This window comes from Dipodomys merriami, unplaced genomic scaffold (assembly GCF_024711535.1).
Source record: "Dipodomys merriami isolate MVZ:Mamm:240054 unplaced genomic scaffold, mDipMer1.0.p SCAF_11, whole genome shotgun sequence".
NCBI lineage: Eukaryota > Metazoa > Chordata > Mammalia > Rodentia > Heteromyidae > Dipodomys > Dipodomys merriami.
In genome coordinates, this window is record NW_027202382.1 from 39,761,354 (window position 1) to 39,831,875 (window position 70,522).

Consider the following 70,522-nt stretch of genomic DNA (forward strand, 5'->3'; position numbering starts at 1 on the left):
GCTGACACCTGGCTTCAAGTCTTAGCTTTGATGGCACCACACCTTGAGAAAGTTTTTCCTGAGCCCATTCCCTCCCCAGGCCAGGTTCCTTGGATGTTTTATTCTCTTCCTCTCCCCCCCTCTTTCCCCCCTCTCTCTCTCACACACAACTGCTGTAAAAATAATTTGTCCTTATAGTTCAGTTTGCCTTCCCCAAGTTTCAGGAAGGCAAACAACATGCCTGGTGAATTGCTGTCTCTTCCATGCCATATAAAGAAAAACTAGAATAACTTTCTATACCCTGAGCACGTCATGCATACCACAAAGGACCCAAGCCACAGTCTTCAAAAGGCAGGAGGATCTTGAGTTTGAGGTCAGTCTGGAGAAAATAGTGAGACCCCTGCCTCAATCAAATGAAAAATAACCAGAAGGCGGTAATTGTTTCCCCCTCACGGAGGAGGAGAGTGGAGCAGAGGTGTGCATCTTGCCTGAGTAAGTGGTTTGGGGCTCAGGTCTGTTTGACAAAAGTCACACCCTGTGTGGGGAGCACCTTCGAAGCCAAAAAAAGAAAGAAAAAGAAAAAAGCCAATCAAGTGTGTGAGAGATGGAGCAGGAGGAATAGGATTTTGCCAACTAGGATCTAAGGACAGAAGTCAGCACTGTCTGCTTGGGTCACTCAGGGAAAAGCCGGCAAATGTCAGGGCCTGAGACATCAGACCAGCTCTAGAATAAAACCCGGAGCAGGGACAGAGGGGAGCCACAGACACTTCTAAAGGAGGAGACATCAGAAGGAGCCAGCTTGGCTTCCCCCCTCCCCCGCCCTCCCCCGCCCTCGGAACTGGTCACTGCCCACCAGATTTTGTGACACCCCTGGCACTCAGCTGCAACTGAGTGATATAATGAGCTTCAAGGCCCACGCCTATAATCCCAGCTAATCGGGAGGCTTCTAGCTGGAGGATTGTGCTTTAAGGCCAGTTAGGGCCGAAAGCCCTCTGCGCTGATCTTCAATGAGCCAGCAAAGTGCAGGACTGGAGGCATGGTTCAAGTGGTAGAATGCCAGCAGAGCTCAAGCAGAGGTCCTGAATTCAAATCCTGTATCACTAAAAAAAATGGTGACAAAAGAGGAGGGCCTAGAGTCATTGGCACCTCCCCCCATCCCACCACTCCCCCCAAACCACCACTCGCAGTGGGAGCTGCTCAGCTGTTTTTGGTGTTTGTTTGTTTTAAGATAAAAACACTGCAGCTGGGAGGGAGGACTTGACTCCGGTGCCCGAGCAAGGGGACGCTGAGGCTGAAACGAGGGGGAAAGCTGTTCCAAGCAGGGACGGAGGGAGGGAGCGCAGGTCTCCCCCCCCCCGCACCCCCCAGAGCAGAGGGAGAAAGAGGTGGCAAGTGAGGGGAGGTGGGGAGAAATGGGAGGGAGGGAGGACATGGAGAGAGGGAGCGAGCGGGGCGCGCGGAGTGGGAAGAACCGGGAGGAAAGAGGCGCAGTGAGAGCTGGAGACACCGAGTGGGATCGCGGCGGGGGCGGAGGGGGGGAAGGGGAAGGGGACCCCCCCTCCCCGAGAACTCGACCGAGGCCGGGATGGAGAGAGACGGAGGCCGTCATGAGCCGGCCGCAGAGCCGGGCAGCCGGGGCGGTGCGCGGAGCGGGCGCGGGACGGCGACGGGCGGGGCGGGGACGCGGGGACGCGGGGGCGCGGGACCCCTTCCCCGCCCCTCCCCCGCCGCCCCCGCCCGCAGCCTGATGACCGCCGCTGCCCGCGCCCACTCGAGGCGGCCGTCAGCTGGCGGCGCGGGGCAAGCGGGGACCCGGCGGCTGCTCCCCTCCGGCTCCGCCGGCCCTGATTGATTTGTCAGCCGCGGAGAAGGCGCGGACACACAGCTCCTCCGCTCGGCGCGCCCTCTCCCCGGCTGCCGGGCCGGCCCCGCAGGCTGGAGCCCCCCGTCCCCCGGCCCGGGTCCCGCCGCCCCTTCCGGACCCCCGCACCTTCCCTCCTCTGCCGCGGCTCGGCGGGCCCGCAGGCCCCGGGGGTTGCCAACCGTCCCGTCGCCCCTTTTGGGCACCTTGCCAGCACCCCCCAGCCCTCACCCTGCCGCTCCCCCCAAGCCCGGCTCCCCCGCCCCCCGCTCCCCGGCTCCGGCCTGGGGCCGCGCGCAGAGCCGGCCACACCCGCCGCCGAGCGCTCGGAAAGGTAAGCCGGCGCCTGGGCGCGCCCGAGGCCGGGAGGGCGGCCGCCCGCGCGCCCGCACCTGGCGCTGCCACCGCCGCCCACGTCCGGGGGCCCGTGCGGGCTCCGCCCGGCCGGGAGGGCTTCGCAGGAGCTGGGGTGGTGTCGTGAGCACCTGGGGGAAATGGGGCGCGGTGGTTCCCGGAGGGCAGCGGTGGGGGGTCCTCGCCGGGGCGCCGCGCAACTCCCCGGGTCCGCACCTTTTCTCTTCCTCTCGGCCCGCCCTGCCGAGTTTGGGAAGGCAGCACTTTCCCGGGTCTCTTTGGGGGAGTCACCTCTTAGCCGGTCGGTACCTCGCTATCCCCAAGCCAGGAGTCCGTCTCCATTAAGCACCCCCTCCCACCCCTACCTTCAGAAGGATTTTTCTCCCTCTTTCTCATTCTCCAATTTAGAAAGAAATCCTGGCTCCCTACAATTTACAAACCACCTTCGTCCGGCGCACTGTCCAGGGCCAGCCTAGAGCCTTTCACCCCCTCTGAATCCTAGGTGTGCAGATTCCATCTGAGTTTTCCACTAGGTAGAGGGAGTGTGTGTGTGTGTGTGTGTGTGTGTGTGTGTGTGTGTGTGTGTGTGTGTGTGTGTGTATGTGTGCGCGCGCGTGCCTGCGCGCAAAGGCTCTCTCGGGGGACTCCACCCAAAAGCAGGGGACCATCACACCATCTTCCACCTCTAGGAAGAGGGCAGCTGCCCAGGTACGTAGGCATTTATTATTTCCAAGGGGCGAAAGGGAAGACTACCCTGAAACAAAGAATTAAGGCCGAGGCGCACTGTCCCAGCCTCTTTCGAGGGAGAAGAATTCCCGATTCAGGACCCAAGGGACCTCAGCTCGGCCCCCACCCCCACCCCTTTAACTTTAAAATAGTTTAGTGAACACACAGAGAAATCATTTTCCCCTCCCCTTCTGCGTATTGAGCAGTCTACAAAGAGAAATGGGAAAGAAGGGAGAGAGGTTTAACTCTGATCCCCACAATTAGTCCCTGGGAAGGGAGGGGTGCAACCCGGGAGCCTCAGTTCTTCAGATACAAAAGCATTTAGATCGCTTTAGACCGGTTAATCCTGAGTCTGGCTCGGGTCTCTTTTGTTTCCCAACTCCATTGTGGGTTTTGTGCAGTTTCTCTCTGTTCGCGTGATTGACTAGCCAATGGATGGTAATTATCCAAATGTCCCCTCTGTCCTTTGACTGACTTCTCTGTATTATGGGCAACTGTCATGCATTCTGTCATTCCATATCATATTACACGTATTATCATATGAAGTCTCCCCCCCCCCCCGTTTAAAGAAGGGCGCCTCAACCCAGATGCTGCGCCGCCTTTAGAAGGAAGGGCTCCCGAATAATTTGTGCTGAGCACAGTTTGGAATACAGAGCAGGGGCTGCTGGAGATGGGAGGTTGTGCAGGTAATTTGCCTTGCTGGCTGTGAGTGGGGATGGTCTCTGGGATTTGGGGGGTGTGAGGACTTGTGTATAGGAGCTTGGTGCAGGTTTGCCCGTTGTGTTTTTATGGCCAGACTTTTGGAGTTGTTTGGATAGGTCTGAAATAGCCTATGAAGAAACTTGAAATCAGCTTTTGACCCCAGAATATCGGGGCGAGGGGGAGGCACCTCTGCAAGCCTGGTTCCTTTGGGGGGTATTAGATCTTAGTAGCACATGTTCAGGGCGTCAAGTCTTTAGGATCCTAAAATAAAGCTCTCTTCTGCCAGTGGCCCTTCACCAGGACAAGTCCTCTTGACTCCCGTTCTAGTTGGCTACCAAGCGGACAGGATGGAACAGCCAGCTGTGTCTCTTTGAACTCTCCTCTCCCCCCCAACCCTCACTAATGGTAAAGCTCTGAGAAGGAGCGAGCTTTTCCAATGATGTCTTCGCCCAGATAAACTTGGTACCCCTTGGTGCAATTGTACATGCCATCACTTAAGAGGGAGGCAGGATTTATAACAAGGAGGCTTTGCAGACAGAGGCTCTGGGGTCCTCTGAATCTGTGGGCAAGACTAGCCTTGCTTCTGCAAAAATATGAAAAAAAGTGTTTTATTATTGTACTGGATATGAAGTGCCACCCAGATGTACAGCCTCGCAGTTAATTACCTTGTTCTTCATCAAATATATGAGCAATAAATTCTCTGTGAAGGGAGGTGTGTGTATGTGTGTGTGAGAGTGTGTGTGCATGCGCACGCTCCTGTGCATGCATGCATGCATGCAGATAAATGGATGGATAGATGAATGCAGAGGAAAGAGAAACTCACTTTTTTTTAAGACCACAGAAAGAGACAGACTATTTTATGGGAGGTTTGATATACTGCTCCATGATGCTTTGAATTTTTCAATGATCAAATATACATGATCAAGCTGTGCGTGTTAGGGTGCGAGGTGCGCTGACGGTCAATGGCTATTGATCAGGCTGTTAAGTATTTCTGCTCAGTTTTATAAATATAGATAGATCCCAGATGATTTAAAGAATTGAATGACTACGAAACTAGCACTCTTATGTTCCTTTGGAGATGGGGAAATGGCTAGTTAGTTGTAAAATACTCCAACCATTGTTCACCACCACTACCCTCATCCCTGAGATATCTAGAAAATGTGAACTTCATTAGCAGGAGTGTTCAAGAATAGAGCAAAAATATTCCAACTGTTTTGTTTGGAGTCTGTATAAAACAATCATCTTACCTGAGCCAATCCTTGTTTATAGGCTGAGTTACTGCCTGTCTCTCTTACACAAGCACACACAAAAACACATAGCAATTTTGTAACCACAATTTTGACCTGAACGGACAGGCTGCTGCTGAAGAGATGGAACCATTGCTAGAAATAGGATCTAAGGTCCTTAAAACCCTTCTGGGGAACAGGGAGAATTAGCCTCATGCTTTCCTCAATTAACTAATTTCTCACTAATCTAAACATCTATTTAGAAAGGTGTGGAGGAGTGAAGGATGGAGATTTAAAGATAATCTCTAATTGGTCTATGAAAAAAAAAAACACCTCAGTCCATGACACTCAGAAACCCTCTTTTCTCTTTCTTTCATATTCTTTCTCTCCCTCCTCCTACTCTTCTACCTCCTTCCCTTCTTCTCCCCTTCTTATTTCTTTCTCTCACTCTGCTTTCTGGAAATTAAAAGTGGATTTGAAGGAAAGGGTCCTGAGAAACACTTGGGAAGAGGAAGGAATGAGAACAAACTTAAATTTTTGATTATGTTGATTAGCCATCTTATGTGTAAGCATCCAGTTAGCTATTTTGTAGAAGAATCACATTCAGGTAAAGCAGTCTTTACCTAGATTGTAAAACTTCAGCATACAGACGATTGATAGTTACGATTTGTTTTCACACCTCAAAATGACATGAGTGTAGATGTTTCAGTTTTTCTGTTTGTAGAACAATCTTTTTCCAACTAAGTACCCCTCACTGGAGGATCACCTGCACCCCTACTGATAAACCTTCTTTGAAATGGCATCTCTCAGAAATAAAAATCTTCCTCAAAATTGGCATCTCTCTCTCTCAAAAAAAAAAAAAGTTGATTTCCCTCCAGAAATGGATGAATCTACCCTGATTGGGTGTACATGACCTTTCACCTCATTGTGTCTGACCTATCACTTAATTAATCTCTCCCAGATGCAGAGCTGTTGACAACGCCAAAGATAAGCAATATTTTTGAACAAAGAGGAAGCTTTTAAGAAGACTAGCCACAGTGAGGTTGAGGCTCTTTAAAAAAAGTATAAATCTTCAGCATTTGGATGTAGTTGTTGTAATGAAGCCAAGCCTCAGGGATGGTCCCATCTTTGCTAGAAACTTTCTGTGCCCTCCTTTAGCCACTGATGTCCATATACATTCATTTTCTTACCACTCAGTTGCTCTCTGAGTTCAAACTCTCTATCCATAACTGCTTTACTGAAGATTGTCTTGCTTTCTCCAGCTTGGTCTTTGGACCTTCAGATCCTCTTTTATAGCATTAGGAATATCTAGGGAGGTCAGCTTTGAAAGCTTTGGATGACAAAATATTGACTGCATTTTTCTGGTACCTATGAAAGAAAAACATTTGTACTAGAGGCACCTTGGTGACATACTGGGAATAGTTTATTAATTAAATGACTTGCTAATTGCTGCTGGAATTACTGTACAGAGAGAACCAGAGAGTTTGTAAAAGATGACAGTTTGAGTAATTCATTTTTTTGGCTTAAAACATTTTCATAAACAGGTCCTAGAAATGTGTTGCTTTGACTCATTCATCCCTCTAACGCCAACTATTCAATTGAGTTTCAATTAATGATAATATATGGTCTGGGATCCTTAGCTAGGCCTGACTGATGGAAGAGCTTTGTTGAATCTGGTGCAGGTGGCACTGTTTAATAAGCACAGGAAAGAGTGAATAATGTAATGCTTGCAAAGAGAAGTAAATGCAAAATAGATCGCTCTAATTATGGCTGCCCCCAGAAATGGAGATACAAGCTGAAATGGCCAACTAGCTAGGAAATTCCAAATAGAGTTGATAGTCTTTTTTTTTTTTTAACTTTCAAGGCTGACATAGTAGCTTGAAAGTAAATTTGGATGAGCCCATCTGACTCAGAACTATGAAGCCTAAATTGAAACCTGAGTCTGATGACCTAGCAATGTTTGCTTTAATCGTCTAGGACAGTCAAATTCAGCTCTAGGACAAGGCTACCTCTTCCTACAACAGATTTGCACAGGCTTATTACAAATAGCCTTCCATGATTCATTGCAAAGTGCCAAGAGCTTTTGTTTTTGTTTTTGTTGATGTTTTTGTTTTGTTTGAATTTCTTTATGCTTGAGAAAATGAGTGTATAGGAAATCAAAGTGTGAATACTTAAGCAAACAGAATTTCCCATATACCTGCAAGGGCTCATAATGATTTTCATTCATGCAAAGATAATCGATGAGACATTGTTTTAATTAATGGAAGGATAAAAATGTTGGGGGATGGGATGCCAAAGGGTTGGGCTTCAATTGAAGCACATGTCTCACCTAACAATACAAGAAACAATACCAACTTCCCAAATGGCACTGGAGATTTGTTTGATAGACCAGGGGAAAGTTGGCCTGTAGTAGAGTCAGGGTCAGGTTGAAAGCACAAAATGAGAGGTTAGCCATGTTGGACATTTTCCCTTGCCTTCAACCTCGCTATCCCCCTTGGAAAAGTGTCATGTCCAACATTACCCCATAGGAAAAAAAAAAAGCTACTTACTTCCAGAGAAGATGCAATGTGTGCTAGGAGTGTAGTATGTTTTGTAATGGCAAAATAGTGCCAAGGCTGGAAAGCCAAAAGCAGCATCCTTTAGCTTGGATGGAAGGAAAGTCGAGGCTAAATGGTGTGTTAGATATGGATGATCTGGATGGCCATGGCTTCAGTAAGTGGATACAGACTCTTATCCTCTGATTGGGGATCCAGGGAAGAAGAACTTAAGTCCAGTATCCTCAGGCAAAACTCCCTTTTTGTTCTGTGGAAATGAAGCCCACCACCAGTCAAGAAAGCATTGACTGGACTCCCTAGTCTTTTGGTTTTGGTGTATGTGATGCTCATAAAGGGTTCTTTGAAACCCCGTTCTTTGAAATGGAGTTTGGGGGTGTCCCACAATCAGAGAGGGATGGCAGAGTTGCTTTTGAAGGAAAGGAAGATTTTGGTAGGGAAAATTTTTCAGTGTCAAGTGTGTGAATATATAAGAACTGTCCAAATGTTGTCTACCCTCAACCTCACTTTTTCCTACAAAATCTTCCTGGTTCTCTTTTAAGCAAATGTGGTTTCCTACATGAGATTTATTGGTGTGTGTGTGTGTGTGTGTGTGTGTGTGTGTCTGTCTGTCTGTCTGTCTGTCTGTCTGTCTGTCTGTCTGTGTGTACACACCTGAAAGACTTGCAGAACAGGGATTAGCCAGGGCTGGCTGTTATTTTGGGCTAGATTAAAAACAACCTTCCAGATTCAAGATATAGCTATATTGTATCAGTTTTCGGGAAAATGGCCTCTTGTTGCAATATTTATTTTTTCTTCCAGGAATATAGATACATACACACACATATATAAATATATATTATATGTATGTGTGTAAATCAGTTGTATGTGGAGGAGTGTGATTAGCTATTGTCTATTTTGTTACAATTGTTCTTTAAGAATAGCATGATCTGATGGATTTGTATTGTTGACAATGTGATTTGAGCAGGGCCCAGATACAAACTTTCTGCACCCTAATCAATAATGGTAAATCGTTGGGCTGAGGTGAATAATCTCTGACCTAGTATTCGTATTTCTTTTACCAATTGCCTGTAATAAAATTGAACATTTTGTCACCACTTTGAGAAACACTGCCAAACACCTTAAAACACATGTCACATGCCAGCAGCCCCCCTCGTTTCCCTCCTCCGGGAGTTTCTACATCTGGAATCATAATCACAGATAAAAACCTTGACAAAATTGCATCTGAGTACATTCCTCTCCACAGCCTTTACTTTCTCATAACATTTAATACAATATTAATACCTGCTACCGAAAGGCAGGAGGGAGGAAAAGGGCTGCCAACCTCCGCCGTTTCCTGATGCATCATGTTCAAACCTGAAATTCACACTTCGTGTTTCATTTTAAGTTCAGTGCATTTAACAGGGCCCTAGAGAGAGAGCCCTGGTTAGTTCCCCAACCTGCTCAGCTGACGCCCAGGGAGGCGGTTTCAGAATTGTTCAGATCGCTGCAGGGAGAAGAGGAGGAACTAGGCTCTTTTCTGCCAGCACTGGGCCAAGCCACTTCTCTATTCTAGTGTCACATACATGTTTGTTTGTTTTTGAAACAACGAAAGCCCCACTGCTTTTGATTATCGATAGTGGTGATCAACAGATTTTTTTTTTTGGTACAGTGTGACCAAAGCAATGATCTGATTTCATAAAAAAAAGCAAGCTATGCTCAAGCAGATTTTCTGCTGCCTGCCAGCCTCTCACATCAATATAAAACAATCCCCCTTTACTCAAAGAGGTCCACAGACCTGTGGAAAGGGCTGGGGGAAGATCCCCATGGTAGAGCTCTTTTCTTCTATCCCTGTTATTCACCCTTACCTCAGCTCTTCTTAGAGATGTCCATGTCCTTAAATTCCTGTGCATGGCCAGGAGTCATCCTCTCTGGCTCTACAAGCTGAAGACTGAGGTTGGGGGAGGGGGATATAGGGAGCTTGAGGGTCTCCTAGGGACCCTAGAGGGATACCAGGGGATGGACTTTCAGATGTTGGTGGCTTTGTTCAGGGGATGCTGTTCTCTCACCAGGATTAGGGTCAAAACAGACCAGGTTTGCTCCCTCCCTTTTAAAAATGTAAACCTCCAGATTTCTGGAATGAGTAACTACCATTCCCAACAGAGGAATCACACACACACACACACACACACACACACACACACACACAAATAAACACACGAGCACACATGCACAAACAGACACACAGATTTCTCTGAGCAACATTCACTTTGGTAAGCAAGGAATGTAATTTACTGAGTGGTACAAGCAAGCTCCAAGCACAGGAGACACTAACACTTTTACTCAGGGAATAGAGACTGGCCACTGGCTCTGACAATGGCTTTACGAGAAACAGCCCTTTCTGTTTCTTCGAGGCAGGGGGAGGAAATGCTGGATTTGCCTCTGTCTTCTCAGTTATTACGCAAGGTTTTTTAACTCCAAACCCTAGCAGCATCCTCAGAGTTGGAGGTCACCTCCTGACATTACCCAAAGGGGGCCCCAGGCTGGGGCCAAAGGCTGGCTCTCCTGTGAGGAACCCTTCCCCGCTGGCTCCCAAATCGCCGTTTTCTCTGCCTGCCTGCCTTTTCCTCCAGGGAGACTGCCGGAAGGCTGCAGAAATCTGGGCGCCCGCTCGCTCGCTTGTCAAGAAGCAAACTGTCTTCACATTCTCCAAGAGCAACATCCCTGCCTAGGAAGAGGAAGGAAAGAGGCAAAATAAATAAAACCAGTTAATGTTGTAGTTAACTTGCAAATCAAGTAAATCTGTTGGTGCCGTATTTGAGAAATAAACCATCAGAGCGTCACAGCAAACACACACTTCTGAACGTCTTCATTTTGATTTAATGGTATATCAGCTTCAACTATCGCTTCCTCTGCTGGGTACACACGGCCTGATGCCGCGGGAGGAGGGTGCCCGTGTTTATCACCGAGTGAGATGACTAATTACACCTTGTCAATCACCGTCTATGAAGACATAAAACCAGCGCGCACAATGAAGTAGTTGCCTGCAGCGTCAATTAGTTGGCGATTCCGAGGTTATTGCGTGGCCCTGCCTTGGCCGCCTGTAATAACGGGACACAGCGCGGGGAAGAGCGCGCTGATCAATCACCCTCCTTCCGCGGCTCCCCTGCGCCCCCCCTCCCCGCACCCCTCCCCACCCCCTCACCCCGCCCCGGCCTGGCCTCACTTTCTCCCGGGCCTCCCGTACGCACTTCCTCCCTTCGCTGCTCGGCTCCGTGGCGCCGGCAAGTTTGCGCTCGACAGCTCCGCAGCCGGCAGCCGGGAGCCCCGCAGCCTTTGGGGAGCGCCGGGGCTGGTGGCCCCTTTGTTGGAGGAGGCGTGGAGGGAGCGCTTTTGTTCTGAGTTAGTCACGGTGGCCGGCTGGAGGCTGCTACCTCATTATGCGCGGGTCTGCTAGACTGCGAGGAAGCAGATGGTTGGGAGGTAGGCAGCGGCAACCGCGGCCAGACCCCGAACTCCGCTCACCTGTCACCTCCCCCCAAAGGCCGATCCCGCCAACTTCAGGGCTCTTCCCGGGGCCGGTGAAGGTTCTGGGTACCTGTCCCCGTGCCTGCGCTCTCCCACCCCCTACCTTTCTCTGCTGTGTGTAAATGTCACTCACGTGCCAGTCTATGTGTTTACAGCCGGTTCCGTTCCTTGTTTAGTCTCTTGAGGACGGGGCTCAGCGATTGCGTGATAATCCCAACCCTCGCCTCCCCCCCCCCCCCCCGCAGCCACTGGGGGAGATTCACAAAGTTACCGGGCTCTGAACCCGCGGGTGCAGGGGGCACAGATCCCACCCTGCCGCCCTGGGGCTGGAGATGCGCTGGAGCCTTGAGGGACCCCAGAGCACCCCCAGCCTGACGTAGAGGGCTCCGTGCAGGAAGGAATCGGGCAGCAGTTTAGGGCCTCTCTAGAGATGGGGGGAGGGGCTGCTGGTCAGTGGTGGCTTGGTAATCGGAGTACATGTATGTGCGGGAGGAAATGAAGAGCCAGAGAGTATGTTTCCATGTTTGTTTGCTTTTTGAGAAGCCCCAGGCAAGAGTTACTGTATACCCCCCCTACTACCGCAGCCCCCTGAGCTCTTGAAATCGGATGGTATCCAGCCAGCACCAAGGACAAACACCCCAGAGTTGTTACACCATCTCTCCCTCTCCCCTTGGATAACCTCTAGATAAGCCCTGGTGACTTCCAGATTCGATTTTTATTCTCTTTCTTTGAAAAAAAAAAGTGTCTCAAAGGCAATATGCACCAGTAAAACTTGCTTGTGTATTTATGTAGATGTCCCTATGGGGGGGGGAGTTGCAGAATATGAAATACTGGGCTGTGTGAACGAGCAAATGCACACCCTTCTTTGAATCAATAGTCCTTCTTACTGGGCTGGGGGCAGCTTGTACACATATACTTGTAACTTCAAGACTTTTGTTGTGGGTATGCCACAGTATCGAAGGAGAGTGCATAGGGACTTCTTGAGCACCCACGTTTGCTTTGAAGGTGCTACTTTCCAGATGTGTCCTTCTGCAGGACCCTGGACACTTATTCATGATGCCACACATGTAGACCCTAGCTCTATACTAGTGCTGGCCATGGTTTTGCCAATAAAGCTAAATTCATGCTGGCTGTAATTTTGCCAGAAAGATGAACATGCACATTTGCATGCATGAGCAAGAAAGTATGTGTTTGGCTATAGTACATACATATATATTTATGTGTAAAAGTACAGTATGTGGAAAATATGATTTGTGCTGCCTCAGATCTGTACCCTGTAAGCTGCAGAGATCTTGGCTTTCCATGTACTGGATGCCAGCAAGCAAGTCACTTCAGATAGACCCCTTTACCCTCCTCTACACAGAATGAAAACAACCTCCAAAATGAACCCAGGAAATAGGACTCAGTAACTGACGTGCTCATTTCTATTTTTCTCTACAATCACTTTTTTTACTTCCTAAATCCCTGCTCCATTAGACACCTGGGTATTACCCCTCCATTCCCACAAGAGACGCTAAGGTCGAGAGTCTGGAGCTGGGGCTGGCAGCTGGGATTTAGCCAAAGGCTAGATCGTTGGTCCGAGGTGGGCTGGTGCAGCCAGCTGCCTGGGCTGGATCCTCATATCACCAGGTCGAAGTACCTCGGAGTCAGAAAGTTTTAACCAGAGAGGGGAAAGAAGCAGTGATGAAAGAATTTGGAATGCCTACCATGTTGCAGACGGTTTATGTATCTGTGATCTCTTTCATTCATCACATCTGTGCATGCAAGTGGACCTTTTGAAAGACTCAGAAATGAGCTAAGGGAGAAATAGGCTGTGTCATTTGCTTAAGATTTCCTTGCGTGTAAATGAGAGAGCTAGGGTTTGAGCTCTTTGCTTTTCAGAGTTCTTAAAGCCATGCTTTTAAAGTATACTTTTCAGGGTGTAGCAAGAGGAGCTATCCACTCGGCCGTCGATTGGGCCTTAGTTTGCTTGGAGCGAGGAATGCTAGCTTGCTCCCGCTGGCCGTCTCCTTTCGGGCTCAGCTGGGTCCCCAGGAGGCCTGGCTCGGCAGCCCGCGGCGTGAAGCCTGGGCCGAAGGCCCAGCTCAGTGGGAAGTGGCCAAAGGCCCTTGCAACTGCCCCAGGCCTGCCTTCACCGGCCTCCCCAGACAGTGCCTGAGGCCAAGGGGAGACTCTTCGAGCATCCTTTGGCTGTTCCTTCTTAGGATGGAGACAGGAGAGAGGATTTAATTTTCCTTCCCGATGAAATCTCAGGAAACTGTTCCGTAGCTTAAAAACTCCAAACCCCGCGCTCTCCCTCCTCCCTCCCTCCCGCCTCCTCCTCCAGCCTCGCCCACCAGCTCCCACCATCTCTTCCCTCCTCTCCTCCTCTCGCCTCTCCCCTCCCTCTCCCGCCTTTCCGGAGCACGCGCTGCCAGGGCCTGGGGCGCCGGGTGGCCAATGGCACGGCGGCAGGACGTGATGTCAGGCGCGGCTGTAGAAAAGGCGCGGAGGCTTGCGCTGGCGCGGACTGCAGAGCCGGGGCTGGGCTCGGCGCGCGCTTGGAGAGCATTGCGCGCGGCTGGGCCCGCGGCCGGCGGCTCCTCCTCCCACTCTGCTCCTCCTCCTTTTTCTCCTCCTCCTCCACCTCCTCCTCCGCCGCCTCCTCCTCTTCCTCCTCCTCCTCTCCAATTCTCCCGGTGGCTCGGCTCGGCTCGCTGGCTTCGGAGAAACCCTTACTCCAGTCACCGACTCAGCGCCCAGGAGGGTCGCCTTTGGCTGAGGGTACACCCCAGGGAGAGGAAGGGTCCCGGCATCTGGGCCGCCGCGGGCACCTAGCTGTTCCTGGGTGAACCCCGACCACAGCCGTCGCCGCCAGGGGCAGAGTTTGCGCCCCTGCTTTGCGCCCTAGGCGCCGAAACCCGGCGGGCGATGCCCGCGGCGTGAAAGCGCCCACGGCGGGCGCTGACCTCTGCCCTCTTCTCCCGTCCCCCATCCCCGCCCCGATCTCGGTGTTCTGGTGACCCTGGCTTTGGCGCCGCCGCCCAGGCGCCCCGCGATGTAGCTGCCCCCCACGCCTCGGCGGGGAGGCGTCCTGGCCCGCGGGCGCCCGGGGCCCGGAGCCCGGCCTGGGGGCGCAGCCGAGCTCGGGCGGGGCCGGGGCCGTGGTGGCGATGCACTGGGCCCGTTAGCGCCCGGAGCGCCAGGCAGCTGAGGCGGAGGGGCAAGCCCTTCGTCGGAGGAGTCGCGCCCCCCGGCCCCGCCGGTCCCGCCGGTCCCGCCGCGATGCTGTTCCACAGTCTGTCGGGCCCCGAGGTGCACGGGGTCATCGACGAGATGGACCGCAGGGCCAAGAGCGAGGCTCCCGCCATCAGCTCCGCCATCGACCGCGGCGACACCGAGACGGTAGGCGCGCGGCTGTGGAGTTGGGACTGAGAGCTGGGACCCGGCCGGGTCGGTCAGCCCTTCTGCTCCCCGAAGTTTGGGGGAGAGTCCTTCGTGCCGCACGGGACTGAGCGCTTGGGGGAATCTACGGACAGCATGCAAGGCCCGGAGCTCCAGGCTCGGGAGCGACCGGGCAGCTGGGGTGGAGAGGGAAACGAGGTTGAAACCGAAATCTCAGCCCCCCCCCCCCCAGGGTGGAGGCGAGCGTTTCTCCCGAAGTGGGAGCGAGGTCCCACCCCGCGGCCCGGGCCACTCTCTTCTCACCTCGCCGGGGCGCTCAGGTCCCCCACCCGCCTCCTTTCCACACTCGGCTCCTCCGGGCTGCCGGCGTCGCCGCCGCCCGCGCCTCCTGAGAAGGGTGAATCAGCCGGGAGCCCCGGGCTCCAGCCGGCTGAGGTCGCTCCCCGTCTCCTGGCACTCGGGGATCCCTTCCTAGCGCAGTTTCTGAGACTGTAGGCTTCTGGGCCAGCACTTTTCGTTGATCGTGTCCCGGCGCCTCTGGCCGGCCGGACTTGGCCAGACCCAGAGCTGGGAGTTCAGGCTCTGGCCTGGCTCTCACTGGCGGAAGGAGACCGCATTTGGTTTTCTATACCTGGCTCCCGCCGCCCAGTCCCACATAGCCAGTATCTGGCCCCAGAGCTCCCCCCCTGCCCCCAGGCCAGACCGGCCGACGCTGCCCAAGTAGCGGGCCCAGAAGTGACCTTTAGAGGCCCAGGAGGTGTGGAGCGTGGCCGAAGCGTCTCTGCTAGTTCGGAGAGTAAGAGCTGCAGCCTAGTGGCCTTTCAGTCTCCAAGCGCCCCCCCTCCCCCTTAAACCTTCTGCGCTCCTCATTTTGGTCAGGGAAGGGTTGGGTTTAAGCCTGCACTTTGAGACTTTGGAGGGTGCTTTTGCACCCCCACTTATCTCCCAAGACCTAAGAGGAGGGCCCCAGCCTGGTGTGGCAGAAGAACCAGAAGTTGCCCGACTTGCCCAGGCCTAAAACCTTTGGTCCATGGATTCACAGATCATCTGGGATGGGGACCAGGAACTGTTGCCTCTGGAAAGAGGAGGCTGCGTAGAAAGTGACTTTTAATGGTCACCGTATCCCTTTTCTGGGGCCCCAGTTGGGGAACTCTTTTTAAGAAACAGTTTGAGGAGTTATCGTGGAGGGATTGAATGGGATTACCAAGGCTCTCTCTGTCCCTTGACAGAGCCTGAGCTTTTTTGGGGGGAGGGGGGAGAAAGGGAAAGGAGGACAGGAAGAGAGAGACCTAAGGCTGGAGAAGAGGATCCTGGGGCTTAGGCCCGTGGCTTCCTAGAGCTGGGGTGGCTAAAGGACTTAGCCACTACATCCTGGCCTTTTGGAGCAGAGGCGTCTGGCTGCTTGTCTGGTGAGCCTCTTTAGGTGTTCTAGGCTAGCTCAGGCCACTGACTGACCGAGCTGTGGGTGCCAGTTTCTTGGTGTGGAGCAGCCGCAGGCTGATACGGGCACGGCGGGTCTCCCGCCTTCCTCCCTCTGCAGACCATGCCTTCCATCAGCAGTGACCGTGCTGCGCTGTGCGCGGGCTGCGGGGGCAAGATCTCCGACCGCTACTACCTGCTGGCGGTGGACAAGCAGTGGCACATGCGCTGCCTTAAGTGCTGCGAATGCAAGCTCAACCTGGAGTCCGAACTCACCTGCTTCAGCAAGGATGGCAGCATTTACTGCAAGGAAGACTACTACAGGTAGCCCCCTATCCAGCGCCACTAGCCTTCAGATCCCCCCTCCTCATCAAGCTGGCTCCCTCCTTTCCCACCAGTCCCCAAAGAGGTTATTGTATTCAGGACCTTTCCCCACCAGCACACCAGGACGAATTTCAAACAGCAATATGGGTAGATTTTGGAAAGGCTCATCAAGTGGAGGGCACCAGAGAAAAGCAGATATTGTTCCCTTCAGAGCTTAGATAATATGTAAGCTTGGATGTGTGTGGGGGTGTTCTTGTACCCCTCTCCTTTGGAATGTTCTTGGGTCAACAGGAAAGGATAGACATCCTCTGAACCCCAGGCAAGCCTGGGTTGGGTGTAAAACAAAGTTGGAGGGACAGCTGGGGTAGCTGTGTATTTCTGGATCTCTGGGGGGAGATGGGCACAATTAAAGAGCCAGAACTAAAGAATTAAAAGAGTCACTGAGGCTCCACCATGCCCTCTTTCTCCTCCTCTCTAGGTTAGGGTTAGGGTCTTTTTATACTTTGTTCTGTGTGTCTCTGTGTTTCTTCTTATTTGGGTTAGAGGTTTCCCAGATGCTAGTCTGGAGAATGGGGCCAGAAGTTGAGGAAGGGGTAACTGGGGGTTCTTTACTGCCCTCTTCCAAATGAAAGCTTTTCTAGGACTTGCTCAGACTATTAGATCAAGTAGAAGCTCTGGTAGATGTGAAAAAAAAAATAAAAGATAGATGCAGGCCTGGGTCTCAAAATCTAGTTCCCTTTCACCCGCCCATTCTCCAAATAAAGGGCAGGCTGTCCATCTTAAGGAACGGATTTTCCCCCAGTGGCTGCAGCTGCACCTGGAGGAGGGATGGTGGGGGGGATAGTGAACCATTTGTCCCTACAACGCCCTCCCTCCATGGTCCCTACAGGCGGTTCTCTGTGCAGCGATGCGCCCGCTGCCACTTGGGCATCTCGGCCTCGGAAATGGTGATGCGTGCTCGGGACTTGGTTTATCACCTCAACTGCTTCACGTGCACCACATGTAACAAGATGCTGACCACGGGTGACCACTTCGGCATGAAGGACAGCCTGGTCTACTGCCGCTTGCACTTCGAGGCACTGCTGCAGGGCGAGTACCCCGCGCACTTCAACCATGCCGACGTGGCGGCTGCCGCTGCAGCAGCCGCTGCAGCCAAGAGTGCAGGATTAGGTGCAGCAGGGGCCAACCCACTGGGTCTACCCTACTACAATGGCGTGGGCACTGTGCAAAAGGGGAGGCCGAGGAAGCGCAAGAGTCCAGGCCCTGGGGCGGATCTGGCAGCCTACAATGCTGGTGAGTTTGAGGCGCACCGAGCGCCCCCCGTCGGGTTGAGGGAATGTGTATGGTGTGGACAGCATGGAGGGTATCTTAGTGAGCTGGGCATATAGGGGGTACTCTGGCCAGCCAGGCCCTGAGCACCAGATGGCCTGCAGAATGGATTATAGCCCTCTAGACCAGCCCCTGCATGCTCAAACTGAGCCACGGGTACAGGACAAGATGCAAAACCTCCTCTCTGAGAAATAATTTTTTGGAGGCAGTTTTGGGGTTTGGACCTTTTCACCCTGCCTTGCATGACAGAAAGTGCCAGGGTAGAGAAAGGATGGCAGCGTGGACACTGAACAGGCTCTGGGGTGGTGCAGCCAAGGGCCAGAGCTGCGGTGGTGGTGGTGGTGGTGGTGGTGGTGGTGGTGGTAGAGCTAGGCAGGACAGCAAGGGTCCCAAGGGAATGGGCTGGTGGTGGCCGAAGGCACCAATAAGCTTGGCGCCCGGTGCTGTGAAATGTCCTAGGGGCAGCTGGCTGGGGGAACGCTGGCTCTGGAACCTTTAATGAGGTGGGACTCTTGGTCCTTGTGCGGGGGGGCCAGTCCTTCCGCACCACCAGGTCTTCGTGGGCTCCTTCTGAGTTCCTGGCGCCTGCCCTGCCGGGGTGAGGGAGGAGACTGGAGCAGGCCAGGCCTGGCCTTGGGGGCAGAGGGGGGGGGGTATGTGTGTTTGCAGTGGAGGGTCGGTTCGCGTTTCTGGTGTCTTTGAAAACTAGCCCCCCCACCCCCCATTTCTGCCCTTTCCCGCACCCTCCCGGCTGAAGACAGCAGCGGAGGTTCTGAGGGCCAGCAAATTGAACCGTTAACATCTGCCTGAAGTTTGCAGGTCCCGGAAAGGTTTATGACTCTCCGGGCTTCCGAACTAGAGTTTATTTGCAATTATTTTCTCTCTTTCGTTTGCGACAGCATCAGATTCCGCAGATATAGTTTTCTTCCTCCTTTTCCTCTTAGTCTAATGCACAAGTTGGTTTAAAAACAACAGACCCAAGACTTTAGAGGGGCTACTGCGGGGAAGAAGTCAGGATTGTTTTGATCGTAAAAAAAAAGGAGAGATAGAAAGCCTGAGTTGGCTGGGGGAGGGGAGCAGGAGTGGGGGTCTACTGGAGTGGGTCTCTTTTCGCTCCAACGAAATTGCTTGTTAAGAGAATCGTGGAGCTGAACTGCAAGGAAATGCGGCCGGCGATCTGGTAAATGGTGAAGAGGCAGAGGCTCAGCGATGTACGATTTGCCATTCTCCAAAATTTCCATCCCTCATCTCCCAACGGCTCGAAAATAAAAGACTAAATCTAGTCCAGGCCCGTGCCTGTTTATCAAGTGGGGGTCAGCTTGGGTAGGAAGCAGAGCCTAGAGCTTTTTTTTTTGGGGGGGGGGACTCCCTTTCAGGGAATCTGGTGGTTGGGGAGTGGTTTGTTTTCCTGGGCACACAGGTTTAGCAGCCTGTTTGGAATTATGCAAAAGGAGAAGGTTTAGATATGTATTTTTGCGGTTTTGTTTTTGTTTTTTGCCTTTCACCCTTCACCTTCTCCATGAGACCCGGAGCAGATGGGGCTGGAAACTTGAGTTTCAGACAAGCTGGCACCTCGCAACCTAGGAGCCCCTTAGTCTACCATCACAGTTTCTTTTGGGCCCCATCTCTTTCTTTTTCTCGTCTTTCCTGTTTCCCCGTGCCTTTGCGCGCGCGTCTCCGGCCTTGTCCCGGGGCTCCCGGTACTCGAAGGAAGGAACGGCGGGAGGCCGGCGGGCCGTGGCGGTGCGGCTCGCATATTCGGGGCTCCCGGGACAAAGTTAGAAAAAGAGGGTGACTCCTAGCCCTCGCGGGGGCCGCGGTCGAGCCTCCCTAGGTCCGGCTCCCGCCCCTCCTTCTCCTCCGGACTCCGGCTGGAGAGAATGGCTGCGGAGCGGGGCCGTTGGGGCAGCGGGGCTCGGAAAGCCCGGACGCGAACCGCGCGCTGCGGACGCACGGCAGTGTGCGGGGATCGTGCCCGTGCGCGTGTGGGTGCGTGCTTCCGATTGTGAGAACCGCCCCCTCCCCGGGCTTGTTCGTGGGAACTGTCCCGCATCCAGGGGCCAGGCACCCCGACACCTTGCAATGCCGATCTCTCTGGAGGGACGGTCCCGCCAAGGGCGACTGTGCTGGAGGCTGAGTGGGAAGGGGCGCCCCGGTGAGGGGAAGGACAAGGACCGCTCGGGCTGCGGGGAGGGGGCCGGTAAGCCCTTCCGGGGCGGGGGGGGGGAGACCCGCACTCCTCCAGGCGCCCCTCTGGTCCGGGAGCTGCTGCCCCAGTTCCGGAGGCCAAACTGAAACCTCCCCTACACCCGAGTGGGGCTGCGGTGGGTCAGGGGTGCGCGGGAGCCCGCCGGCGCCGGCCGGGCCGCGGTCCGGCCGCGCACTTCACTCCGGGGGTTTGCGCGCCACGGCTGCAGGAGTCCCGCGCAGACCCGCCGGACGCCCCGGCCTCCCCCAGCCCCAGCTTTTTGTGTGTGTGTGCCTGGCGGCGTAATTACTGATTTGATTCCAATCCATTATTTAGACAATTGAACCTACAATCTCGTCTTTAGTAAAATGAGGCGAAGTCAGATTTGATTACAGGTTCAGTCCCAGCGACAAGAGCTCGAAACCCGATGGGTTAATAACAGATCACGAGTAAATTATTCATGATTTTACGAGCTCTTTAGCTCCATTGAATCGGCCTAATTGAGAGGAAAAAAAAAAAGAAGAGAGAAAGCCTGGGTCTTCCCCCTCTCCTCGGCCCCTCGCCCCTCCCAGGATCCGACCTTGGGGAATCTCAACCGGGGGGACCCCCAGGCACTGGGGGCGGGAATGAGGGGGTCAGGGCGCTGGCCAAACCTGGGCCCCTAGGCCACCTCCTCCACCCCACGCCTTCCGCAACCGAAGCCCCCTGGCCCGGCCAGATGGCCTGGGCCGAGCCACCTTGGGTCGATTCTTCCCTTCCTTCCCTCCTCTCTTCTTTTTGGTTCCTTTACTCCCAGGCCAATAACATCTTTCTCCGGGACCCTGGGATCCAGGTCTATCACCCTGGCCACGTATCGCGTATCGCCCCCTCCACCTGTCCTTATTTATTTCGGTTTTTGTTACTATCTCCCTGGTTCTCCTGGTCTCCACAGCCCTCTAGCTTTCCTCTTTTTCTGCCACTCCGTTCATTTTTTTTCTGTCCTTATCCTCTCCCATTTTCGACCTCACTCCTCTATCTTTCTACCTCTGTGTTTCTTTCTTCTCTGCTCTTCCCCCCCTCCCTGCTCCGTCCCCTCCTAGCTTCCCCCCCCCTTACAGGCCTCACTCAGGGCACATCCCTGGGGCCCACGGGGCGCTGGGGTCCCCACGGAGCTCATTAACAGCAGAGCTGCCCAGGTGGGGGCTGGGTGGAGGGCTGGGCCCTGAGATCCCCTGTGTGGAGACCTGCCCCACCCCTATGGAGCTGGGGACTTAGGGAGGGAGGAGGGTCACCTCCTCAGCTGGCTCAGTACAGCATCCTAGGATGGGGTCTGGAGTCTGTTCTGATCCCGTCTAAATCTTACATTCTAGGTGCTCTATTCTGGGTGCTCTAGGTGGAACACCGGTTGCAGAAGTGGGGTGTGGGGTGGGGGACCTGCCTGTGGTAGAAAGGGACCCTGAGTTAGTGTAGTCCCTAGTTTACAGCTTCACATTTGCAAGACCTTAATCTTGCAAATTTTCTCTACAGGGCTGGGTCAACCTGGGCAGGGGAAGAGTGAGAATATTTCTCAGGTAGCCAGCCTACCCTGTTAAAATGCAGGATAGCCACTTAAATTTGAATTTTGGACAAAGAATAAGTAAAAGGTAAATAAAAGTTACATCTCGTGCAGGATTTGAATTTTAAATAAATACTTTTTAGTATATATGTATGCTAGGTAATATTTGAATTTCAGATATATGAGTAAGCTTTTTTTTTTTTAGAGCATAGATGTGTTCTATGTAGTATTTGAACTTTAGCTAAACAAATAAAACTTTAGAATAAATAGGTCCTATTCAATCTTTGGGACACAGAGTAAAAATTAATTTGTTATTTATCCAAATTTTAAATTTAACAGTCTAGCTTGTAGTTTTATTTGCTGAATCTGACACCTCTATTAGAGGCAAATAATATGGCACAAGTTCCCCACTTTAGGGTGACTGAGCTGGAGCCTTCTTTAAGGCTTTCTCCAAAGCACGATGCGGGGATTCTGCAGGACCCCAACAGCCTGAGAGCCAAGGACCTAGAGAGTCTCTTCTCTACCCAAGCTCCAGCAAGGCTCCTTCTGGATGGAGACAAGTTCACTAAAGAAGTCTACTCCATCCATCCAGCTTCCTTTTGTGGTTAGGGATGGAAATGGGATTCAAACGTTCAATCTAGGTTCAGCCGACCCACTGGTGAGCAAGTGGCTTCATTTCTCTTAACCTTGGGTTCTTCAACTCTTAAAAGGGGAAACATAGTGCTGGCACAATGACTTTTTAAAAGTGAAATATAAGATAGGTGTCTAGAATATGTTAATTTCTCCCTCTAAGGTCCTTTCCTTTTTTAGTAAGAACTCTACCACTCTCTGTGAGACAGGCACAGTTCACTTCACTTCCCAGAGCTTCATTTGTTTTGTTTGTAAAAGTAGGAAACCACCACCTCACGGGGCGAGCAAGCAGGGCAAGGCGGTGAGGAATAAACTACAAAATGCAACTTCCAACCTTAGGCCCAAGTGCCTGAAGCCCAGGGGTTGCTCAGTACTTTGGGGTGTGAGAACTAGTGGAAATGAAATGAATACGAGGTCCTATGTTAATCAGTGACTCCTAGGTACCAGTGCCAGACCCTGGAGCGGGGAGATGGAGACAGCTGGTTTTTTCCTTGGAGAATGTGGGGAAAACAGGAAGTATACGCTCAGAGTCTTGAGCTGCTAGCTCCACGGTCAAGTGTCTTCCTTTTCTGAACATCGGTTTCAACATCTGTAGTAAGGAAACGTATACCTGGTTCCTGAGATAGTTTTAAGGGTTGAGTGGAAATGGGAAGGGAAGGGGGAAATCTTTTAGCACATCCAGAATCCAAGAAGCCAAAAACAAGTTGTAGCTGTTATTTCCACTACTTTGATTGTTCTTGTAATGCAATGGTTCAGAATGGTTTGGTAGCTGCATTTCCCAGGTCAGCAATCCCGAGCAAGTCATGCTCTTGGTTCTTCCTTTTCTCCATCTATAAAATGGGGATCATATGTCCATTTCAGTGGGGTAAGCACTCAGCATGGTCAGAAATGCTTCAGAGTGGGTGGAGAGGATGTGGACTTGGCATTGGCGAGCCGACAGGGTCAGGAAATTTCACCTGCCGCCTCTGCATCCTTCCCCAGCACTGAGCTGCAACGAGAACGATGCGGAGCACCTGGACCGCGACCAGCCCTACCCCAGCAGCCAGAAGACGAAGCGCATGCGCACCTCCTTCAAACATCACCAGCTTCGGACCATGAAGTCTTATTTTGCCATTAACCACAACCCTGACGCCAAGGACTTGAAGCAGCTCGCACAAAAGACCGGCCTCACCAAGCGGGTCCTACAGGTCAGCGGGGTTGGGGTGCCACCACGGCTGGGGTCCGAAGCTCACACCCGCCATGGCCTTGGCAGAACCTTCCATCCTAGGTCTGCCTTCTTCTTTCTCCCTTTCTTCAGCTCCTCTTTGAATTTCAATCTTTTATTTTTCTTTTAACTGCCATCTTCCCTTTCAGTTTCTGGAAAACTTTCTGTGTGGGTCCTCCGTCTTCTCTGTCTCTATACTTGGTTTCTTGCTGTAAATAGTTTATAGTGACTATTGGTTAATCAAGTGACTCTCAACTATGTTCACACCAGGTGCCAGCACTTCAAGCCCGCCTGTAATCCTAGTTACTCAAGAGACTGAGATCTGAGGACTATGGTTCAAAGCTAGCCCAGGCAGGAAGGTCTGTGAGACTCTTATCTTGAATTAACCAATGAAAAGCCAGAAGTGGAGCTGTGGCTTAGATGATAGAATATCAGCCTTGAATGAAAAAGTTCAGGGACAGTGCCCAGGCCCCGAGTTCAAGCCCCCATGTAGACACACACACACACATACACACACACATGCATACACACACACTCACACAAAGTTCGATCATTTCAGATCAATCCAGAGCCCTCCCCTTTTGCTACCATGGGAAGACATCTCTGCAAGGTGGCTTGTAAGCACCTGCTCCTTGCTGTCCCTATTACTCTCTCTAGTTGGGTTTCTTTATGACCTCTGTCTCTCTCTTCTTTTATTTTTTTTTTCTGACATCTCTCTACATCTATTTCCTGCTTTATTTATTTGGTAGTTAGCTGCCTCCCAGACTTCCTAGGCAGCCAGTTTGGTGACAGCCTGGTATGCCACAGAGCCTCTGGGTTGGATTGCCTAGTAGAGTGTGTCTTAGCAGCTCAGGGTACTATTAGTCTGAGTAGAATCACTTTTGTATCTATGAAGGAACGTACTTGATAGATAGGATACAGAACTTTCACCAGAATTCCATAGCCCCAAAGATATCGGGAACTCTAGCCTGAGGGAGGTTTCTTGCTTCTGTATAACCCAAGCTTATGGCACCGGCTTCAGCCAATAATGATCAGATCTTCTGCTCTTTCTCTTGCTCATTTTGGGGTGCTGTGAAAGCTGCTGAACTCTTCAAGCCTCAGTGTCTCCACATGTGAAATGTGCGCAATAAATGACCTGTGCGGCAGTGTGAGTAGGAGGGGGAGCCACTGAGGTGAGGTCAGTGTTTATTGCAGTGCCTCAAGTCTACTGCTCAATGGATGCTAGCTAATAACGACATGAATCAATTCATTAGCTGGTACTAGCTAATGCCTATGAATCATCTTCTGGTTGCTAGTCCTCAGTTTCCCCTGTCATACAAAGCAGGGGAAACTTAGTAGCAAACTTAACAAGTTTATTTTTCAAGGCATGTGGCGAGGGTGATAGTGATGTATTTTTTTCCCCTGTGGTACTGGGGTTTATACTCAGGGCCTCGTGTTTCCTGGGCAGGAACCCCATGGGATGAGCCACACTCCATGCAATGTGCATTTTAGGTAAGAAAAACAGAGATGAAATTAACTGACCCGGAGAGCTCAAGGCGGTGAGGTCCATGCCATTCTGACCCACCCTTCAGCTCCATGTTCCAGAGACCAAGTCTGGAAGGTGATGCTGAGAGGGTGACAGTGACAGACCCACTCACAGTTGACCAAAGAAAGGTCCTGTGAGTCTGTCAGAAAGAAGACCAAACCAAAACTTGTGTGGGGTGATGGCAAGGGCGAGTTGGGATTGTGCAGATCCAGGAGTCAATAGTGCCCTGATCACCGTAGGACTGCTGGCCCTTGATTGGGGCAAGAGAGTGGAGGGAGGGCCAATGGAATGCTAGTTCACCTCTTTGAACCCACCCCTCACATTGGGGGCTGAGTCTTGGCTGCCCTTAGTACCATTGCCCTGGGTTCTTGGGCAGTCACTGACACAAGGTCTTCAGGGCCTTAGTACCACTGGTCTGTTTCCTTCAGATTTTGCTTCTTAGGTCAGGGACTGTCCTTGGAACCCCTTCAGTCCTGGGCCAGTGTGGCTTGAGGACTTTTCAATGGTTAGTGGGATTGTTTGCCTCCCCTCTATCCAGATGCTACGCAGAGTATTGGGAGATGAGGTGGGCTCAGTTGTCAGTGAGTCTGTGAACAGAGACTTGGAGTCAGGCAGAGTGGGTTCAGGGACACCTGGGCTCAGTTGTCTGACTGTGTGTCTTGGAAAAATTTCCTGAACCTTCGCTTGCTTGACTGTAAGAAGGGTACCATGAGAACCCAGATGGGGGAGACTCTCGTTTGTCCTGATTAAAATAAACAGTCAGTACCCATGGTTTACTCTTGAGTATCAGGTAAGGAGTTGGTCTCTGTTAGCCTGACTTAGGAACAAGTCAGATTTCCAAGCTAGTTCTCTTTGATTCTGTCATCTAACTAAATATCCCTGTAGAAGCCCATCCATTAGATACAGAGTCCCTCATAGCAGTCCTCTCCCTTTGTGAGATCAATTAGGAAGGGTAATGGGGGAATCCAGAGGGGAGACCACCCATCCACTTCCTGTGTCCAGCAGTATGATCTCATTGAGGACTGGATGATTTCTGTTTGCCCACACTCACATTTTGTTTTGTAAGTAGCAGAGCTGGACTCAGTACTGTCTGACCAATGCATGTAGGTAAGGCTTTCCCCGCTGAGCCAACCCAGCACCAATGTCTCTGAGTGTAAGCATCATTTAGGACCTGTTATGTTCCAGGAGAGTCAGAGGGCAACACCGTTCTCTCCTTCCTTTCCAGGCCTCAACTCTTCTGCACAAATCCTTAATGAGATCTAACAGCATAGCTTCTCACCATTATGCAGCAATTTGAAACGCATCATTCTAGCCACCTTACCTTAATATTTTCCTGCCTGTTTTACAGATGAGATGCTTAAGACCTGCTAAGATGAAGTGATTTGTTCCAGATTACAGGCATTGGTTGGGTGGGGCTTGCTCACAGTTTCCCTGACTGCTGGTGGGATATCTGGAGAACCGGAGTGGGAACAGTTTGAAGGCAGGGCAGATGGTAAAATGGCTTTGGAAGCTAATAGACTGCTTAAATGCTCTTTGAGTTAGTTATCAGCAGTGGGCTTTAGGTCCTTTGAATCTTTTCTCTCCATATCTGATTCCTTATCTGCAAAAAGGAAGGAATCTGGCAAAGAATGGGACAGCTCCAGCATGGTGCTTGCTGGGACACGTGTTAGGTGTCCTTTTGTAAAATTCATTCCCATGGGCATAGTGGTACATGCTTGTAATCTCAGCACTTGGGAGCCAGGGGTAGGAGGACTGTGAAGTTGAAGCTAGCCAACCTGAGCTAAATAGTGAGACTGGAAATGTAGTTCATTAATAGATCACTGGTCTAGCAGGCCATTCCTAGCACCACAAAAACAATTCCTCATTACTGATTTTAGACCTTGGATGCCTCCTAGAGGTCTCTCCCCTAAATTCACAGCCCATCTCAACTCCTCAGAGAGAGTTTACCGGAGTCAAGGCTGAGATTGAGCTGGGTTCCCAGATGTAGAGGATATGTGCCCAGGGTGGGGGTGCTTCTAGGCTATCAGTGAATCTAATGCATGGCATCCCTGTTGGAATTTGGAGTCAACTGATCTGAGGTTCAAATTTAGCTCTCCCACTTAATGGTCAGTGGCCTCATCTATAAAATGGGGATGACAGTAATACCAATAATACCTTACCAAGAGTCTGTAAGGAGTGCATGAAATGACAATCTACAGAGTATCTATTAGGGACAACACGCACAGTCCTCTCTCACACATTCACACAGCAGGGTTCTCCGATTCCAAAGTCATTTCCCATGACACAGTGTGGCAGGGGTGTTGACTTGTCCCCTTGCATCTAGTTGTAGAATACAATGGTATAGGTGAGGGTGCAGTAAGGAGCTGGTCACAGGTACAAAGCAAAAACAGATAATCTCTCACTGATCACATAAAAAGTGATCACCTTCGTCATCCTCAGCAGTATGGCAACTATGACACTCACATGCTTGTCGTTGGACAAGGAGACACACCAGCCCCTGGACAGAGGTCTGTTGTGACATTGAAGCTTTGCAAGTATGTAGAGACTGAACCTTTTCACATAGATGACTCTCATCCTTTTTTTTTTTTTTTCCTGGTCGTGAGGCTTGAACTCTGGTCTTGGGTGCTATCCCTTAGCTCTTCAGCTCAAGGCGAAGCGCTCTACCACTTGAGCCACAGCGCCACTTCCAGTTTTCTAGTGGTTTATTGGAGATAAGAGTCTGTCATTCATACCATTCACACCTAAAGACTGAATTTTATCTGTTTTAAAAATGAACTTCTCTCGCTACACAGAAGTAACAAAAATGGCAGTCAGTTTTGTATTTAGAAATGTATTGGTAGCAGGGATGTTTTCATAATTTTCAGAGATTATGCATTCTTCATGAATACTTTTGTATTGCTGCTTGCAAATATGCATTTCCAGACTTGAAATATAGGTGTGAACAGTGTGTACCAATTTGAAAAAAAAAAAAAAAGAGTCTCACAGAATTTCCTGCCCGGGCTGGCTTTGAACCAAGATCCTCAGATCTCAGCCTCCTGAGTAGCTAGGATTACAGGCGTGAGCTACCAGCGCCCGGCTACTCTCATCCTTTTCTCTTCCTTGCTGGGGAGAGTACAGGAAGGCAGAATATCCACCATGGGGACAGGGTGATAAACTGATTGATTCTATGGGTGAAAAGTCTCCATAGGGACACTTTGAAAGGAAATGCATTTTAATCAACAGTTTCAAAACATTCTTCACATTACTAGTTGGTTATCACTAAAGGATGAGAATGCAGGAGCTGAGTTGAGTCACTTATGCTACAAATCTACTGATCTGCCTACTGACTCAAGGCTGGGCAGGAGAATTCTCAGTCACCATGGAGAATCCTGTGGTGACCAGGACAGTGAACATGACCCTGGTAGAACACAAAGCCCAAAAGGAGTGTCACAAGGGGCTGTATAAATGATTGCACAAGTGATCAGATCAACTACTTCATTTTTTTCTGTGCATTTGGAATAGTCCATAATAAATAAATAAAATAAATAAAGGGCTTTAACTCAGAGCCTGGGTATTGTCCCTGAATTTTTTCACTCAAGGCTAGCACTGTACCACTTGAGCCACATCTCCACTTCTGATTTATGTGGGATGGTTAACTGGAGATAAGTCTCATGAACTTTCCTGCCAGGGCTGACTTCAAACCATGATCCTCAGATCTCAGCCTCCTAAGTAGCTAGGTTTACAGGCATGAGCCATGGCATCCAGCAAACATTATATTTTAAATAATCCCAGGATCAAATAAATTTGGGAAATGCTTAAGAATGAATTGCTTTTTCTCTTGGAGGATGTTAGCATTAATGTAGACACTGAAAAGTCTTGAAAAGATTCAGTTTTGTCTAATTGAACATTCCCAAGTTTTGTGATGTGTGTGTTTCCCAGTGCTGGGGATTGAACTCAGGGCCTCATGCTTTTGCTTGGCTGTGTTGCTCAGAGTGGGGACTCTACCTCCACTTCCATCTTTTATCTGGTTAATTGGAGATAAGAATCTCACAGTCTTTCCTGTCTGAGCTGGCTTCCAATTGCCATCCTCAGATCTCAGCCTCCTGAATGGCTAGAATTATACATGTGAGCCATCAGCACCTGGCAAACATTTTCCAAATTTCATTTGGCCACAGAGTTCTTACTTAACATTTACTTAGTTTTGGTGTTGACAGTTGGATCTTTTACTCTTGGAAAATAAAATAAGATGAAGGTGCTGGGCAGAAAGAAAACTGCAGGTGCCACAGAGGTACACAGCGGGCATGTAACACGGGGACCCAGGGTGGTAGAGGGAGGGGAGGCCTTCCTGGGGAGGAGGACTGGCTTCAGTATCTCCAGGTGCCTCAGTTTCCCCACTGTAAAATGGTCATTGTCTTACCTGCCATTTCCATAGGACTGTGCCGTGTGTTTTCTAGATCGTTTGACCTGAATCTCTCATTTTAGGGGAGAGGAGCTAAGAGTGATTCACCCAAAGCAGTCATAGGCCTGGGGCTAGAACCAAGGGTTCCTGATTTCTAATCTTGTGTGCTTATCACTTTTAGTTCTTTGAGAACAACTTAGAGAAATAAAGGTTTACAGAGTAACAGAACAGACGTAGGATGGGTTAGCAAAATGGGCGTGAGTGTGTGTCTGTGTAAGAGCACAGAACCTGGAACTCAAGTATGCAGTTTGGAGAGGTTAAGTGAGGGTCCAGGGTCAGGACCCAGCCCACAGGATCTGCATCTCAGTTCCACCTCCTACTGGCTCGGCCTCTGTCTCTACACGTGTAGCCTACATCATAGGATTGTTATAATGCATCAATGAATTAATATGTTACAATGCTCAGAGCTTTGCTTAGACCATGAATGGCACTCATTTGCCTTTATTATTTTCTTTATGAACTGCCATTTTCCTGCCTCGTGCAAGTTATCATAAGATGCCTCTGTTGAGGCTTCTTGGCATGACTGTGCCAGGCTTTCTTTCATCCCATCTAATTGAATATTTTAGATGTAGCCATTAGTTTGATGTGATTAAAAAAAAAAAATCTGTAATGCGTGAGCACTGGTGGCTCATGCCTATAATCCTTGCTACTCAGGAGGATGATCCCTGAGGATTGGGGTTCAAAGCCAGTGCAGGGGGGCTAGGAAGGTGGCTCAGTGGTAGAGCACTTGCCTTGCATGCATGAGGCCCTGGGTTCAATTCCTCAGCACCATATAAGCAAAAAGAAAAAAGCTGGAAGTGGCGCTGTGGCTAAGTGGTAGAGCGCTAGCCTTGAGCTGAAGAGCTGAGGGACAGTGCCCAGGCCCAGAGTTCAGGCCCCATGACCGGACCCAAAAAAAAAAAAAAGCCAATCCAGGCAGGAAAGCCCATGAGACTCTTTTTTTTTTTTTTTTTTTTTTTTTTGTTTTTTTGTGTTTTTTGTCGGTTGTGGGGCTTGAACTCTGGGCCTGGGCGCTGTCCCTCAGCTCTTCAGCTCAAGGCGAGCGCTCTACCACTTGAGCTACATACAGCGCCACTTCCGGTTTTCTGGTGGTTTATTGGAGATAGGAGTCTCATGGTCTCTCCTGCCCAGGCTGGCTTTGAACCGCGATCCTCAGATCTCAGCCTCCTGAGTAGCTAGGATTACAGGCATGATCCACCAGCGCCCGGCTCCCATGAGACTCTTATCTCCAATAAACCACCAGAATACCAGAAGGGGTACTGTGTCTCAAGTGGTAGAGTACTCTCCTGGCTGAAGAGCTGAGGGACAGCGCCCAGGCCCAGAGTTCAAGCCCCATGACTGACATCCCCCCCAAATGCTATCATGGACATCTTTGAGCAGGAAGCGTCACCTTTTGGCTGGTGTTCTTAGCATGCCAGGTAGAGATTTGATGAGCCCAGTGAATATCTTGGTCTTTTTTTTTTTTGGCGGGGGGCAGGGGTGGAGGGAAGACTAGGATTTGGACTCAAGGCTTTGTGCTTACTAGTCAGGTACTCTACTGCTTGAGCCATGCCCCTCACTCTTTTTGTCCTGGTTATTTTTGCAATAGGTTCTCCTTTTCTGCCTGTGTTGGCATCGACTGTGATCCTCCTATTTATATTTCTATTTTGCTGAGATGGCAGACACAATCCAGCAGGCCTGGTTGTCTCTTTTTGTTGTTGAGATGGGATCTCATGAACTCTTTCACCAGCTTCCCATGTAGCCAGGAATTCAGGTGTGAGGCACCGCTCTGGGGCTTCTCCTTTCTGGGAAAGGAGGTTTGCAAGCAAAACACAAGCTTGGACAGACAACTGATATGAGGAGGGGCAAGTCACAAGGGCGCTTTTTATCCACTCAGGACTTACTGAGGATCCACTCTGCACCATCTGATGAGTCTGTGTTGAACTTGGCCTTGTTGTCCTAAACACTCAGCTCCAGAACCACTGTGGAAGGCAGTTGAGTGAGAGAGGCAGTTGACCAGAGAGGGCTGTGGCTCTGAGAAGATGGGTAGGTGGAGCCATCACCTCCTTACCATGCATCCTAAGAAGTCATAGACATCATGTGGCATGCATGGATCAATCCTCTTTCTCTTCATATATGGGGAAACTGAGGCAGGTCAAGACATAAGGGGCTAGCCCAAGGTCACTTGACTAGTCAAGGACCAGAAGATATATGCAGGGACCTCTCCCAGTGTACCTAGTCACTTACTGGTTTATTGATTCGATTGTTCATTCACTAATTCACTCATTCATTCATTCATTTATGTGCTGACTTCTTCAGGGTTATGTGGTAGGGAGATCTTCGATGTTTTATAACAAACACTTCTGGATTCCAATCACCTTGACTTCTATGAGACCTTTGGCAAGTGACTATATTTCTCTGGGGCCTCTTTGAATTTGATATCTACAAAGTGGATATCCTGTTTGAACCCACATAATTGCTAGGTCACAGGGGTAGCCAGGGACAGCACAGGTTATAGGGCAGCAGCATGTCTGACAATATAAGGTGCAGCATACATTTTAGCATTCCCATGAGCTCAACCCCTGCCTCACAATCTATTTTTGGTGGTACTGGGATTTGAACTCAGAACCTAACACTTGCTAGGCAGGTTTCTACCACTTGAGCCACACTCCCAAACCTGACTCTTAATTGGTTCACAATCTGTCATATCCCTGGGATCATGAAAATGACTTGGGCAGGGCCTCTCCCCCAACCACTTCTTAGGAAGGGATTTTTTTGAAACACTAAGAGAATATTTTGCTGAAAATCAAACCACCACATCCCCAGAGCAGCCTGGCTTTGAATCACTGGATATTTTTTTTCCAGTCAGTTGTAGGGCTTGAACTCAGGGCTTAGGTGCTGTCCCTGAGCATCTTTATGCCACTTCTAGTTTTTGTTTTTGTTTTTTGTCTGTCGTGGGGCATAAACTCTGGGCCTGGGCGCTGTCCCTCAGCTCTTGAGCTCAAGGCTAGCGCTCTACCACTTCTGCCACTTCCGGTTTTCTGGTGGTTTATTGGAGATAAGAATTTCATGGACTTTCCTGTCTGGGCTGGCTTTGAACCGAGATCCTCAGATCTCAGCCTCCTGAATAGGATTACAGGCATGAGCCATTGGCGCCCGGCTTCACTTCTAGTGTTTGAGTGGTTAATTGGAGATAAGAGTCTCATGGGGACTTTTCTGCCCAGGCTGGCTTCGAGCTGCGATCCTTAGATCTCAGCCTCTTGAGTAGTTAATTTTACAGGAGTGAGCCACTAGCACCCAGCTGAATCCTGGATTTTTAGATCCCAGATTTCCAGTGCCCTGGATTCCACCAGGCCAAGCAGATGGCCATGGAAGATAGTGTCATTGTTTACACATGCACTGTTAGGGCAACTCTGAGAAACAGCTAACAGCTGGCAGCCAGCAGCTTCCAGCCCTTCCCACAGACCCGGAGTCCCTGAAGAACAGCAGGTCCCATCCCAGGGCTCCCTCCCCCTGGTACTAATGGAGGGCCATGTGCACAAAGGTCAGGACAGTGGCCAGGGGTTGGCACCAAGGCCTTTCTCATTATTGGCCTGCATAGAATTATGAAGACATCACTTCCTCTCTGGGCATCTCTGGGGGCTTTCAACATCCCTCTTCTCCAGCAGCCATTCTCTGAGCCAAGATGGATACTGTCTTCTCCTGGCCTAGCAGAGAAGGACCTGCTGACTCTGCTGGGGTAGTAGAAGCCCCCAGAAGGGGCGGTGGGCTTGCTTCAGATAGAGTACCAGGGACAAATGTGCCTTCTTCCTAGAAGGATCTAGTGTGCTGGGGAGAAGCTTCATTCCTCACTGCACTCCAGGACTTGTGACTGTGCTTCTAATTGACTCAGGAAAACTGAAAAGGGGAAGTGGAGGGCTTGAGGCCATAGGCCCTTTGCAGCTGGGGTGGTCCCAGAAGAAGGAGGAAGGCCCGTCTCACCCCTGCCTGAGACACTAAGAAGACAGACAGATGCAGACACATCTGGAAATATACAACTGGACACCTCAGTTGCCAGTTTAGAGTTCCCCAAGGCCTTTTGTTTTATGGGGAGGCTTCTGGCAGGCATTTCCTTTGTGCAGAGAAAAGGGAAGGGGCCCTGAATTTGGAAAGCACAGCCCCTCCACCCCCACATTGGCTTGGGTTTCCTGGGCCTCCCCTAAGGTACCACATGGGCCTCAAAGCACAGTAGGCTGACTTGTGTTGGCAGGTTAGGATGGATGAGGGATGGGTACCGTACAGATGTGGGTGAAGGTACAGGTTGGATGGAACCAAGGAGAAAGGAAAGGAAGCCTGCAGTCTGTTTTACCGGCCTCTGTTGTTCAAAGCCTTGCTCCACCTCCTTCCTACATGGATGTCCAGTTGTGGTGGGCTGGGAGGGGTCTACCCATCTGACCCCCCATGTCTGCCTGCCTTGATACTTGAATCCCAGTGGTCTAGGATAGCCTGTGGCCTCTCCAGCTGTAGAAGAGGTAGCGGCCTCACAGATTTTATTCCCCTTAGTGACTCCTTATTACTCTCTTACTCCTTATTAGCTGTCTCCTGTTTCTCTTGCTTTTCGTTCTAGTGTTTTCCACACATTGAAAAATGGTGAAGATTTAATTGGTGTGTTGGCTCTGTCCAGCAGAAATGCAACATGAGCCACTTATTTAAATCTTCAAATTTCTAGAAGTAAAAAAGAAACAGGTGAAATTAAGTTAAATACTATATTTTTGTTTAACCCAACACATCCAAAATACGATCACTTCAACGTGAAATAAGTAAAAAAATATTTGCTAATAAAAATAGTTTACCTTTTTTTTTTTCCTGGTTAAATCTTCAAGTCTGTCAGGTATTTTTTTTCCCAGCAGATCAGCCACATCTGGCTAGTGATGTTTCAAGGCCTCTGTATCAATATTTCAGAATGAGTTAGAAACTCCTAGCAGTCAGAGGAACCCAGTAATCACCAGTTTGAGCAAATGGAAATTGTTGTTTTACTTGATCCAGGACAACATGTGATGACACCTGACTCTCTGGCCCCCCTCCCCCCTTGGGCCAGAGGAGGTGGCTTCGCATCCAGGCAGCATGGCAGCTTAAGCAGGCTGGGCTCCAGTTGGTGCCAGCCTTTCCTTAAACAGCCCTTCCCTCCCTGTCAACCCACGCAGGTCTGGTTTCAGAACGCCCGGGCCAAGTTCAGGCGAAACCTTTTACGGCAGGAAAACACGGGTGTGGACAAGACAACAGACGCAGCATTGCAGACAGGGACACCATCGGGGCCGGCCTCCGAGCTGTCCAACGCCTCGCTCAGCCCCTCCAGCACGCCCACAACCCTCACAGACTTGACTAGCCCCGCTCTGCCGACTGTGACGTCTGTCTTAACTTCTGTGCCTGGCAATCTGGAGGGTCACGAGCCCCACAGCCCCTCACAAACGACTCTTACCAACCTTTTCTAATGACTGGCGCTCCCGTTATCCCCCCAACCCTTCCCAACCCCAGCCCCATGATTTCTTTAAAAAAGAAATTATCTTTAGTTTGAATTCCAAGTGTATTTTAAAATAGAGGCTTTGAGCAACTAACCACATTTTTAGGATCTCGCCTGGAAAAAAAAAAAGAGGAAAAAAAAAAAGTAAAATGAAATAATTGTGCATCCAGCTATCCCAGCGGTGTGAATTTTGAGGAATGAATTACTTGGAAGATCTATCTGCAAACACAACATTTGTGTCCATGTACAGTTTATGGACTGAGCGAGGAGAAACAACAAATAATTTAAGTCGGCTAGAGCTTCTGTATTTTTAAAGACTGCTACGTGCCTTAGGATTACTGTTTTATCTCCATACTTTGGACAACTTGTTCATTTTTTTTCTCTCCCTCTTTTTCTCTCTGTATATTTATGACCAGAGCAAAAATGTAAAAAAACAAACAAACAAAAAATAACAAAAAAAGTTTGTTACTTTGAATAGTCCTGAAAAAAAAAAAACAAAGGAAAAAAAACCCCTCCAACGGTTGCTTTGTTGTTTTAGAATTTTAAGGTGGAAGTCTGTTCGAATATCAGAATTTGTAAAATCTAACCAATAATAAAACCACTTATTGAAACAACTTGGTGCTGTCGCTGTTTTCACTGGCTGTGATTCTCACAGGACTGGGGTTTTCTGGTCCAGAGGTAACTTCCAGAATCATCATCATATTTAGCCAGTATTTATGAGGGGACCCCCTTTCTGTGCATCAGGCTTTGGGACTGGTAGTGTGGGAATCCAGAAACATCTGGAAGCTTCCATCTGGGATTGGGAGCAGAGAGTACAGACAAGGTCTTCGTGGGGGTGGAGGATATACAGGCAAGGTACCATTGGTTTTTGCGCTTGTTTCTCCAAATATTTAACGAGCAGATCCTGTGCATGTGTTCCATGGTGTTGGGGGACCACATGCCTCTCCCGTGTGCACCTGCACCGCCCGGAAGGGCATCATCGAGTGAGGAAGGAGCGCCACCCCTCCCCCACCTGCATTTCTCCCCTTTGAGGAGTGAATGCATTGTCACTCAAGCACAGCTTAAGTTCCAGTGTTGGGTTTTTTTTTTTTAATTTTTAAATTGTTACCATAAAGGTGATATACAGAGGGGTGACAGTTTCATAAATCAGGTAGTATACATTTCTTTTTTTGGATGATATCACCCATTTCCTTGCTCTCTCCCAGTTTTATGCCTCCTGTCCCCACCCACATATTGTAGGGTTCATTTTCAACCATAGTGTCTAGTGACTTATTGCTGCTGCATTTGTTCACCCTCCATTTCTGTGCTCCCCCACCCCAAGTCCCAGCTTTCTTAATGATGCAGAAATTTTAAGTTTTCCCAAGAGAATTTTTAAAAAAGCAAATGAATTTAGTTTCCTTACTAACACTTCAGGGAACCTTAGCAACCCAGGAGGATGGCAGTTTGGAGCCTGGTAGAGGGAGGCTGGAATTCCTGCTTATTGAGCCTTAGGAGCCAAGGGAAATCATATGACTCCTTCGGACCTCAGTTTCCTCAATTGTGAGATGAAAGTAATGGGCTTTGGCTGGGAAGGTGGCTCAGTGGTAGAGCGCTTGCCTTGCATGCATGAGGCCCTGGGTTCGATTCCTCAGCACCACATAAGCAAAAAGAAAAAAGCCGGAAGTGGCGCTGTGGCTCAAATGGTAGAGCGCTAGCCTTGAGCTGAAGAGCTGAGGGACAGCGCCCAGGCCCAGAGTTCAGGCCCACGACCGGACCCAAAAAAAAAAAATAAAAGAAAGTAATGGGCTTCCTTCCACTGGAGTTGTAGTGAGGGAGAAGCAATAGGGCTCAGCAGAAGACATTGCTTGTGGTAGGGTCTCTGCCTTTTATTTAAAAAAAGAAGTGACTCCACATGTGGAGATCAGGCCTGTATGTATGCAGGCATGCTGAATGCCTCCAGCAGGTAAGGTGTCTGGTCATCTTCCTCCCCTTGCTCTAAGCCCTGCTGTGGAGGATGCTTTAAATACCAGCAGTTACCCACCTCCAAGCCCTCAGGACCCATAGACTAGGAAAATGATGTTCCAGAGGGAGAGTCTTAATTTCTCCTTGAAGAGAAACCAGCCAGGCGTGGAGGTGTGGTTCAGAGATAGAGTGCTCACCTAGCAAGCATGAGGCCCCGAGTTCAAACCCTGAGGAAACAATGAGGCAAGGTTGGGTAGAATATTCCTCTTCAGGTTTGGGGTCTTTCTTTTATTCTGCTGTCTCGGTTAACAGGGTAAAGGGAGCAGGTGGGGTTGGAATGCATGAAGTGCTGAAGGCCTGGGCTGATTCACATTTTGAAATGTCTTTAAAAAGACACACACACACACACACACACACACACACACACACACACACACACACACACACACACACACACACACACACACACACACACACACACACACACACACACACACACACACACACACACACCTTGCTATTTTTGGCCTAGTAAATCTAGCAAATAGTAAGCCCAGTCCACTGTTGGTTACGTTTCATATTAATGTATAAAGTGAACAAACTTGAAGCAAATATTCAGGACACTGCCACTTACATTAAGACCTGAGAGGGTACAGAAGCTGAGCCAACCCCCCCCCCCACCCCCGTCCAGCCCCTCAACCATAGCTGCTGTTCTAGCCTCTCACACTACAGGGTAGTTTTACCTGATTTTTTTTCTTGTTTCCATTTCCTGGAATTCATTTTGATAAATATTATTGTACATGATTAGAGGCACCTAGGCCTTTGCCTTTGTGTTCCTTCCCTAAGAGGGTCCTCCTTCGGTTGACCTGATTTTGATCAATGCACGTTGGCTGAATGAACTGAGGAGATTCATGAGCAAAGGTGGTGATGAGCGAAGGTGCCTGGGGTTCTGCCATCAGCCACCAGACTCCAGGCTTAAGCTGATGTGCATCCACAGGCAGTCATTCGAGCAAGGGGCCGAAAAGTCTGTTTTCTGACCTGTGCAATGAGGGCAGTGGGGTCTTATCTCATTCATGACTACAAAAGGATGTGGCTTGGCCCCTGGAAAGACACCCAGATACACAGGGACTCTGATGATCTCAGGGGACACACACACACACTCGTACATGTACATGAACAAGGCATGGTGGAGGGGAAGACCCACAGGCTATATACTGCTCACGCCTAGACAGCGCCACAAAAACACACAAACCGGATGCTCGCAGACAGACATAAACAGGCCCAGACACTCACTAATAGACCAAGACAGACACGCAGACCACCCCACACACGGGGAGCCCAGCACACACAAACCCAGACGTGCGCACACACAAACGTTTGCAGCACCCAGACGCCCCCGCGTAGCCTGGCTGTGCCCCTTGCTCAGGCCCGGGCAGAGCCAAAGCTGATCGCTATCTCGTCTGTCAGCACCGCCACCCAGATAGAAAGGGCCCGGGAATGAGGCCCGAGGGTCCCACGCCCCCTGCACAGGAGCAGGTTTAGAAAGCAGGTCTGACGTTGGGCCAGAGATGGGGACTCTGTGGTGGAGGGAAGACATATAGATTCAGAGAGAGACCAGGCCTGGAAGGCAGAGACAGAAAGGGGGCACTGCTAGAGAGGCAGACAGACAGAGGCAGACAGACAGATGGCAAAGACAAAGGACTGGAGTAGCAGAGATGGTAAAGAGGCCATGAGACAAAATGACAGAGACAGAGATGAAGAGACCGTGCCAGGCGTAGGGAGAGACAGCAAGGCAGAGAAGGAGACTTGGAGATGGAGGGAGGCCCTGAGACAGACTCAGAGGCCGAGGCCCCAAAAAACCAAGGGACTAAGCAGAGGAACCTGAGGCTGGTGAACAATGAGACCCAGAGAGGGCAAAGGTGGAATGAAAGTCAGCGAGCTGTCCATCAACAGGGAAGCAGCCTGAGGAAGCCAGGATAGGCCAGAGTTCCTGGACCCTGATGAATGGGAGGGGAAAAGGGAGGGGAAAAGTGCTGTCATTTATCCCTGCCCACCACAGCTCCAGGGACCTGGCTGGACCTCTGTGCATTTGGAGTGAAGCTGGAGGTCCTCTCACCTTGAGACCCGTCGCCAGGCCCAGAAAGAACTAGGCAGCCTGAAGGGGCCAGGCTCGCCCTCATGGCCTCTCCCCACCCTGCCATGTGTCCCTCTCCCTAAAGTGGGGAGCGGGTTTGAAGCAGGGGATTCTCTAAGCATTCTAAGATCTCCTCCACTCCAAAGAGGTTTGGGCAAGGCACTCAGCCATGCTGAGCCCCAGTATTTCCATTTGTCAAATGGGACTAAGGAGTTGTTAGAGGGGTGTCTGTGAAAGAATACGTACCTGCTTGACCAGTGGTTTGGCTAAGTCTCAGGGGGAGCTACAGTGGAGGGAGGCATTGTCTGGAGAAGTTGGGGGAGTCTGGCAGGAGATAATGTTTGGGTAGAGCTTTTTTTTTGGTCGTGGGGCTTGAACTCTGGGCCTGGGCGCTGTCCCTCAGCTCTTCAGCTCAAGGCTAGCGCTCTACCACTTGAGCCACAGCGCCACATCTGGCTTTTTCTACTTATATGGTGCTGAGGAATTGAACTCAGGGCTTCATGCAACAAGGCAAGCACTCTACCACTGAGCCACCTTCCCAGCCCCTGGGTAGAGCTCTTGACTGAATAAAAGCAGCTGGCTGGCTGGAGAGTCAGTCCTTCCTGGCAGAGAACAGGCTGGGCACAGGCAGGGAGTAGGTAAATGGCCAGGAATTCCCTGCAGAACGGGTGGCTTATCCCACAGAGAAACCCTCTAGAGGACCATGCGGAGACCACTTAGGGACTCTGGCAGCTGCACCCCCCTCCCGGGGAGACAGTAAGGCTGGGGGCTTCTTGTTCCTTCCTGTGGCAGTTCGCTCTGCTTCCTGGGCTCTCTGGGAGACAGGCACAGCCATAGCTTGTCATTGTTCTGCATAAACAAGGCATGACAGGGCCCTGGGAGCTCCGAAGCCCAGGGGCGTGGTTCCACCTGGAGGCCCAGAGTTCTTCCCAGGCCTCGGGGACCGGGCTTGCCAGCCTCTTTCACAGAGAAGGAAACCAAGGAGAAGGCACCTGCTTGTCACGGCACAGCCTGGGCCACTGACAGATCTGCATGGCAACTGGGGTTCATGAAACCATTCTCCATCGTGCCAGGCACGGTGGCCAGGGTCAGGGGAGACGGCCAAGTTCAGACCCCGGCTAGGGTCCAACGAGGGTGACCCTGGAGACCAGGCTGCTAGTGCAGGATGGTGTTTGGGGTGGGGTGGGATCAAGCAACTGACTGTGGAGGGTTGGTAGAGGACAGAGGCTCAGTTTTACCACCAGTGACCCCGCAGTACCCACGTGGCCAGGACTAGGAAGCCGCGTGGGCGCTCTAGCCAGGCTGCTTGTGACACCAGCTTTCCCAGATAGTCCTCTCTGGGGGAGCCCCGCCGGGGGCTTCTTACAAACCACTGAGGTTCATTCTCAGCATATGCAAAGTAAAGCTGAGTATGGCACACCCCCTTCTTGCTCGCTGTCTGGCTTCCATAGTGGGTCCCAATTCCCTCGTTCTCGTGACAGCAGTTACAGGCCCACCTGCTCCCCGCTGCCCTCTCTAGGATGAAGAGGGTGGTGGTGATGGCGATCACCACCACCGGGAACTGACACTCATTTATTTATTTATTGATGGTCATGAAGCTTGGACTCAGGGCCTGGGCTTTGTCCTAGAGCAATTTTGCTCAAGGCTAGCATTCTGCCACTTTGAGCCACTGTGCCACTTCCAGTTTTCTGGTAGTTAATTGGAGGTCAGAGCCTCATGGACTTTCCTGCCTGGGCTGGCTTTGAACTACGATCCTCAATTCTCAGACTCCCCAGGAGCTAGGATTACAAGTGGTCAGCATACAAAGTGGAAGAGGACTTACCTCCCAGAATCCTTTGCAATGTGGGCCATCCTGTTGAAGGGTGCTGTTGGATGTCAGGTCCTGAGCTAGGTGCTGTGTCCTGGGAATATGAAGGTCCTTGTCCTCATGGACCAGCATATAGAGACTCTAACAGAGGAGGTAAGTGTGAAGCAGTCACAACATAACTATTGAACAACGCCTGTGCTAAGAACCATGATCATACACACAGGAGAGAGAAAAGACAGCTTCCTGGAGAAAGGAATCGCTGACAGAATGGATAGAGTAGGTTTAACCTTGCAAGTGGGAGTTAAGTGGGTTAAAAAGAGTTCCAGCATGTTCAAAGGTCCTGAGGTCCAGCAAGTCCAAGTCACTGAAAGTTGGTAAGGGTGGCCGGGCCTTTCATCGCAAGGGCCAGGTGGTGGTAGGCAGGGCATACTCATGCCTGAGTTTTAGTTCTAAGAGCACCAGGCAGCTGGGATGAATGAGTCAGGGTAGAAGTGGAGGGAAATTGTCAGGGTGAGGGGTGGTCTTTAAGTCTGCTAGGTAATGGGACATCGGGCTGCCGGAGGAAGAGGGGATCTGCTTACCACGTGAGGAAGGAGAGCTAGAAGTGGTCAGGACTACACTGTGGAGGGGACGGTGGGATCTTTCCCCACCCTGGCCAGGGGAGGAGGAAGCTGATCAGGGAGAGATCTGGAGTTTGGACCTAGCCCTGGGGCTTGAACACAGAGACCACGCACTGTCCCTGAGCATTTTTTGCTCAAGGCTGGTGCTCTGCCACTTGAGCCACACAACGCCACTTCTGGCTTTTTGGTGGTTAATTGGAGATAAGCGGCTCCTGCCAGGGGCCCCTGCTGGACCTGGGATTTAAAGGCCGCTGGTCAGGTCCTTTCCTTCAGTGCCCAGTGGGGGAGGCTTGGAAGGGACCCGGGCGTTCCCCAGCTGCTCTTCTTCTCTGCATTTCACGTTGGTCCCGAGGCTGGCATTTGACACTGGGCCATACGTTATAGACCCTTCCCACGCTGGAACAAGGACTTGGGACCCGCCTATCTCTGGGCTTCAAGCCAGCCAGGTACACCGAACTCAGTGCTCTGCATGCTGGGTGGGCTCTCTGCCTGGGGGTTCTGCCTCTCCTCTCCCCCTTGAAAACTCCTGCCCAAATGCCCCCTCCTCTCTGGAACTTTCCTTGCTTAGCTGCACCCTACCCCCTCTAGCCTTGGGCTGGTCTGGGCTTGTCTGCTTCCCCAAGCCAATACACAAGGCTGGGCACAGAGCTTCAGGTCACAGTGTGTGTGGGGGTGGGGGGTGGGGAGGGTCAGGTTAGGGAGAGGTCCATAGAGCCCCCCTCTTTCCTGCCACTGTGAGCGCTATGATTTAGTGTCTCTTCGTCTTTCTTAATAAACATTTCTGAAGTCCAAGAGAACAAATGTCAGCCAGGACATTCTCTGTCTTTTGACAGTGTAGGGCTTTGGTGCTGTCTTACTGCTGTGGGACGCTGGGTAAATTACTTAACCTCTCTGTTTTTGATATTTGTAACATGTCAAACCGAGGCAGCAACCCCTACTTGCTCGAGTTTGGAGGACCCTGAGCGGTGCAAAGCCTGCAGCCGTGGTGACCAGCAGGGCGCTGGCACAGGGTGGGGGGCTCCGGTCCTGGAAGCCCCAGGCTTCCAGTCGCCAGGCCGGGCCGCGAGCTGGGCCAGCCGGGCGGGGTGGGCTTCGGGGCGGTTCCGGGCCGAGGGGGCGGCCAGGCCCTGGGGACGGGGCAGGGGGCGGAAGCCGGGGTGAAGTCGGATCCGGAGGGGCGAGGGAGCTGACATCCTGCGGGGGCGCCGCCGCCGGACCTGGGCAGGCTCCCGGGGAACCGGCTCGGCAGTGGGGGGACCCCGCCCGGAGCCCCGCCTCAGGCCGGGCAGCGCGCGGGCTGGAGCGGCCCGGGAGCCCCGGCGGGCCGGGCAGCGCGCGCCCCCTGGCGGCGCACCGCGGAATCACCTCCGCCGGCTGGGGTCTGCGGGTGGCATCCTCCAGGGCATCAGGGAGGCCCGGCCCCGCTTGCCGCTCTGGATGCCTTCATTCCGGGGAGGATGCAGTGTCTAGGCCAGGACGGACACACAGGTTCCTCCTTCCTTAAGCGTCTTGCAGGAGGGCTGGGTTCAAGTCTGAGGGGATCCTCAGGAATGGGGGAGGTGAGGAGCTCTAGGTCCAGGCTTCTGTGTGGCTGACACTCTGGGAGGAGGTAGGGTGGAGTAGGAGGAGAAGTGTGGCAGGTGTACGTGGCCAGGGTGTGGGTGAGTGTGGTCGTGTTGTGTGTGTGTGTGAGTTATTGTGTGTGAGTGTGTGCGTGCACATGCCTGTCCTCGGGGCAGCGTGCCCATGTGCCGCTGAGGTAAGGCCTTGTTCTCCAGGGGATGAGGTTTATGATTTTCTGTTTTCTTTTGGCTGGTTCTGGCATTTGAACTCAGGACCTGCACACTGTTCCTGGGCTTTTTCTGCTCAAGGCGAGTGCTCTACCACTTGAGCCACAGCGCCACTTCCGGCTTCTTCATGGTTTATTGGAGAGTCTCACAGGCTTTCCTGCTCGGGTTGGTTTTGAACCACAATCCTTAGAGCTCAGACTCCTGAGTAGCTAAGATTACAGACAGGAGCCACTGGCCCCTGACTAGGTGAGTGGGTCTTAGGATGGCATCTGCTGGTGCCAGGCAGATTGGGGTGGGTATGTGAAGGCTCTGAGTGGATTGGGGTCTGCCGAGCAGGGGAGGACAATCCTGCCACCTTCCACCCCAGCAGGGGAGTGGCTGGGCTTCTGTTCTGTCCCTTACTCCAGCCTCTCAAGACCAAAAAGTTGCTTGTCCTCTGAGCCACTGCCCCTCCCCAGCGCTGGCCTGCTGCTTCCTCTGAGAGATGACAGAGCCAAGCCTAATTCATAAGAGGGACTGGTCCAAAGATGCTTGGCTACGAAGTGTGGAGCCCAGGTACTGGCTGGACTCCTGATCCAGCCTGAATTCTTTCCTTTCCCAGGACGGCCGTGGGCACCCTGTGTGCAGCCTGGGGCGGAGGAGGGGATGGGTTTCTGGGCTGGGCTGTGTGGGGAGCAGGTCACAAAAGGCCTAGTGTCTCCCTTGTCTCCTGCTCCTGGCCCTGCCCTGGTCAGGGAGTGTCCAGCATCAGATGGGGCAAAGAGAGCCATGTGACACTGGTTCCCACCAGGGCCTCACCCCTCGCACTGGACCCACCTGCCAACACTGGCTGGGTGGGACAAGGAAGCAAAGCTGGGGCTCCAGGCGCCAGTGCTTCGCTGGCTCCTACCCAGGCCTCATCGGCTCCAGCTTGCCCTGCTCCAAGAAGGGACTGATGACTAAGATGATGATGATAGCAGTAAAGCACATTGGCTACTTTGCTGAAGCTCTTTCTATTAGTTCTGGGAGACAGGGAATCTCAGGGGTTAGAACCCAGGCTGCAGTGAGGCCTGCTTTTGAGCTGAGGTGTTGGACAACTTGTATCACTTTTTTCTGCTTCAATTTCCCAGCTGTAAAACGATAGTGGATGAATTGTTATCTCCAAAAAATATTTAAAAACACTTAAAACCCTGATGTCGATTAAATACGCAACAAGCACTAGCCTTTTTTTTTTTTAATTTAATTTTTGTGTGTGTGTGCCAGTACTGGGAATTGAAGTTGGGCCTTGTACTTTTCTGTTGTTGTTGTTGTTGTTGTTGTTTTCACTCAAGGCTGGCACTCTATCATTTGAACCATGCCTCCACTTCTGGCTTTTTGCTAGTTATCTGGATTTACCTGCTTGGGTGAGCTTCGAACCTTAGTCTTCAGATCTCAGCCTCCTGAGTAGCTAGGATTACAGGTGTGAGTCACTGGTGCCTGGAACTAGCTCCTATTTTTGCAATCTCTTTGGTTCCTTCCGGCAACCAAGGAGATAGATCTCTTGTCATTTCCACTATACTGGATGAGGAAATCGGGGTGAAGGCATTTGCCACAGGCCACAAAACAGGAGGATCAATGTCCTCCACTGATACTGATAAGATGGATTGTGGCTGTTGAGATACATCTCCTGATACTCCAGAAAAGACTTTCACATGAATTCACTTGTCTGATTCTTCCAAGGCCTTGAGGAGGGTATTTAATATTCACGCCTGCTATAAAGAGAATTGAAGCCCAGGGAGAGACAGTGTCTCACCCAAGATTGCACAGCAAGTAAATGGGCAGAAACCACATTGGATTCCAGTTCTATAAGTAGATCATTTCATGTAAGACTTGTTTGGGAGCATGCCTACTGTGTGCCAGGAACTTGCAAAACACTGCCCGCATGATCCTTTATAATTCCAAGCGATTCCCAGGCGTGTGTGTGTGTGTGTGTGTGTGTGTGTGTGTGTGATTTCCAGGAGAAGTGCATTGCCAGGGCTTGTGCCGGAATGTAAGCAGGCGCCTGACCCTGGATGGAAGGGTGGAGAAGCCAGCCCAGTCTGCAGCGACTCCTTCTTGTGTAACGCGTGATTTAAGGGGTTTGTATTTATCTCTTTTAATCCTCAAAACGCCTCATGTAATTCTCCAAACATGTTCCGTACAAGCCTCGGTCCCTTTTTTTTTTCTTTACAGATAAAGCGATTGGGCACAGGCCACGGGGTTACACAGCTGGCTGAGGGCGCCTGACACCCCCCACCCCGTCCTGAGGACCAGGACGGGGAGGGGAGAGGAGGGGGGGAAGGTTTACCCCGGTTTATCTCCACCCGCCCTTCCCACCGCGCTGTGGGTTTGGGGGTGAGGAGAGGAGGCGCACGCACAGACCAGGTCGCCCCCACTTTCTGCGGGGCGCACGCTGGTCCTGAGCCTGCCTCAGCCCCGCCGCACCCAGCAGGGCCGTCTCGAACCTGCGCATTCGGCAACCGCTCTCCTCCCCTCCCCCACGCAGGGTGGCCTGGGCTGGGGGGGGCGGGACTCCGAGGGGGGCCCCCTAGGAGCCGAGCTTCCAGCAGTGGGACCCCCAGTCAGGCTGGCCCCCGGGGAGCCGTCGGTGCGCCAGCGTCTGGGGCCCGCGGCTCTCTGCAGGCCGGGAGCCGCCCGCTGGGGCCTTTGTTTTTCCATCAACAAGCACCCCGCTTACGTAAACTGCTCCCCGACTCCCCGAGGCCAGCGCGGGGGAGGCCCCTTATCTGATCGGGGTTCCGCCAGGGCCGGGGTTCCCTGCGTGCCCCGGCACCGGCCCGCGGAGCGCCCGCGGGGCAGGCGGGGCTGGGCACCGGGGAGGGGTGGGGGGCTGAGCGCTCCCACCCGCGGCCTGCGCTCCCGCTCCCTGCCCTGCGCCCTGCGCCCTGCGCCCACCAGGGGCCACCTCTACCCCCGGCTTAGCCTCAGTCCCGAGATGCTGGAGATGCTGGAGAACCTCTTATGCTCCCCTCCCCCTCAAATAAGCATCCTCATCATCATCATTATTTTTGTTGTTGCTATTCCTATTTCTCATGTGATAAAACAAAAATTAAGGGAGTGGAAATAACTTATCCAAGAAGTGGGTAGATAGATGGGCAGATAGATAGATAGATAGGTCTACAGATATATTCATACATCCATACACTCACTATTTATAATTAGAGGCCATATTGGAAGCATAAAACAGGTTCATGCTTTTAAACCATTGTATAGTATTCTACAGAACAGCTTTGCCATAGTTCATCTCCCTGGGTCCCCCCCACCCCCAAGCAGGTGAGAAAAGAGGCTGTTTCCAGTCTACTGTTATTATGAGCAATGCTGCAAGGAATATACACATCCAGACACCAATTTGCCACAAGTACAAGGATATTTGCATGGCAAATTCCTAGAAATGCAACCTCGGGGTTAAAGGGTAGGCAGATTTTTAGTTCCCTGAGACACTGCCAAACTCCTCCTGGGGGAGATTGGTGCGACTCACCTCCCACTCCTGCTGAGCAAATGCAGCTCCCTCACCCTCGCCAACACAGCATGTTATCAAACTTTCTGATCTTTGTCAATCTGTTAGATAGAAAATGATATCTCATCTAGGACATTTCTCCCGCTACAAGGGAGGTGGACCGTATTTCCATAGGACTGATTGGTTTACATTTCCTTTCCTGGGAACTGTTTGTTTATATCTTCTGCCTATCTTTTAATTAGGTTGTTGGTTTGTTTTTTTTCCTACTTAAGATGTAGGAGCTCTTAAAATAACAAGGATCTCAGCCCTTTGTCAATAACATATGAGATGCCTATAATCTATGTGCCCTTTGACTTTGTTTATGTTATTTTTCTGCAGAAATAAAAATAATTTTCTGTAGCCAAATGTATCCATCTTTTCATTTATGGATTCAGTTTTTTTTTTTAATCCTGTCTGAAAAGGACTTTTACTCTAAGAATACCCTTGAACATTCTTTCAGGTTTTACTCATTCCAGAATTTGTTTTTATAGAAGATATGAGGTCATCTGTTTCCCTGTATAGTTGTCCAGCATTATCTACTGGACAATCTATCTTTTTTTGTTGTTGTGGTCGGTGGTGGGACTTGAACTCTGGGCCTGAGCACTGTCCCTGTGCTTTTCAGCTCCAGGCAAGTGCTGAACACTTGAGCCACAGCGCCACTTCCAGTTTTCTAGTGGTTTATTGGAGATAAGAGTCTCACGGACTTTCTTGCCCAGGCTGACTTTGAATCATGATCCTTAGATCTCAGCCTCTTGAGCAGCTGGGATTACAGGCATGAGCCACCGGCACCCAGCCTTGGACAATCTATCTTTGGTTATTGATTAGTAGTGTTACTTTTGTTATAATACTAAATTCCTGTAGGTGTCTGGGTACTCTGTCAGTTTTCCAGGGCTCTCCTAACAAAACATGGCAATAGAGATATACATAAAGATATAGCTGGGCACTGGTGGCTCACACCTGTAATCCTAGCCACTTGCAAAGTGGAGATCTGGAGGATCAAGGTTTGAAACCAGGCCAGGCAAAAAAAGCCCATGAGACTCCATTTCTAAATGCCTGACTAGAGGCATTGGTAGTGTACAGCCAAGTAAGCAAGCGGGGCAGGAGCAAGGTCCTGAACTCAAACTCAAGTACTAGTCCAGAAAAAAACTTTTTAATATAAACATATATGTGGATATATGTGTAAGTATACACACATGCATATATGTACACATATTTATTTTTCCTACATAAATAAATCTACATTAAGAGTTTAATTCACAAATTAGACCTTGTAAGAGATTAACCAGAAGAGTTAACATTAAAATTGGATAAGCATAATAATGTACTATAGCGAACCTATCTACTATAACAAACTATTAAAAACCTATGAATTATTTCTGGACTTATCTATTTCATATTTTCAGACCCCAGTGGGCCATGGGTAACTGAAATGGCACAAAGCAGAGGTAGAAAACTCCTGGCTAGCTAAAACAACAGGATTCATTCCCTCCCAAATCTGAAATCAAGGTGTCAGCAGGGCCGGCTCCCGCAGATGGGACACAGCATCTCCCTGTGGCTCCTGGCCCCTGGCCCCTGGTGGCTGTGCGGGCTGGTGCTTCTTGGTCAAGGCTGTTTAACCTCATCTCTGCACCTATCTTCACAGGGCCTTCTGCTGTCGGTGTCCAACTGTTGGAAACACATCACCCTCCTGTGTCAGGAAATAGACACCGGAGACTAGAGGAGGTTTCCTCAAAGGCATTTGACAGAAGGGTACACGGTTATTCTCCCCAGAGCTAGACAGGTGTACCAGGTGGGGTGGTCTGCTTGGTTTTTATCCCAACTCAGGGGGTGGGGCATTGTCCCTTTTCCTGGTTACTAAGGGGTATGCTCACATTTATTTATTTAATTAATTTTTGCCAGTCCTGGGTCTTGAACTCAGGGCCTGGGCACTGTCCCTGAGCTGCTTTTTGCTCAAGGCTAGCACTCTACTACTTGAGCCACAGCGCCACTTTTGGCTTTTTCTGTTTATATGGTATTGAGGAATCAAACCCAGGGCTTTATTCATGCTAGGCAAGCATTCTACCATTAAGCCACATTCTCAGCCCCAACACCATTTTTTTTTAATAGTTAGTTAGCAGGGTGATGGGGTAATATAAGGAAGTTACAAAGCACTCTGTCAGTGAAAGGTCCCTCCTGGGGGAGGCTGTCCTTTTGGAGTCAAAGACACACATCTTTTTGTCCCTGGGCTGCTGATGGATCCAGTTGGAGGAGGTTGGTAAAGTCAGTGGAAAGTTCCCTCTCAAGGAGAGAGGGGCGTCTATATGCCCTTGACATGGGCTGGCTGGTTACAATCAGCACAGGTGATATTACAACTGAAGCCAAGAAGTTAGCAATGCCAGGAAGTGCCAGTTCCAGGACATATCTGTATAGAATGGTGACAGGTTACAAGATGGAGACATTTTAGTTTGACAGAAAAGATTGCTTCCCCCCTCCCCAAATGTCATTCATCTCAGGAGGACACCAACCATTGCATTAGCGCCCAACCCAGGATGATGTCATCTTCATTTAATTACACCTATAAAGACATGTCATTAAGCCATGTTGACAGCACAAGGGATAAGTACTGGAACAGATTTTAGTCCTAGGGTTTGAATTTAGGGCCTGGGCATTGTCCCTGAGCTTTTGTGCTCAAGGGTAGAGTTCTACCACTTGAACCATAGCTCTACTTCTAGCTTTTTTGGCTGTTATTTGGAGAGAAGAGACTTTCCTGTCTGGGCTGGCTTTGTACCGTGATCCTCAGATCTCAGGATTGTGAGGATTAGAAGCATGAGCCACCAACTCCAGGCTGAGCAAATCTTTTTGGGAGGGCATGATTCTACCTACAAATGTGCTTACAAATGTTCCATTCTGTTGCATTAATCCATATGTTGAAATATGCCAAGACCACAGGGTTTGAAATGCAGATTTTTACTCTGTTCTAATATCTGTTAAGCTTTGTACTCACTACTTTTTTTAAAATTCAGAGTTTTTAGAATTGTCTCATTTATATTGCCATATGGACTTTAGAATTAGCTTATCAGCTTATTTTAAAAAATCCTATTGGTATTTTTATCAGAACACACACATACAAACTAGGAGATAATTAGCATATTCATGATATTGAGTAATTTTATCTAAAGCCATTTTACATGCTCAGGCCTTCTATCAACTGATCTACTCAGCAATTTACTAGTTTCAGTCAGATTAATCTTATATATTCTATGTTAAATTGATTTATACATTCTTTTTTTTTCGGGGGGGGGGGTCTGGTTGTGGGGCCTGAACTCTGGGCCTGGGCACTGTCCTTCAGCTCTTCAGCTCAAGGCTAGCGCTCTACCACTTGAGCCACAGGGCCACTTCCGGCTTTTTTCTTTTTGCTTATGTGGTGCTGAGGAATCGAACCCAGGGCCTCATGCATGCAAGGCAAGCGCTTACCACTGAGCCATCTTCCCAGCCCCTGATTTACATTCTTTTACGTGTGTGTGTGTGTGTGTGTGTGTGTGTGTGTGTGTGTGTGTGACAGAGAGGGAGAGAGAGAGAGAGAAAGAGAGTGTACTGGGGCTTGAACTCAGGATCTTGTATTCTTGCCTGATATTTTTGCCCAAGACTCTTCTACTTGAGCCATGTTTTCAGTCTTGGCTTTTTACTGATTAATAGAAGATAAAAGGCTCATGGACTTGTCTGCCCAGGCTTTCTCTAACCCATGATCCTCAGATCTTAGCCTCCAATGTAGCTAAGATTATAAGCATAAGCCATTGATAGTGGGTAGATTTCTAAATTTTTAAATCCATTTTATTTGTTGCCTTTGTAAAGTAGAACTTCTCTTTCAATACCTCTTTTAACTATTATTTATATTGATGAATGCTACAAAGTTTCAATATATTCATTTTATATCTAGGCATTCTACTGAGTCCTTATATTGATTGTTTTTAGTTGAGCCAATAAACATGTCCAATCTCCCTCCTGGTTTCTGATTCTTGTACTTTTCATTTATTTTTCTTATCAAATTACATGGTCTGGCACTTCCAGAACAATGCTAAATAAAAGTGTTAAACCCCAGCATGTTCTTTTTTTTTTTTTTTGTCAGTTGTAGGGCTTGAACTCTGGGTTTGGTCGCTGTCCCTGCGCTCTTCAGCTCAAGGCGAGCGCTCTACCACGTAAGCCATAGTGCTACTTCCAGTTTTCTAGTGGGTTATTAGAGATAAGAGTCTACAGATGGGGCTGGGACGGTGGCTCAGTGGTAGAGCGCTTGCCTTACATTCATGAGGCCCTGGGTTCGATTCCTCAGCACCACATAAGAAAAAAGTCGGAAGTGGCGCTGTGGCTCAAGTGGTAGAGCGCTAGCCTTGAGCTGAAAAGCTGAGGGACAGCGCCCAGGCCCAGAGTTCAGGCCCCACGAGCGGACCCCCCCACCAAAAAAAAGTCTACAGAGTTTCCTGCCCAGGCTGGCTTTGAACCGTGATCCTCATATCTCATCCTCCTGAGTAGCTAGGATTACAGGCGTGAGCTACCAGCACCTGGCTCCCAGCATGTTCTTATACTCTGTCATCAGTGAAATGCCTTCAGTATTTCCTCTTTAGATATGATACTAGCTTTTCAGCAGAAACAAATATATTCTCACCATGTTTAAATATCTTCTGATTTTACTTAGAAAAATTTTTTTTGTTTGTTTCCTTTGATGCTAGTACGGGGGTTTGAACTCGGGACCTTGTGCTTTCTCTTGGCTTTTCCTCTCAAGGTTGGTGCTCTACCATTTAAGTCACACCTTTGCTTCCAGCTTTTTGCTGGTTAAGAGGAGATAAGAGTCTCATGGACTTTTCTGCTGGACTGGATTCAAACAATGATCCTCAGATCTCCGACTCCTGAGGAGCTAGGGTTACAGGCATGAGCCACTAGCTCCTGGATTTTTTTTTTTTTTAAGTTCTTTTCAAACATTCTCCTTTGAGGTCCTCTTTGTACAGCCCATAGTTCACAAGACTGAATTACAAATTACTTCCTGAACAGACCATCCGGCCCAAGACAATCTCTCCTCATGGAACACCCTCTTTTCTCTCCCTCAGCTTCTCTTAGTTAAGGCCCAGGAAACACAATCTCCTCTGGGAACATGCCCAGGCAGAGGGACAGACAGGCTGAAGGGCTTCTCAGCCATTCTCACAGCTGGCGGGATCGCCTGTCTCCCTTCTGCTCCACACACCAGCCTGGCACCATCCTGGTATGTGTGTGCTGCCCAAATCTGGATTACTTCTGATGGAGGGCTGGGCTAGGGCCAAAACAGAGTAAGTGCCGTGAGAAGATCTTTTTTGGAGCAACCACGCTGACCACTGCAAGCCTGCTTGCAAATGTTCTACTCTACTATTGATCTGCAGAGGGAGCTAACATTTACTGGCTACCCACTGGGTGCCAGGCCCTGTGCTTAGCACTTGCCATTCATTACCTCAAACCTCTGAGGCAGAGTCTTACGCTCTTCACTGTGAGATGAGCAAATAGAAGCTCAGAGAGGTTAAGGATCACATGCAAAGTCTCACAGCCAGGAGGTGAACCCAGGTTCATCTAGCTCCAAGTTCCAGGCTTTAAGTCTCTAGGCCATTCTCAATGGCTATCCAGAGATTTAGAAATGAATAAAGGCCACTGGGCGCTGGTGGCTCATGCCTGCAATCCTAGCTACTTAGGAGGCTGAGATGTGAGGCTCTTGGTTCAAAGCCAGTCTGGGCAGGAAAAGTCCATGACACTCTTATCTCCAATTAACCACCAGAAAACCAGAAATGGAGCTATGGCTCAACATGGTAGAACATTAGCCTTGACTGAAAAAGCTCAGGGCCAGGACCCAGGCCCTGTGTGCAAGCCCCATGACAGACAAGGAAAAAAAAAAAGGAATAAAGACTGTACCGTTGGTCTAAGTTGGAGGCAAGGGCTGGAGCTTGAACCTGGAACCAGCCAAGGTGATTCCTGAATGGAGTTCTCTCAAGAGAGCTGGAGGACGCAGTATGGGAGAGTGTCGGGTGACAGTTCCATGTTGCTCAGGGTTGAAGGCTTTCCAGCATACGGGACTCCCTGAGCTACATCTGGGCAGGCCCTGGCCAGACTGAAGAAGTTGCTCACCGCAGCAGTGGAGCCACAGCCAGCCTCTGTGTGTGGAGGAAGGCCGTGAGCAGCCGGGCAGGGGAGAGGTGGACCAGGCAGCCGTGAGCTCCTTGTCACAGGACGCATCAGCGCCGAGGTGGACACCCTCTATATTCTTATTTCCCTCTTCTTTGGGATTCCGGGGTGATAGGACTTTGGGAGGTGGCCCCATGTTTTGTTCTTTCAGAATGTCAGGTTCCTAGGCTGGAGGTTGGGCTATGCGGTGGCAGAATGGGCTCATGCCACACACACCCGTGTGACCAGACCAATGGAGAGGCCCTTGCGGTGGGCCAGGGCGCTCCCCTCACTGCTCTTCACATCCTGCTTCTGCTCCCAGAGGTCACCCCCAAACGTCCTGCATCCTGCCAGCTAGCTCCTTGCAGAGGTTTGCCTTTGATTTTTCTTTTTGAGACTGGGTCTGGCTGGGTAGCTCTGGCTGTTCATGAACTTGCTATGTAGTCCAGGCTGGCCTCAAACTCACAATCCTCCTGCCTCTAGTTCTTTCCTTCCCTCCCTCCCTCCCTCCCTCCCTCCCTCCCTCCCTCCCTCCCTCCTTTCCTTCCTTCCTTCCTTCCTTCCTTCCTTCCTTTCCTCTTTCTCCTTCTTTTTCTTTTTCTGTGTGCATGTGAGTACATGTGTGCGTGCGTGCGTGCATGCGTGTGTGCATGTGTGCGTGCATGCGTGCGTGCGTGTGTGTGTGTGTGTGTGTGTGTGTGCTGCTACCTGCACTAAACTCTAGGTCTCAAGCTCAGCTTTTTCTTTTTTCACTCACAGCTGGTGTTCTATCACTTGACCACACCCACACTTCTGGCTTTTTGCTGGTTAATTAGAGAGAAAAATTCTCACAGATGTGTTGGCCCCAGGCTGCCTTCCAAACACGATTCTCAGAGCTCAGCCTCCTGGAGCTCTGCTTATAGTTGTGACCCATCAGAACCTGGCCTGCCTTCAGGTTCTGTGTGCTGGGATTCTAAGCATGCACCAGCACACCCCACACCCATGTGGACGGCCTGTCCTTGAGTTTAGGCTACATGGAATGATATGGTAAGTACTCTTGTGTTTGGCTTCTTGGCTCAGTATAGTAATTGTGTGATTCAGCCTTGTTGTTGCTCTTGCTAGTGATTCATTCCTTTTTAATTGTTGTATAGTACTCTAGAATCCACCAGAATTATTATAACCAGTTTCTTGTCAGTGGACTTTGGGGTTGTGTCCAGATTTTTTTGGGGGGGGGAGGAAAGAGGGTTTACAAATAAATCTTCTGTGAGTGTGTGTGTCAGGTGCTTTGGCAGCCACGTGCATTCCTATCGTGTGTGTATACACAAGCTTGGATTGTGGCATCATGAGATACGTGTGTGTTTAGGAGACCCTGCACTTCCTAGTTTTAGGAAAAACTGACAAATGATTTTTTAAAAAAATGAGCCCCGAGCTCTCTGAAGCTGAACCCCAGTCTCAAGTGTGTGGCTTGGATCCTAGAGGGGAAAGCCAAGCACAGATTTTGGGGGGACAGGGAAGGTGCAGGCTGGGGCTGGGTCCTCTCAGCCCCCTCCCAGGATGGGAAGGAGAAGAGGCGGCCACCTCCCGGGCAGGTGTGGCAGGCAGTCCAGCGGAGACTTGCACCGGGGCCTGGCTCTCCCGCCCCGCCCCTGCGGTGGGCTGGGTGGGGGCATGGCGGTCTCTTGGTATCTGCTGGGCGCCTCTTCTTCCAGGCTCTCCCTTGCTGTGCCCATGGGATTTTCCGTGGCAATACGGGCTCTGGTAGATTTTAAGGGGTTAGGAAAGGGCCCTTGAGCACTGAGTGAACCCCAGTGATCAGGGCCCCGAGGCCTCCCCCAATCCCTCCTTCCCCAAAAGTAAACAGCCCCAGCTGTGCCTCAGGCTCCTGGGGGTGGGGGTGGGGGAGAGGTCCTCCACCCAGCTCAGCTGTTTCTGTGAAGTCAGAGCAGCTGCTGTTCAGACTTGGGAGGTTGTGGGGTTGCCAGGGGTCATCCCTGGCATGGAAGGGTGATTAGGTGAGCCCCTAGACAGAGCCCAGAATCCCCCCCCCTCATATCCAGCTGCTAAGAAGCCTCAACTCTTCTGGCACAGGCCGGCCGCCTGGAGTCCAGGGGAGCAAGGGCATGGCGGCCCATCCAGCGGCAGGCAGCCCGCATGTCCTCATGCACAGTGCATGAAGTCGAATACAAGCAACGTCAGGATGTTGCTGGGTTGGAAGAGCCGCTGCCTTTGCTGTGCTTCCCACCCCCCCCCCCCCCCCCGCGGGCCGTGGGGAGGGGTCTAGGCCACGTGTTTCCTACAACGTGCTGGGCAGAGTGACTGGGGCACGGTGGGCTTTTGGCAATTCTGGAAGGTCTTTGCACACCAGCCCCTGGGAGAGGAGGCCATGGGCAGGGACAGCACTTTGACCGGATACTTGAGCTTTACTCTAAGCTGGAAGCCTTATAGAAACCCCAGAACCCTTTAGGAAGGAACTTGCCGGTCTTCCAGCGGCTGACTCACACCTGGCTCCATTGTGCTGCTTCCCACCAGCCACACCCACCGTCCGGCGCTCACCTGGGCCCTGGGCGTGGGCCCGGGGTGGACAGGTGATCGCCTGCATCTGGAAGAGTGGGGAAATGACGCGCAGCCTCAGGACAATGAGCTTTCTGTCTGCCCATCCGCTCCCCCTGGGAGAGCTGCTGTGGGAACGAATGGAGGGAGGGTCTGACTTGGGGCCTTGTCAGGATATGGGGGCCGAGAGCTGGAGGCAGGCAGTTGGCCCTCTGTGCTGGCTGGTTGGAGGCCAAGGGTATTAAAACCACCCGGACAGAGAAAACAAGCGTGTTTGTGCTAGCTCGGGTGGCCATTGAGTGTGAGTGCTGATTTGTAGGCAAGCTGCTTTGAACACTGAGCTCCACAGAGCTTCTCTGTGACAAAAAGAAGCTGGCCCATAATAATTATCAATGAACAACTTTCTCCCCACCAGGTACAATGCTAGGCTCTTGTGTCTGTTTCTGCCCTCCCCCCCCCCCCCCCCCCCCCCCGCACAACCCCTAGCTCCTTATTGTAACCCAGGGAGGGCTGGGTATGAGCCTTCATCCACGCAGATCCATCCGTCACCCGAATTCAAACCTGGGTGTCCCAGGGCAATGTCTGCACTCAGAGAACCTAGCCGGAGTTCGTTCGTGTCCTGAGATGCAGCAAACTCACAAGTTCCAACTAGAGCTAGAGAGTTCCCTGAGGTGATTGGCTGTGAAATCAGTTTGAGAAAATCCAGTGTTCTTACTAATAGAAATAATCAATTAGAAAATGTAAATGTATTCTCCTAACCCCTAAAAAAATGGGCTATGAAAACTCTAATAAAAGCTTGGTAATTAATTAAGATGGATAATCACTCTATGGATAAAATATTAGAAAGTGAAGGAAGTGGTGACATTGTCCAGAAAGAAATGTAGTCATGGGGCTGGGAAGGTGGCTCAGTGGTAAAGTGCTTGCTTTGCATGCATGAGGCCCTGGGTTTGATTCCTCAGCACCACATAAGCAAAAAGAAAAAAGCCGGAAGTGGCGCTGTGGCTCAAGTGGTAGAGTGCTAGCCTTGAGCTGAAGAGCTGAGGGACAGTGCCCAGGCCCAGAGTTCAGGCCCCACGACCGGACCCCCCCCCCCAAAAAAAGAAATGTAGTCATTACCTGACTTATGAAATAGCCCCTCTGTACAATACCTTGGTAATAACAATAAAAATGTTTGAAAATTATATTATTAAAGAATACACACACGAATAAGTGAAGATGCATACCATGTTCATGGAAGAAATTTGATCTCATACTTTTGATTTTTTCCAAATTTATTCATAAGACTAACACAAATACAAACCCAACTCCAATAAAATTTCTCATTAAACATGGAATGTATCCCAAAGGATAAAAGTATAAGATGCTTCAGACTGGAACAAAGGTCAAGGCCTTGTCCTAGGAAATGCTCTGATTTATTTTAAGGCTTTCATAATGAATGTATCCTGGTTATTAGGTGGAGATGGGCAAATCAACCAATGACAGGTAAAAGAGAGCCACAGATAAACCCAAGTTACAAAGGGATATTGGTGTATAATCCAAAGAAATTGTAACTCCACTGGGGACCTGGCATGGTGACACACCTAGTCCTGGCTACTTGGGAGGCTGAGGTAGGAGCCCAGAAGTTTGAGGCTATTCGGAGCAATATAGTGAGATCCTGTCTCAAAAATCTATTTGGGGGAAGATGGAATATAAAATTATAAAATTAGGGGCTGGGAAGGTGGCTCAGTGGTAGAGTGCCTACCATGCATGAGGCCCTGGGTTTGATTCCTCAGCACCACATAAGCAGAAAAAGTCAGAAGTGGCGCTGTGGCTCAAGTGGTAGAGCGCTAGCCTTGAGCTGAAGAGCTGAGGGACAGCACCCAGGCCCAGAGTTCAGGCCCCATGACCGACAAAAAAAATAAAAATAAAAATAAAATTAGACCTTACTCTATATCACACATGAAAGCCCCAGAGAAAGGTACAGCCTTATTGTGAAAGACAATCTCAAAAGTGAATAGAAGAAAAGTAGAATTTCATTCTGACTTCTGATAGCGAAGAAATCCCTAAATAAGTCACAAAAAATGATAAATCATGAAGAGAAACATTATTAAGTTTAAGCTCAACTAAATCCAATACTTTTGTACAATACAAAGGGTTTCTCAAGCTACAAATTTGAGCAAGAATCTGTGGAAAGATACTTTCCATATAGGAAACAAACAGGATTACTGTCCAAAATACATAAAGAATTCCCATAAATCAGTAAGAAAAAGACAAACAACAAAAGGACAAGTAGGCTGGGAGTATCAATGATTCATTTTTTTTTTAAAAAGGAAAACAGGAAGGGCTGGGAAGGTGGCTCAGTGGTAGAGCACTTGCCTTGCAAGGCATAAGGCCCTGGGTTCGATTCCTCAGCACCACATAAGCAGAAAAAGCCGGAAGTGGCGCTGTGGCTCAAGTGGTAGAGCGCTAGCCTTGAGCTAAAGAGCTGAGGGACAGTGCCAAGGCCCAGAGTTCAGGCCCCACAACTGGCAAAAAAAAAAAAGAAATAAAAAGGAAAACAGGAAAAGCAAGTAAACAGAAAAATGCTTATTGCCGCTGCTTATTACATAAATGCAACTTAAACAGCAAGGAGATTCCTTTTGATATTCATCTGACTGTCAAAAGTTGGAAGGTCTGGGGTATTAAGTGCTGGTGAGAAGCTGGGTGCCCACACCAGTAACTCCTGCCTGTAATCCTAGCTATTTGGAAGGGTTGAGGTTGTAGAACAGTCAGAGCAGAATAGTCATTGAGACCCCATTTTCTCCATTTTAATAGAAGAACCTGAGTGGATCACAGTCAATTCATGTGCCTAGGCCAGAGGTAAGACCTTATTAGGTAAAAATAATCAGTTCAGGAAATACTGCTCAGTGGTAGAGTGCCTAACTAGTAAGCTTGAGGCCCTGAGTTCAAAGTTGAGCACTGCTAAAAAAGGAATGAACTACAGAAACCTTGTACTTGGTCAAGAAAACATCATGGATGCTAAACTTGGAAACAACTCATGGGTCCAGTAGGGAAATGATTAAATTAAGTCAGTGCTACCTCTTTATAAAACAGGACACCAGAGGGCTGGGAAGGTGGCTCAGAGGTAGAGTGCTTGCCTAGCATGCATGAGGCCCTGGGCTCAATTCTTCAGTACTACCTAAACAGAAAAAAGCCAGAAGTGGTGCTGTGGCTCAAGTGGTAGAACAATAGCCTTGAGCTGAAGAGCTGAGGGACAGCGCCCACACCCAGAGTTCAAGCCCCATGACTGACCAAACAAACAAACCAGGACATCATAGGGTAAATTATACGGGCTTGGAAGGTACCTGTGATCCTTGCCACTCAGAAGGAGGCTGAGATCTGGAGGACTACAGTTCAAAGCAAGCCCAAGCAGCCTGAGAAACTTCCCGCTCCATAATTTATCAGCAAAAAGCTTGACTTCAGGAAGTCCTGAAGTCAAGCCCTTGTACCAGCAACATACTGAACTGTTGTTGCACAAAAAATACATTGAAGTCTCAGCCCCAAGTGCCTCTACATTTGACCTCATTATTTTTTCTTTTGTGCTGGGCCTGGGCCTGGAACTCAGAGCCTCTTACTGAGCTGCTTTACTCAAGGCTAGCGCTCTACTACATGAGCCACAGGCTCCACTAATTGGAGTTTTCTGGGCTTTCCTGGGCCTCTACCTAGATTCCCAGAGGCAATAAGTCCATTGACCTTGATTTGTGACCTCCACCTCCCTGAACTGGGAGGGAATCAGGTCTCACTATTTGAAGTCATCTGGTCATCTGATGGGGCCCTAGAAAAATTAAATTGCAAATTAGTAAGTATAATGTGATATTATCTATGTAAAGAAAAAAAATTAAACCCTAGAAGAAAGCTTGGGTGTTGTTTCTGGCTTTGCCAGTGGCCTGGGTGGAGCTATACCAAATTCCCCAGTAGTTTTGAGGCTTCTTCATCAAGAAAAGAAATGAAAGTGGGGAAGGGCATAAGAAGGACTTTGTGGTGAAATCTTTAATCAATCTTTCTTTTCTAAAAGAATGTCTAAACAGTGCCGGGCGCTGGTGGCTCACGCCTGTAATCCTAGCTACTCAGGAGGCTGAGATCTGAGGATCACGGTTCAAAGCCAGCCCAGGCAGGAAAGTCCATGAGACTTTTACCTCCAATAAACCATCAGAAAACTGGAAGTGGTGCTGTGGTTCAAATGGTAGAGCACTTGGCTTTATCTGAAGAGCTCAGGAACAGTGCCCAGGCCCAGAGTTCAAGCCCCACGACCGACCAAAAAAAAAAAAAAAACCAGTCTAAACAAAAGTAACAAATCAATTGCATTCATTAACTCAGATGATGGGCTTGTGGGTATTTGTTAATAATATTCTGTTGTGATTGTTGTTATTATGACTTTGAGACAGGGTCTCTCTAGGTAGCTCAAACAAGCCTTACACTCAAGTTCCTCCCGTATGCTGAAATTACAGGCATGCACCACGAGGCTCTGCTACTTGCTTCTTGTTGCATTATGTTCTCTGTTGCTGCTGAGTGTGTGCCTCAAGTTTTCACTGAGTGGGTGTCAGGGGTGTGTTCAAGGTTTCTGGCTGTCCCCCAGTGATGTGGGTGATGAGTTCAGTCTGATAGGCCTCAGAGTTTCTCCTTTCTCTCTACCTGGCCCCAGGGCTGATCTCAGTTTTCAGGAGCAGGATGGCAAAAGGTAGTGACACTGCGTCTCCAGGGAAGGAGAAAGCCTTGGACACCAGGGCCAAGAAGAGCTGGGTGTGTCTGCCCCTGCTGTGGCGGAAGCTTCTGGTGCGCTCAGTGGGGGAGAATGGGTGAGAAGAGGTTGACAGATGTCACCCTCCAGCCTCCCTGGAGACAAGGCTGACCATCCCAGCATGCCTCAGGCAGCTCTGGGGACTCGTGGCACTGGCGCCCAGCCAGCCCTCAGGGGCTTCCTGCCGGGGATGTCCTGGGATTGCGGCCTGCAGGTGGCAGTAGAGCCCCAGAAAGTCTCAGTTACTCATCTGGAAAATGGGGATGAGAAGGCCTGCAGCCCTGTAGGGACACAGAAGGAGGTCAGAGTCCTGAATGGGCTTCCTGTGTCACCTCTCCCCTGGGGGTGGAGGACAGCAAAGATGTCCTGTCCCAGGTGGAACCTGTCCTGGGTGTCCTTTACTCTACGCACACCCAGATCCTGGGAAAGTCGCAGAACAATGATGTACATACAGAACATTAGGTCGGATCCTAAGTGATTTTTTTTGTGTGTGTGCTAGTCTGGGGACTTGAACTCAGGGCCTGGGTGCTGTCCCTGAAGGTTCTTTTTTTCTTTTTTTCCCCCACTTCTTAAGGCTAGTGCTCTACCACTTGAGCCACAGCTCTACTTCTGGCTTCTTTGGTAGTTAATTGGAGATAAGGAGTCTCACAGACTTTCCTGCGGGGCTGACTTTGAGCCTCCACCCTCAGATCTTGGCTTTCTGAAGAGCTGAGATGACAGACATGAGCCATCAGGGCCCCAGAGCCCAGCCTAGGTACTGTACATATGCCGGCTCCTAAGCACTCTGTGGAATAGCTGCCTTATTTGTGGGAAGAGAAAAACCAGAGCCCAGAGGACTCAAGTCACTCACTGAGCAAGCATTAGAACACCACACCCATTTCCCAGATAGGTAAACTGAGCCTTGGTAAGGATGAATGTCCCAGCAGCCCAGGCCAGCTCAATTGCCACATGGGTGGCAGCAGGCAGGCCCACGGCTGAGTGGGGAGGGAGAAGCTCCCTCCCGCGGGGCCGGGGTCTGGTGGGACCCAGGTGAATGGTGAGTGTGACGGGGACCCCTTAGGGCTGAGCACCTGCTCTCTGGGGCTGTGTCTGGACTGTGTACAACTCCTTCCCACAGCCCAGATCTTTGCAGTAGCTCCCAGAGGTTCAGAGCAAAATGTGATGGGGCCGCGCCCCTGCTGGAGGGTTGATGGCGGCCTCTGAGCCCCATGCTCCCCTCCCCCACTCGCCCTGTCCCCCTCCACCTAACACTGTCAGTACCACACAGTACCACCTAACACTGTCAGCACACGTGTGCTCACGCCCAGTGACAACTGAGTGAGGCCATGGTGGAGAAAGAGGTGGTGGTGGTGTGTATGTGTGTTCACGCATGCATGCATGTGTGCCAGTCCTGGGACTTGCACTCAGGTCCCGGCTGCTGTCCCTGAGCTTTTTCACTCCAGGCTGGTCATTTACCACTTGAGCCACAGCTCCCCTTCTGGCTTTTTTGCTGGTTAATTGGGATAAGAGTTTCATGGATTTTCCTGACAGAGCTGGCTTTGAACTTTGATCCTCATAACTCAGCCTCTTGAGTGGCTAAGATTACAGGTGTGATCCACTGGTGCCAGCCAGGCGTGTAAGACATCAGTTCAGGGCTGGGAAGGTGGCTTAGTGGTAGAAGTGTTTGCCAAGCGTGCGGGAAGCTCTGGGTTCGATTCCTCAGTACCACATCCACAGAAAAAGCCAGAAGGGGCACTGTGGCTCAAGTGGTAGAGTGCTAGCCTTGAGCAAAAGAAGCTCAGGGACAGTGCCCAGGCCTTGAGTTCAAGACCCAGGACTGGCAAAAAAAGAAAGAAAAAGAAAAAGAAATCAGTTCACAGAGATTAGTAGCAATATCCCTCCACGAAACCCCCTGCGTGGGAAACGCTCCACTCTGAGTCTGGACTTGGGTTACATCCATGCAGAGCTGTGTGTTGTGTGCAGTGTGTAGTGTGTTGTGTTGTCTGGGCCCCCAGGCATGGCTGGATGTTTCAGGCTGAACATTTCCTTTCAAATGGAATCTGGGGGAAGTGTATGAAAACAACTTGAATTTGGAATTCTACCTTGTTACTAACCCTCCTACCCCACTCTCTCTCCAACCAATCCAAAAGACTTATTTTTAGCACTTCATCTTCATTTCCAGAGCAGTCGATTTCGTTTTCTCCAAAACATTCTTCCTTTTTTTTAAAAAAAATTACAGTTGGTTTTCATTTTTTTTTGTCTTAGTTAGCTACATTGTATAATTGCGACAATAAATACAACACAGCCAAAGCTTTGGGTATAGATTTCTCTGATGCTGGAAGCTTATAGTTCCATTAGTGGGAGGAGGGCTTGGGCAGGGTAGAGAATGTTCTAGAAGCTTGAGCTGTCAGCATTTCTGTGTAAAATCAGAGTGTTTTGGCCAGAGACTGAAGAACAGATATGAGTCTTGCACATGCTAGTCTTGCACCTCAGGCCCTTTGCACATAGGATAGCTCTGTCAGCAGCTGACTCCCTGAACTGTCAGGGGTATCTCAAAGGGCAGGGATGGGATCTCCTTCCTTGCTGAGTCTCTTCAGAGCTCCGTACCCAGGTTGCTGTGATTTCTAGCTCCCAAGTCTGAGTTCTGTATGTGTCTACGATGTGTGTCACACACCCCTGTATAGGCACAGCGTTGAAGGAGGCACTGACAAATGACAGGCAGCCTCCTGGAGACCAAGGACATCTCCCTGTCCTGGGTCCCCTGCAGTTCATGGGAGGCTTTTTGGTGGTTAATTGGAAATAAGAACCTCATAGACTTTCCTGCCTGGGCTGACTTTGAAGCTGGATCCTCAGATCTCAGCCTCAGGAGTAGCTAGGATTATAAGCATGAGCCACCAGCACTTTGCATGTTTTCATCATATCACTGTCATTTGAATACCCAGTCGCCTTCCTTAGAATTTGGTTTTTTATTATTACAAAGTTGGCATACAGCGTGGTCACACAGAAGTCAGGCACAGAGTACATTTGTTTTTGGACAGTGTCACCTCTTTCCCCGCTCTGTCGAGCTCGCACTGGTCTTGCGGTGGTTGTAAGGACAAGTGGAGGAAGTGGGTGGCACAGAGCAGGTGCTTACACCTGTGCCTGGCCTTGAGGTTGGCCAAAGAGGGGTTCAGTGTACACTCCGGTTCACGTGCCACGCGATCTGTGCTCCGGGCTGAGATTTAGGAATATTGATTTGTCAGCACGTGGTAGTAAAGAATAGGAAGTAAAATTCAAATAATAATGGTTCCTCCCCTTCCTTCCCCTTGCCTTTTTATTTCTGTCTCTCCCTCTTCCTCTCTTCTCTGTCTCATCGCCCTCTCTCCCTCTCTTCTTTTCTAGTTTTTTATCTTCCCTCCTTCCTTCTTTCCTCATTTCATCCTTTTCTTTTCTTCCACCCTCCCTCCCTCCCTCCCTCCCTCCCTCCCTCCCTCCCTCCCTCCCTTCCTCCCTTCCTCCCTTCCTTCCTTCCTTCCTTCCTTCCTTCCTTCCTTCCTTCCTTGCTTCCTTGCTTCCTGGCTCAGGCACTGGAGATGGCATCTTCACCAGGCCTGGAACCCACCCCTGTGTGTCTGTTATTTTCCTGTGCTCGTCTGGTCAGGCCCATCAGGCCGTTTGGTCAATGAACATTTCTTCAGAACCTTTGTTCTCCTCTCTGATTGACGTTGCCCTGGTCTCTGTTCTCCACCTTCATGGGTTTTTGATCATCAATTTGAACTCACTGTGGTAAAATTTATGACCCAGGGATGTCCAAGGGGCTTTGAACCCCCAAATTAGTGACTCTGCTTCATAGAGCACCTCCTATTATAGTGGGGTTTTGAGGGATTACAGGTATTTCAGAGACAGACAAAAGTCCTTCCAGGCAGAACACATGCAAATGTCTGTGGCAGCAGAAAGGGACAGAGCTCATTCCTGGAAGGGATGAGGGATTAGTATGTAAAGGTAAAAGAGTCCAGAGGATAAAAAGCCTTGAAGGTCACGGTAAATAGTTTAGTCAGCTAGGCAGTAAGGGACAAACCAAGGCCTAGGTTTGCTAAAGATTAGGGAAGTCCCCTGACTTGACCAGGAACAGCTCTGTACTTTGCTGGGGGAGAAATCAAGTCTACTGGAGTGGCAGAGTGGGGGGTACGGAGGGAGGCAGGAGGGAAATCACATCCTTCATTCCCTTCATTCCCTGCTCAGTTGTTTAAGTATTGTCCCAAGAAAGGATGCTCAGCTGGTAATGGCTGTGTTTCCAGAAACCTGTAGGTGAAAAATATTTCAGAATGCACCTAGTGCATTCTAGAAGTGAACACCATAGCTAGTGCAGCTCAGCGCTTCATCCACACCTGGGACAAAGCCAATCAGAACCTATTTTATACCAAAAGGTGGATAGTCTCAGGTACCTTGCTGAAGAATGATTGTTTGAGTAGCCATTCATGCCATGACATGAAATATCAAAAGAGGAGCCAACATACTGAGGATTATATGTATCTTGTTAAGCTCCTACTGTATACAAGATAGATACTGTCAGTGTTCAAGGCCCTCCCCCCCCCCCCCCGAGCCTGAGCCCCAGCTTCTAAATCCCAGCTCAGCCTTTGATTTTCTGCACAGTGTTGGGCAAATTCCTTCTCCCTTTTGCATGGAAGTTTCTCCTAAAAGAAGCTTTTCACTGTTGCATCCAACTCTTGTGTCCTCTGACCCCGGCCTGCCCTGTGAGCTTGGCCAGGCCCTTCCTTCTGCACTCTAGGCTTCAGTTTCCTCATCTGTATTGTGGGAGGCAGAGATGGTTTCAGCTCAAGGTGTGTGAGATGCACGGAGGCTGTGCGTGGCTCCCATGGTGCCTTCCGGCCCGGGCCCGCTTCCTGCCCACTTCCCGTCAAGATGCAACGTACCTTAAATAGCATCTGCATGGCTGCCTGGCTTTGTCTCCCCCGGCATGCTTGCTACAAAGTGTGGCAAGTGGCAGCTGTCAGGGCCGAGTGGCGTCTCCCTCCGCGGCGCTGACAGCAGCTGTCCCCGCGCGGGCTGAGGGATGGAAGTGACATCATGTTTATTCAGGATAGACGTTTCCAGACCAGGATCAGTGTCAGCAACATGCAGGGGACACATGCAGGGGGGAGGCGGGCCCTTCCCGCTGTGTCCCCCCCCCCGTGCCCCCTGCATACCCCCATCCCAATAGAAAGACTCCCCAAATACCACACCCTCCACCAACTCGTACCGCATGCTACAATCTCTCTCTCTCTCCCTCTCTCTCTCACACACACACACAGAGAGTACAACCCACAGCCTCCACCTCAACACCAGCACACCCCCATGTACAATACCCCCTACACACACCCTTCCACTCCCCCAACATCTGCCTTCCACTCCTGTGCTTCCTCAACACATGCCCACCCCACATGCACACACACCACAAATACATCACCTCATGTGACAATGACACACATGTGCACACACACCACACTCAACCACAAGGGCAGACCTGCAGACACCTCCCGGGTGCAAGATCACATCCACACGCCCACAGCCCAATGTCAAGGTGCCCTGGGATGGCCCGAGGTGGGGGTGGGGAGGGTACCCAGCCGTGCATGGTGGGGGGAGCACCGGGTCAGTCCTGGAGCTGTTCCTGAGGGTGGAGGGCGGAGGCGCCGCTGTGCTGGGAAGACCTAGACCCCACGAATTCTAGCCACTATTTACCCATGTTGAGCGTCCCCAGCTCAATGATTAAAAGCCAGGGCCCTCAGCAGCTGTTGGTGCGTCACTTTGTGGCTTTATAGCACCAGCTATTTGTTGTTCTAGCCCTGCAGCATGGCACTGGCACTCCGGGGCTTGCTTCCTGTGTGAGCTGGTGGTGGACGCGCTGGCTGGCCTGCGGGACTTGGGCTGTGTCTGGGGACTTGGCTTTTCTTGCCCAAGGCCTTCTCCATGGGCTGCCTGGGCCTTGCCTCCCAAGGGCTCCGGAAGGAGCATTGCATGAAGAGCATTGCAGGAGATTTGGCTTAGAAACCACAATGTTTCTTCTGCATCTTGCCAGACAAAGCAAGGCTCAGGGTCAGGTACATGGCTAAGAACCTGTTGCTGGGGGCTGGGAAGGTAGCTAAGTGGTTCGATTCCTCAGCACCACATAAGCAGAAAAAGCCAGAAGTAGTGCTGTGGCTCAAGTGGTAGAGTGCTAGCCTTGAGCTGAAGAGCTCAAGGACAGCGCCCAGGCCCAGAGTTCAAGCCCCACGACTGACAAAGAAAAATCCGTTGATGGAAGCCATTGTATATCATCATTGTTGTTGTTGTGTTTATGTACCTTTTTTGGGGGGGGGGGTCCGGTCGTGGGGCCTGAACTCTGGGCCTGGGCGCTGTCCCTCAGCTCTTCAGCTCAAGGCTAGCGCTCTACCACTTGAGCCACAGCGCCACTTCCGGCTTTTTTCTTTTTGCTTATGTGGTTCTGAGGAATTGAACCCAGGGCCTCAGGCATGCAAGGCAAGCGCTCTACCACTGAGCCACCTTCCCAGTCCCATGTTTGTGTACTTGTACTAGGGTTTGAATGCAGGGCCTGGGTGCTGTCCCTTAAGCTTTTGAAATCAAGGGTGACACTCTACCAGTTGAGCCACATGCTCTACTTCCAGCTTTTCACTGGTTAATTGTAGTGAAGTCTCATGGACTTAACTGCCTGGGCTGGCTTTGAACCTCGATCCTCAGCTTGCCTCCAGTAGCTAGGATTACAGGTGTGGGCCACTGTTACCTAGTTGCTGTATAGTTATTATTTTCCACTGTCAGGCCTGTGGGGGAGTCCAGAGGGGACCCCTGAGTCCTAGCTCTGGGACATTCTGGCCACTGAGACACACTAACGAGAGGACAAAACCTCTGCGCGTCTAAAGAGACGTTACTGCAGCCAGACGGGCTCTCACATGTATTGGCCCAGCCTTCTCCGCTGATCACCACCCCAGTTCCCCACCTTAGATTTTCTAGCATTCCTGCTACTAAATAATAACTACTATTTGTATTTGTGGAACATCTACTGTGTGCTAAATACTGTCTTCGGTAGAGTCTTATTCCCGTCAATCAAGGTCACAATCCAAGGTCACAGTCATCTGTAGAATTTTTTTTTTTGACCAGTCCTGGGGCTTTGAATTCAGGATCTGGGCACCATCCCAGTTTCTTTGGTTCAAGGCTAGCACTCTACCACTTGAGCCACAGCATCCCTTCTGGCTTTTTCTGTGTATGTGGTACTGAGGAATGGAAGCCAGGGCTTCATGCATGCTTAGGCAAGCACTCTACCACTGAGCCACCTTCCCAGCCCTGTAGCAGAATTCTTGCTTCCGACTCTGCTGCTTACATCTGGGCACTGGCAACTCAGCCATGAGGGATGGAAGGAGACGCAGGGCTGGGGTAGGGCATGGAGGTCCCCTTTTCTACCAGGTTCTTTTGCAAGCAGCTGAGAATAGAATAAAAACACAAGGTTTAGAATCAAGGGGCTTGGGTTCAAGTTCCAGCACTGCTACCTACCTCCTTAGTTAGTGACTATACCTCTCTGAGCCCCTGTTTTATCCTCTGAAAAGTCAACCCAAACAGAGCACCTATTTCAGAAGCTTGTGGAGGCTCAGCCCGATCATATGTGTAAGCAAGAAGTATAACACAAAGCCAGGCATTGGTGGCTCACATCTGTAATCCTAGCTACGTAAGAGACTGAGACCTAAAGGATCATAGTTCAAAGCCAACCTGGGCAGAAAAGTCTGTGAGACTCCAGCTCCAGTGAACAAGCAAAATGCAGGACTAGAGGTGTGGCTTGAATGGTAGAGCACTACTTATGAGCATGCCAGCCAAGTAAAGATGCAAGGTCCTGAGTTCAAGCATTGGCAGCAGTGTGCACACATGCATGTACGTACACACACACACACACACACACACACACACACACACACACACACAGAGTTTAGCATAGGATAGTGTGGGGTTCAGAAATGATGCAAGGTTAGCAAAATAGTGACAGCAGTTGGAACTAGGGCAAAGGGGCTCATTATTCCAGCCCATCTATTTTTGTATATAAAATGTTCAAGAATAAAAACAATCTTTTAAATGAATCCCTTGGCCTGCCATGAACAAAGTTATTCTTGCGAGTGAAGCCTGTCCTTGGAAGGTAAGGGTAGGGGGCTGGGGGTGGGGTCGGCCCCTTTCCAGCAAAGGGCACAGGTGCCTCAGCCTCGGGGGAGGTGGCCACAGCCAAGACCACTGCCACTTTAAGACAGTTACAACCTCCCCAGAGGTAGGGGTAAGTGGTAGGAGAATTCATTGTCTTGATTTGCTCTCTTTGTGCCACCTTTCGGCCTCCTCTTGGTAAGGCTCCCTCTTAGTGAACCCCCATCTTGGCTGGCCAGGGTCCTCTCTTCTCCATTTGTGCTGTTCTCTTCCCTAGTGAGACCATGAGGTGCTGGTTTTCTTCCTTTGTTTGTTTTGTTTTGGTTTGTCGGTCATGGGGCCTGAACTCTGGGCCTGGGTGCTGTCTCTCAGCTCTTCAGCTCAAGGCTAGTGCTTTACCTCTTAAGCCACAGCGCCACTTCCAGTTTTCTAGTGGTTTATTGGAGATCAGAGTCTCACGGACTTTCCTGCCTGGGCTGGCTTTGAACTGTGATCCTCAGATCTCAGCCTCTTGAGTAGCTAGGATGACAGGTGTGAGCCACCAGCTCCTCACCTCAGTGTGGTTTTGATTTGCTAAATCTAACAATGTTAAACCACTTTTATACATTTCTTAGCCAACTGAATTTCTTCTTTTGAGAGATATTTCTTCCTATACCGCCATTTCCTCTTAAGGTACAGTTGGTCTGTACAGACTTCACCCCAGTATCAGCCCTATTAAAAATTTGAAAACTCCCAGTGAGGTATCACTATCTGTAATTCAACATCTCAGGGTTCTGTCCTTATCTGTGAAGGCCGGGAAATGACTCTCGCCTCAGTGGGTCATTATGGGAAATGGCTGTGTTAAGCAGATGAAATCCACCTTTTAAACAGCTGGTACTGTTGGGACCTACCTTAAGCCTGTTTGAAAACTGTTACGGCATTATCAGTTAGTGGAGCATTATCAGTTAGTAGAAAGTGACTTTGCTAGTAAAAGTTGCGTGACAGTCAGTCATCGCATACAAAGTAACTTTGTGTAAAGTCCGTTGTAGTGAAACCCTGAGTCACCTCCTCAGGCTTGCAGCATGCCCATCTTGATGAAGCAGCAGGCCTAGCCTTTGTCCCCTAGGGCTCCTGATGGATGCATCCCCAAAATAAAAATGGAGTCGTTAAAAAAGGAATGAATCCTCAGTCGCAGCAACATGGGAGATGGCAGTCTCTCTCTCCCTCTTCCTCTCTCTTCCTCTCTTCCTCTCTTCCCCCGCCCCTCAACAAATGTGTGAAAGGTAGGAAGCAGATGGGAGGGGGCTGGGGAATGGAATGGCTGGGCCTACAATGGCTCTGTGGGGTCTCAGGGAAGGTGGGCAGACTCCCACAGAGCTGTCCAAAGATGGCAGCAGGAGAGACGTGGGCTGGAGGCAGAGCATGCGCCATATGTCCTTATGTGATCTTACAACTGCGCGGTTCTCTAGCCTCAACCTTCCCCGGTGGAGACAGCAGGTAACAACATTTACCCCAGGCCTAAAAGCAGAAAACTGTCTAAAGGGAGTTAGGAGTTGGCTGGGACAGTGAAGGCTTCCAGATTGTTCCTTGGTAGCCTACACTGAAGGTCCCCTCCTCTGCCATTTGGGGGTCCTGCCTGTCATGTGGCTCATCTGACTCCACTCAGGTCACACGGTCCTAATCTTCATTTAGGGTCTCAGGAGTGAAGCTCTTACAGCTAGCTAGACCTGTAACAAACATGAGCAGACAGGGAAGAAGCAGTAGGTATATGAAAAGGATTAACCTCATAAAAGGGAAATAGGAGCCCAGCACCAGTGGCTCACACCTGTAATCCTAGCTACTCAGGAGGCTGAGATTTGAGGATTGCAGTTCAAAGCCAGCTCAGACAAGAGAATCCTTGAGACTTTTATCTTTAATTAACCACCAAAATAGCTGAGAGTGGAGTTGTGGCTCAAGTAGTAGAGCACTGGCCTTGAGAAAAAAAGCTCAGGGGGCAGCAACCAAGCCCTGTGTTCAAGCCCCAGGACTAGCACTGGAAAAAAATAGATAGATAACAACAAATAGATAAATAAAAGGGAAATAAGAACTAAACAGGAAAATTGACCTGAGAGGAAACAGAACTAATTTAAAATATAGAAGTTCAGGTTAGAAAAATAAAATAAAGCCATCAAATAGATTTTTCATGAGAAATGAACCACCAGGAGAACAGAGATAATTCTCTAAGGTTACAACTATCATTGTAAAAATAAAATTAGCCTGAAAGCCTAGATCATAAAGTTGAAGATGTCTTCAAGAATATAGGGCAATATGTCAAAGACAGAAAATTAACAAAAAGATAACTTTTCTATAAATCAACCAAAGCCCTAGAAAGAGTGAATAGGAAATGGAGGGAAGAAAAATAGCCAAAGAAATAGCAGAGATTTCTCTGATACTCAGAACAACACGTGAAAAAAACACATCTGGATACATCACCAAATATCTGGGGAAAGAGGAAATCCTAAGGATTTTTGGGAGAGAAAAATGTATTGACTAACAAAGGAATGTAATCAGACTGGCACTAGCCTTCCCATAAGAAATACTGGGGCTCTAAAAGATCAATAATAACATAATAATTATTAATAATAATATTAACATTGAAAAGGAAAATGATTTTCAACCTGGATTATACCCATAACCATTAGTCACATGCAAGGAAGATAATATATATATATATATTTTTTTAATTTTTTTTTTTTTTTTGGTCGGTCATGGGGCTTGAACTCTGGGTTTGGGCACTGTCCCTCAGCTCTTCTGCTTGAAGAGGGCTCT

General features: G+C 50.1%; 1 protein-coding gene across 2 annotated transcripts; it reads left to right on the forward strand.

The window, feature by feature from the left end:
- Positions 1-1,787: 1,787 nt before the first annotated feature.
- Positions 1,788-34,972, forward strand: Lhx2 (LIM homeobox 2). 2 transcript variants are annotated; one of them, XM_070013335.1, is made up of 5 exons: positions 1,788-2,174; positions 15,832-16,034; positions 16,924-17,327; positions 22,697-22,902; positions 34,045-34,972. In XM_070013335.1, the coding sequence occupies exons 2-5, from the start codon at positions 15,835-15,837 to the stop codon at positions 34,330-34,332; spliced, it is 1,098 nt and encodes a 365-aa protein (XP_069869436.1). In that variant the 5' UTR covers positions 1,788-2,174; positions 15,832-15,834; the 3' UTR covers positions 34,333-34,972. The 2 variants fall into 2 exon arrangements, with proteins under 2 accessions (XP_069869436.1, XP_069869426.1); XM_070013325.1 differs by lacking the exon at positions 1,788-2,174 and adding an exon at positions 13,539-14,291.
- Positions 34,973-70,522: the final 35,550 nt, after the last annotated feature.

What these genes read in the sequence shown, in the direction of transcription:
- Lhx2 (XM_070013325.1), top strand. Translation starts at nt 14,172, where the DNA reads ATGCTGTTCCACAGTCTGTCGGGCCCCGAGGTGCACGGGGTCATCGAC. An exon ending in TCTGGCAGCCTACAATGCTG is followed by an intron (nt 17,328 to 22,696) that starts GTGAGTTTGAGG and finishes ATCCTTCCCCAG; the next exon opens with CACTGAGCTGCAACGAGAAC. An exon ending in TCACCAAGCGGGTCCTACAG is followed by an intron (nt 22,903 to 34,044) that starts GTCAGCGGGGTT and finishes CAACCCACGCAG; the next exon opens with GTCTGGTTTCAGAACGCCCG.